At 46.7% G+C, this 60,948-nt stretch overlaps 2 protein-coding genes across 3 annotated transcripts; both read right to left on the bottom strand.

The window, feature by feature from the left end:
* Window positions 1–5,519: 5,519 nt before the first annotated feature.
* Window positions 5,520–15,098, bottom strand: LOC140217137 (uncharacterized). The gene is made up of 3 exons (XM_072287537.1): window positions 14,877–15,098; window positions 14,003–14,497; window positions 5,520–7,256 (listed from the first exon to the last, which is right to left on the bottom strand). The coding sequence occupies exons 1-2, from the start codon at window positions 15,018–15,020 to the stop codon at window positions 14,003–14,005; spliced, it is 639 nt and encodes a 212-aa protein (XP_072143638.1). The 5' UTR covers window positions 15,021–15,098; the 3' UTR covers window positions 5,520–7,256.
* A 4,160-nt stretch (window positions 15,099–19,258) lies between these two features.
* On the bottom strand, window positions 19,259–28,845 carry LOC126537724 (uncharacterized). Of its 2 annotated transcripts, XM_055074609.2 has the most exons (6): window positions 28,023–28,845; window positions 27,805–27,931; window positions 25,963–26,453; window positions 22,809–24,596; window positions 20,223–20,274; window positions 19,259–19,428 (listed from the first exon to the last, which is right to left on the bottom strand). In XM_055074609.2, exons 1-6 carry the CDS (start codon window positions 28,164–28,166, stop codon window positions 19,409–19,411), a joined length of 2,622 nt encoding a protein of 873 aa, XP_054930584.1. In that variant the 5' UTR covers window positions 28,167–28,845; the 3' UTR covers window positions 19,259–19,408. The 2 variants fall into 2 exon arrangements, with proteins under 2 accessions (XP_054930584.1, XP_054930583.1); XM_055074608.1 differs by lacking the exons at window positions 20,223–20,274; window positions 27,805–27,931; window positions 28,023–28,845 and having other exon boundaries at window positions 25,963–26,944.
* Window positions 28,846–60,948: the final 32,103 nt, after the last annotated feature.

The following is a 60,948-nucleotide window of genomic DNA, read 5'->3' as shown; positions in this document are numbered from 1 at the left end:
GATGATGAGGAGGAACAGTGTGGCGACAGTGCTGCAGAAATGGAGACGGGTAAGGGGAAAGTGGGGAAAGAGTGTGGCGACGGCGCCTGTGCACGTGGCATGCGCTTGTGTGGTTATTGACCCTTTTCGCGCAGCAGTTTGTTCTAGAGAAACGAGATGGCGCTTTCGGCAGTGCGCCGCACGTGGCCTCAGCGACAGCGCACGAATACGAAACCATTACCGCTTCTACCTTGCTTCTGTGCGATGAGCTGTCGGAAATGCAACTGATTTTTCGCTAATGCACTGTGCTCCAATCATGCTGGATTGAAGCGTGTGCATTGGAGACGCGTGCAGTATAGTTGGAATCTGTGTGGCCAAGTTCGTTAACCGCTGCTGCAACTGTCCGTGTGTGTTACCGGCACTTCGAGATGTACGGCTTTCCTCGAGGATACAGAATTTTGCTCATCCGCCAGCGCTGTACCGCTGACTTTCAAAGAAAGGGCTTCAGCCCCGGAACGTCGGCAAAGTGAGTAGCGCCGCTTCCTGCCATAGTAAGTTTCACGCGCAGTATCTACACACATCTACCCGAACTGGCACATAAACTTACGCTGGGCGCGCACTTGAATATATGTGCATGATATACGCGCAATGAAGGACGGACTACACCGATAGCGCACGAATGGTCGAAGCTGAATGTTTCGTAGAGTAAGCGATTTACTAGCGATAATATATCTTTGCTACAACGTGTTACAACGTACAAAACAGCTACGTTTCAAGTCTTGTGCGCAGTGAGAACAATTGTATCGTAACTGAGCACACCCGCGAGCAATTAGGCAGAATATAATCAGATAGTGACCGCACCGAGGAACTTCACTGAATCAGAAACGTTTCAAGCCGGTCCTTCAAGATATTTACCAAATAAAGAACGAAGAGCAAAACACAACAATCCTGATTCTGTTCACGGGCGGAAAATTTGGATAGCATGGAATACATATTCAGCCCCTCTTTTAGATCAAGTACCATATACACTGCTTGCGCCGTTTGGACATAGCTTCGAAAGCGCTTTTGTATGTTCTCAGACGCTGTGGCCAAAGTTCCGTGTCGTCCATCCAATCCCCGTCTGCGATATCTCACGAAACTGATGTTTGCTAAACCGCACCGGCGTCATACACATCCATTGTAAACGCTGCAGAGGCAGTTGAGGCAAGCAATGTATGCGTCACCACGTAATCAAACACGACAGCGCCCATTGGATCGCCGCGAAAAGGGCCAATAACGTCACGCACCTCGAAGGTGCAGGCGCGGCTGCAGCAGTGGTTGAAGCAGATGCATGGGAGGTGCCGTTACCGCGGCGGCGTTTGTGTCGGCGTAGTGTGGTGCCATATGTAAAAAAAGAAGTATGACTTCGTAATGTATGCAGCCCATGTATGCAGCGTAAACAGCCCAAAGGTTGTTTCCAATATACATTGGAAACATTTCCATTTCCATACATTTCCAGACGCCTTCAGCTAGGGCTTACAGTTTTGATACATGTCGTCTCCGAAGTGGATGACTCGTAATAAACTATGAACGAGAGGAAGGGGAGCCTGAGGAGCCCGATTTCGTTAGTGAACAATCATATGAAGCCAGCAGATATTAAAGCAAAGGTAAGCACAGGCGAGATTATTTGCTCCTTTAATTTAGATATACAAGTACACGGTAAAGGAAAGGAAAGCGGCCAAAAAAACAACCTGCAGCTGATGTGAACCGAATCCATGCCCTCCACATTGCCCGCGCGATATTCTACCATTGATCTATGGTGACGGAAAGTTCCATTTTCAAATTCTTACGCTGCAAATGAAGTTAACCCTTAAGAGTTCTTGAGGGTACAAATGTGTCTATCTCACTCTTTTACACCTTAAAAACGGGAATTAACAGACAGTAAAGCACCCTTAAGGGTTCAAATTGGTTTACAGTGCAGGTATCAGCATTTGCCTTCATGCAGTCTTGACTACTTTTCAACGAGCGCTTTATAATCCTAGTTAAGATAAGCTTGAGGTTCTTCATGTCCATCGCAGTACAGTACAAAGTCAAAAGTATTTCTGGTGTTGCCAACGCATGGTTGGCAACGGAATGGCCTTGACGTTCAATGGCTATGCGCACCCGCTCGTGTATGCTCACCGAACAATCGTATGCTTGGACGCAAAAGGCTTCGCCAACGTACAAAAAAAGAAAAAGAAATGTGCGATCGATTCCTTTTAATGATGGACACGGAAGCTCCACCGTCTGACGAGGTGTTAATTTCGACGCCATCAATATTTAATGGTACGTGGAGTAAGCTGGACGCCATTAAGTGCATGCGCGGTACCGTGGCGATCGCTGCTTTCGTGTTTATCACTCTCACTGAATTCGCGTTGCAGCTGGTAGGGTTCGTGATTCTGCGCAGCAATGACGCTACACCAGTCAAAAACAAATGAGTTGTTTATGGTCATTTAGAGGGTAGGTACTCATAACTCATTCAGCTTATCCATATGTGATGACTTCAACAGGCAATTCTCTCCAACACACTGACCTTTCCTGTTCTAGTGCTACACGTAAGGTAGCATATTTGAGACACTGCAGGGTCTCTTATAGGGTCCTTGGGGCTCTCAAGAGAACTTCGAATTCCCACAGAGAGCTCTTGCCTCACTAAAGCTAGAATCGTTGGTGAGGGGAGTCCTATATGGTTGCGCTGCGTGTGGATAAACGCCACTGCAGGTTGTGAATTAATTTCGCGTACTCGTAAGTTTCTCGTTTTGGCAAGTAGACACATCACACGAGACCATTACAAATAGACACCTCTTAAAAGGACACTGAATATAAATGCTAAATCGGTTTAAATGGTTAAAGTATCATTTAAAAAAATTTCGTTTTTTTGCTGTAATGGGTTGATTATTAGATGAAAGAAATGAAGGTTAATTCCGCTCATACATACATACATACATACATACATACATACATACATACATACATACATACATACATACATACATACATACATACATACATACATACATACATACATACATACATACATACATACCCGCTGTGGTTGCTCAGTGGCTATGGTTTTGGGTTGCTGAGTACGAGGTCGCGGGATCGAATCGGGGCCATGGCGGCCGCATATCGATGGGGGCGAAAACGCCCGTGTACTTAGGTTTAGGTGCACGTTAAGAACACCAGGTGGTCGAAATTTCCGGAATCCTCCACTACGGCGTGCCTCATAATCAAAAAGGGGGTACAGGGGAAAGGGGTAAAACCCCATAGTTTATATTAACTTTTAATACATACCGCAGCAGCAGCAGCCTATCTTTATGTACACTGCACGTCAAAGGCCTCTCCCAGTAATCGTTAACCCTGCCTTCCGCGAACCGATTCGAACTTTCATCTGCAAATTTCCGATTTGATCATCCCCCCTCCCCCAATTTTCTGCCGTCCTCGAATGCGCCTCCCTTCCCTTGCACCCATTCTGAAACTCCAATGACCCTACGCGCTAGTGGCGTGCAAAGCTCCATTCTTTTTTTAATGTCAACTAGAATATCGGCAATCCCCGTTTGCTCTCTTATGCACACCGGTCTCTTCTTGTCTTTTAACGTTACGCCTAATATTTTTCGTTCTGTCACTGTTTGCGCAGCCCTTAACCTGTTTTCGAGCTTCATTGTTGACCTCCAAGTTTCTGCCCAATATGTTGGCAACGGTAGAATGCAATGATTGCACACTCCTTCAACGACAGTGGTACTCTCCCAGTCAGAATTTGGTAATACCTGCCGTATGCAATTCAAGCCTTTTTTATTATTCCGTAAATTTAGTTGTCATGATCAAGGTCCTCTGTGAGTAATTGATCTGAATAAACGTACTCCAGTACAGACTCTAGAAGCTGACTGGCGATCACGAATTCTTCTCCCCTTGCCAGGCTATCGAACATTACATTTGTCTTCTGTACAAAAATTTCCGACCCTACCCTTGCACTTTCTGCGTTTAAGAGTAAGGTTGAAAATTAATATGCCTTACCATATATTCCGGGGCTTTAAACTATTAGTAATTTTAATAAGAAGGCTATGTTAGCTACACAGATGCAGCTTGTATAGATTGTTCATGCGCTTCGGCGGACACAATTTTCGCTACCATGTAGAGCTAACAAATGCGCAAATATTTTTTGTTTATTAACTATTGCATATTCGATTTCGCGATTATTTTCTATGTTGATATTAGAAATAGACGACAATGGTACTGAAATATTAATATATTTTATTTGATACTTATGAAGCATTTGTGTCTCGAGATATCTATGATCAAACTTGATGCTCAGTACAATAAATTCGCGTTCAGAAAAAAAAAAAACCAATCCTGGCAGAAAGGTGAACTCGCCCCCATGGGGTATATGTGAGGCAGTTGATTTTGGGGGAAAGGAGAAAGCATGTCTTGTTGTTGCTAGGCAAGAATCGGGGCGCAGATGTTATCATCGTTTCCCGCGGCTTCTAGGTTGGCGTGCTATGAGGAATCGGCTACTGCGTCCCATGGGATTGTTCGTCTTTTTGTCGGGACTCCCTCCTCCGAATGTGAAGCTAGAGTACCAAGTGTCAAATTTGATGATGAGTGCAGTGGAATATCGTTGATATGGTCTTCGCGGGAAGCGAAATATAAAACGTATCATACGAATATCGTATTATCCAGAATTATCTCCAAAATGTATGAAAGCGGGCGTACTCGGTGACAAGCTCAATAGCCAAGGTTCGCGTGGCGTCGAAGGATACAGCTGCGCATAACACGTTATGCGGAGCAGTATCACTTGATGCCACAGGAGCCGCAGCCAATGCACTTTTATTCAGCAACGCTGAAATAGCTCGTCAGATTGCGTTCAGTTTTCTTCTTTTCAACGTCCGTAAAAAGTTATTCTGGAAGTACCAAAAATAAAAACCGCCATTTCGCACCGCCAGTCAGTGTGGCCGCACTGCCGCAGCAGTGTTCTTTCTTTGGCGGCGCGCCGCGTACATTTTTCCTCCAGTGTGGCTGGTTCTTAACACGTTGTTCGTGGGTCGTTGGAATGTTATTTAAGCTACCACACTGGAATATAAAACTGAGGTTTAGAATAATACCAGTAAAAGCCCAATTCTGCAGTCGTAGTATACAATTTCAGGTGAAAACACGATCGCAATGACCGTATAAAATACATTGCTTCTATGGGACGATGGGCGGGAAAAGGGGGAACGTATTATCCATAAAGACGTATTATACAGAATCGCGTGAACGAGGTTCCACTGTACCTTGGAGCATAAACGCTTCAGAAGTATGACACAAAATGAAGGTGCCGTCGAATACGCTTTTCTTCGTATATAAACATATACCAATCGCGAAATTAAAAAATAAGGTTAATTAACAAAGTTCTTATGTATTTATTGACTTGTTCGCAAAAAACTGCGTTTTCCAAGCCGCAGAAACAATGTGCGCAAGCAGCATTTGTGTGGTTAGCACAACTTTTTTAATAAACTTACTGATAGTTGGATTTTGAAGGCCCGGTATAATAAGGCGGCTATGACGGGAACGAACACAATACGCCTTAGACTAACGGGGTGACGATTACCTGAAATCGCAGTGGGAACACCTTTTTGCTCCAGGGTTGCAGGTATACAGTTTACGGAGTGGTAATGATGCGACTAGCCCACTTCCTTGCTTGGGGCTCCATCCGGCCTTGCGTGTCAACAGATTGTGGCGTTGAGTTTGTGGCAGTTGCGCAGGCATGACAACCCCGTCGAGAGCACTGTGCTCGTCACAATGCGGACCACGCACAAACAGAAGGACGTAGAAAAGAGGATTAAAATGTACTTTATTGGGATTGCCCTGACTATGTACATTGTTATTAGCTTAATTCTCATAAAACTTTATTCAGATTCGTCGATATTGTCTTAACCTCCTTTTGTCTCGTGGCGATCGCTCGGTGTAAATAACTTCAGCGTTTTTTTTTTAGAAATGACTGTGATGGTATGCGAGCATCCACGACCGTTCTGGAACGCCGGTAAACCTGCGCCTGCTGTCGCACCTGTGCTGCTCCGCCAAGTGAGATGAACTTCTCCTACATTTAATTTCCTGTGGTTTTTTTCCTTTTAACCGCTTTGGAACAGAACGATGCAGCGTCACAGACTCATATGACTCAGAAAGTCGTTAAACTTTGAACAATCATGCCACGACCAAAGCAAACAAGCCAACGCTAAGCATCCAATGTGACTACACAAGCGCACACGCAAAGTCACGCATGTTTTTTTTTTACATCAAAGAAAAAGAAAAGTAGCGCACTGGTTATACGAATGCAGACCTACTGGCCGTTTTATGTCTGCCGCTATACACCTCCCCCCCTCCCCCCCTCCCCGCCTCCCAGAATTCTTCACGAAGTCTGTGTTAGCTTGCAAATGGCGCTAGTACATTTAGGGGGCACGCGCACGATTCCCCTCAATAGTTTCGAAATGCGTACCTTTGATGAGTGTATTACACTCGCAAGTCCATATGTACTAGTCCTCAGTAGTGGAAATACACAAACACAGGCACACACACTCACACGCGCAAGTATTGTCGATGCCTTTTCGTAGGCTATTCCATAGTTTGCACACCACTGCTGCTTACGTCATGCCTTGTTGTTCAATGCACTGTCAGTACACAAGTGCCCTAGCGCAATGGGCAAGGAAATGAATGCCGTATTTGCGGGGCCTTGAAGGAGAGAGTCAATGCAACTTTCTCGGTGGTGGCACGGGAAAAAAAAGTACTAAACAATTTCGTTCGGCGGTTGCATCATACATATGACCGTAATAGCGCAAGGGAAGCATGTGTAGGTTCCGTGCAGAGGCGCAGACACTCGAAGTGACCCAGGCTTGCTTGCAAACACAGACGGAGGCCACTTTTCCTTGGGTTGTAATCAGCGCCATGGCCGCGTATTTGACGTTTTCTATACACCCGTCAAACTCTGCCGCACATAGCAGCTCAGGGCCGTAGAGCATGGCTGAAGTTTTCTCCGAGATTGAATGCTTCAGCGGTCAGTTGTGTGGGTTAGACGCACAGAGGTTCCAATTCTGCGAATGACACAAAACTTGGCATTGTGAGCAGTGGGCTCAGGGACATGTTCTGGTTCTTCGACGCACCGCCGATGCTGCTGTCACTGTCACTGCTAGTACTGTTTTCACTGGTAGAACACCTCGGAGACTTTGACACAACAACGCACCTCGGGAATGCTTTTCTTTCTCCGTGCACGAGCATCATCGATTGTCGGACACCTGGTACAGAAAAAGAAAAAAAAAAAGATTACGTCAGAGAGCATAAATGCAGGTTCAATTTTATCCAAGCAATTCAACAAACAAGAAAATAAATGCCACTGGTTACGAAGACAGATTCTTGCTGAGGCTCGAACATAAACAAATGTTTAATAATTTCAGTGTACATCCGTAGAGGGCGTTCAAACAATTAAAGCTTTACAAAGTTTTATTTTCTTTGAAAGTTTTTAAAAAGCTAAACAACTATGCTCGCTTATTTACCATTATTTCTTGGCCAGAGGGGCACATTTTGCAGGTACGAGTACAGAAAGGAGAAACGAACAAACCGTTATTGAAATTCTTTTTTCGTATATACTATTCATTCCACCACTATGTTGCTTATCTTACTGACTTGGCTATTCTTTATTTCTTTTCCAAGGTCGATCTGCTTTCATCAATGCAGACGCTTTTCTGCGGGCCATGCCTGTGACACTCAACAAGGCTTTCGAACGATAGTCATTTGAGGTTCGAGTGGTCCCCGAGGCGTACCGACTCACTGGATTCACGCCACACTCGTTCCGTCAGACGCCACTCAACAATGCCGAGAGATAGCTGCTTCTGCCTCCCTCAAACGCAATGATGTTTCACTTTGGTAAAATTGATAATGAATGTGTGGTGTCTACTTCTGAAGCAAAATTGGCAAAGCGGCAGGGCCAGTCACTGACAAATTTTCTTATTTGCAACCTTCAAGTAGCAGCTGAGCAGCCGACGAGGGCGCATGGTGGTTAGCGAATACGAAGTCCAAAAACGTCGTCTGAGCGATTATTAAGCGCATGGCGGGCACTGGCCGGCGGCGCCGAATCTCGGCCTCCGTCTTGAGGAGGAACCGCGCTTGATGAATCGTGCGTCACTTCCGGCGAGCGGTAATGGCAGCGTTTTTTTTTTTTCAGTTGTGGCGCACAAAAAGAACGGCTACCTTTGCGCGCCTTTCGCGAAGCGTCCACTCGCATTTCAAGTGTAATATATTACACGGAGGCCACTTTATGTCGGAACTGATTGAAACTATATAGCTTTTCACGTGGCTCAATATTACGTTGCAGTTAGCCCTTAATCCCCATCCTTTCTGCACCGCATCACACAACGCTCGCAGATAACTGGAAATAAGCGAGCTGTGAACCAATCAAACCAAAGGACGGTGGCCAGTGTACAGTAATATCACGTGACCTCGGAACGGCAGTGCTTGCTCGCGCGAGTGCACCCTCGAGAGAGAACACGACACGAGCACTCGGCGTTCGAGAGCAGCCTCATGAAAACCGCGCAGCGCTGCTAACGCAACGAAGCATGGAGAGATGGTTGGCAGATAGTTGCAAAAATAGTTGTCGCACGTCGAGCGCATTGGCACTTCTTGATGAAAGTAGTTGGCAATCAGTGATAATTACCTTGTGTGTCCCTTTTTTTTATTGCGCTCGACGTGTGCGCCGCATTTATGGATTTCACTGATGCAACATATTTACCGCTTGTCTTTTGCAAACCACTTAATGTGCTTTAAATTTGCGCACCTTTCGCAATGTCGACTATCGAGGACACGAAAAAAAGAACAAAAAATACTAAAAAAAACAAGAGAGAGGAATGTATGTCATGCCTAGCAATAAAACACACTGCGACTAACATGGAAGGGATTTTTTAATTAGCCTTTTCTTGAAAATTGTACGACGGCATCTAGTCGCAGCACAGTTAAAATGATCGCAAGAAAGTTTTTCACAATTTTTATATATTATATCGGCGCACAAGAAATACCAGGGTTTTTCATTACCGTTTATCAGCCCACTGTGGCGTTTTCAAGGATGAGTACATTCAGGTGGGTCTGTGAGGCAAGCATTACTTACTGCGTCATATATGATGCATCATGCAGTTATGAATTGTTTTGTGCAAAACAACAGAGATTTCTGTATTCTGAAGCGAGAAAGAGAGAGTCAACCTTTATTGATACCAGTAATTTTCTCAAGAGAACACATTTTACGGCTAACACGTCTATAGAGGTTTTTTTCAGCATTATCGTCATGAATATGTTAGAAAATTAAAATTCCAGCAGTGTTTACGAGAGTTGTGGTGTTGGGCCTGTTGTATTTCCAATAGCTTATGACAATATCACCAGCAAAGAACCGTCGGAGGAAGAGGTAGAAGGCATTCTTCTAGCATGCATGACGCCCTCCTAAAGACTAACATAAAAGGAAACACCCTAAAGTTTCTAGCCTAGATATCGAGTTTATAAATAAGTCAATTAAGATTCACGTCATAAAATTTTATAGAAACTTGTACTAGCTGCAGCTGCGAGAAATTTACTAAATCTTTTATTTCGCAAACCGAAGCTGTTTTATTCTTCAACTCAGATGCATTTCAGTATGATGACAAAATAAACCCGTAAATGCATGTCATGCGTATCATACGCGTGGCGTATCGCATATCACGAACATATCATATTTCTCGCTAATAATATCCAACCATGCGCTTCTTCAGAAAATTGAGATTTGTTTCGGCATGTGTGGTCCATGAAGCTTGGATAATATTAAATAAAAATCGTACATTAAGAGGTTAAACGCGCTCGAATATTATCGGCTTTAGTTAGTGTATAAATCTCTACGCATGCAGTCGATGTATCGTCAACTAGAGCGGCGATGTGGGCTTGTTGGCTACTCATGATGAAATGGTACGAAGTGTATCGCAGGAAAACATGGACATGAGAAGAAACACAGACACAAGCGCTTTTGTCTGTCTTTCGTTTTTCTTTTGCCATTGTTTTTGCTGTGATACGCTTCATGTCATTCCATGATGATATCTAATGAATACATTGTTGCACTAACAGGAAAATAAAGACTTAGGAAAAAAGGTCGTGAAAACAGTGACATTCAACAACTCGTGACATTTTCTAAATATTGGAATGCCAATTCCACAGTTTTCAAACGCCGGTTTTTGCTTAAACAGCGAAGGAATTGAAATGCCTTGCCAAGACGATTTTCTTTATAAGTTACTAAAGGATCTAACGACTATAATTTATGTTGCGATTCTAATCCCTAGTCACCTACCGTGGTTGCTCAGTGGCTATGGTGTTGGGCTGCTGAGCACAAGGTCGTGGGATCGAACCCCGGCCACGGCGGCCGCATTTCAATGGGGGCGAAATGCGAAAAGACCTATGTACTTAGATTTAGGTGCACGTTAAAGAACCCCAGGTGGTCGAAATTTCCGGAGTCCTCCACTACGGCGTGCCTCGTAATCAGAAAGTGGTTTTGGCATGTAAAACCCATAATTTCTTTTTAATCCCTACTCTTAGTTAATTTTCATTATTATTCCTACTGTGTCTCCAGATTACAGGATCATTCCTTTGTTTCTTTGCTTCTTGTGCGAGCTTTAAGTCGGCTTCAGCTAGGGCTTGAGTGCGGTTATGTTTGGAGAATCAGGCTTTAGGTAAACGTCAACCACTCGGCGAATTGCGGAGTTATCTGGTATACGGAAGAAAAGGTAAAGCGTTGCATGCCTCTTCAACTCGATTCTACTTCTCATTTTACCTGGCGTTTCCCGTACTAGGACGCGTCAAAAGCTCGGAATAGGAATGATTGCTCAACAAGGTTTCCCGTTATCCTCTGAAAGTTTCACGTAGCGCCGCCGATCGCGCTGGCACTGTCTTGACTTCGATTAGCCCGACACTTTTGTGCGCACGTTTTAGTGTTACATAAGAGCAATCAAAGAGCAGCAGCGCCGATACGATTCCTGCATTGCTGTCGCCGTTTTCGTCGTTCGGATTGCTAAAGGAACTCATTTGTTCATCTGCCTTACCATGAACACCATATCATCCCTCGAAACACTGCAAAATCTCAGAAGTACTGACCTGTGCGAGTCGTCTCAGCATCTACTTAACTATTTGCTGTTGTCAGCGATGTTTCTGATACGACATAGACAAATGCGGCTGCGTCACGTACGCACCATAATGCGTGATAGAGCATCAGCAGAATCGCGGAACACGAGCAGAATGACGGCCGCGGCGGCCGCATTTCGATAAGACTAAACTGTAGAAAAAAAAAAGAAAAGAAAGAAAGGAAAGACACGTTTGTGTACCGTGCATTGGGTGCACGTTAAAAAAAACCCGGGTGGTCAAAAATAATTCACACTCCCTCACTATACGGTGTGCCTCGTAATCAAATCTTGGTGATACGGCACGTAAAACCCCAGAATTAAAAAAAAAAAAAGGAGACGCTCTGCTGCTTATCACGGATGCGTACAAACTGGTTCAGATTTATACGCCATACGGCGCGCAAGGCACCGTTATTAAAACGTGGGTAGTTGCTGATTAGTGATTAGTGCGCCTGGCTCTCAGCGGCTGTCGGCTGCGCCTTGACCCTGTGGTTGGAAGCAGGCTGCCACGAAGCACGTTTTCATTTTCTTAATTTTGTCGTTCGATGAACAAATCGAGCTTCTAGCTCGCGAAGAAATTTTTTTTTGAATTCTTAGTAATATTTCACGAGCTATGTTGAATATTTCGCCCCGGTAGGTACCGCCACCTTGTCTGCTCAGGGGAAGAGCTCACGTCCTCCCCGATTGGCTGAAACGTGAAAACACGGCGGAACTGAATAGTGCTGCAGAATGGTACAACTATATTCCTGACGACTTTCGTCGCATTCCCAGTGCCTTTATTTGGCATTGCAAATGGCATTGATGGATTGTGCATGAATTCTACCTCGGAAGCTGCTCACAGCGGATCTAAGCAACCTTTCGAGCTTAAATAGGAAGCCGATCATCGCCGGTACTTTTGCACGATAATCCCAGAAAAGCTATTAAACAACCCCATGAGCATGTGCTATATTTCACCGCACCCTGAGCGTAAACTGTACCAGATCTCCACATCTCTACTTTTGTCTACTAGCAACGCAAATTCTTCTAGTTTCCTTTTTGGGATGAGCGTAACTGCTGCACAAGCCACAATAAAATAAAACAAAAACCACCAATAATGCCGAAACACATAAAGGAAAGAAAAAGAAAAAAAGTTAGGAGAGAGCGTCACGTGACAAGCTTAAAGACTAGTATTAAAAAAATTGTGCAGACCTCACGTATACTGTTGTCCATGTTACACGAAGCATTTTGCAGGCACCTCGCTATACATTATTGTTCGGGAACCCGCAAAACAATACCGGTTGGACCAACGTGTTGGCGTAAATTGTGTAGTTGTGCGTATGTCGTGAGCGTCTGTGTCCGTAACGACAGCACCACGACGACGAGTGTACGTTTAGGCGATCGTGCAGTGGCAACGGCATAATTTTTACGCCGGCCGTTCGACGCAAGCTTATGACATGGCACTTCAGAGTTAGTGGACAAATGTAAACGAGAAAAATAGGGATTGTGACGTCATGAGCAACTACGTTTATGCAATCGTACGTACACCTAAAGTGAGGCGAGACAGGAACCTACCTACCTGGCGCAAAGTGCTAATATTGAGGCAAACAGCATTAACAAAAAAGAAAAAAAAAAGATGAATCATGAGGGGGAAAAGACCCAAGCACGTGATGGCAAGCGGTAATTTCTACGGAGTCAGCCCAGCGCACGGCTGCGCTGGAGTTGTGGTCTGCTTGTCTGCTGATCTGTAGGGACGGCGATGCTAAACTCAGGAATGGGCTCCTATGAGCTGCGCTCTAAAATGACGGCTTACACTTACGTTTGCGCACCGCTGTGCATGAGTATGGAGGGCGTGACGGCGGCCTACGCAGGCCAACTTTACTTCAGACACATCTATGCTGAGTCATGTTCGTGGTACAAGTGCGAGGATGTATACAACGTTGGGTATTGCTAGCTGGAACCTGGATAATACACGTATACCGTCGTAGGCATTGTCTGAGATGCAGCGCGATTGACGGTATACTTTCGCGAGCGTCTCGACAAAATCACACGCAGTCGCACGACAAACTGCGTACACGAATAATGCCGAGCAGGAAAAACATTCTCGGAGAGTTGGCTACGTTTGGAGGACTTAATTCCAAGAACTTAAAACTAACTTTTGGGATTTTACGTGCCAAAGTCGCGATGCAGTTATGAGGCACGCCATAGTGGGGAATCCGGACCCCCTGAAATTCTTTAACGTGCAATGAAATCTAAGTACACGAGGATTTTTGCATTTTGCCTCCATTGAAATGCGGCCGCCGCGGCCGGTATCGAACCTGAGCAATTAGCAGCGCCAAGCCGTAGCCACTAAGCTATCGCGGCGGGTAACCAATAGCTTACTAAATTCGAAATGATAGCTAGGTAAAGCTTGTAGTGCATGGAGAATATCATCGCGGCCGCCATGTTGAAATAGGGCAGCCGCATGATGTGTTCAAGGCGTCCGTAGGGACTCCCTGAACGCATCATGGTGTCAGAGGCAGCGTGCGTGTAGGTACATAGCGTAATTCGAATCCATTCTATCAGCAAGAACAGTTTACTTCCTCATTACCGTGGTGCAGCCGCGGTTGAGCGAATGCGAGCTTTCTGGTTCTTTTTTTTTGTCTTTCCCCCCACATGGCCGGAGCAGCAACTGTCGCGGATGCGCGGAGGTGAGGGTCATCTGGTGGCGCTGCAAGGGACCCAGCGGCGCGCGTGCTCCGCTGTGATCGGTTGGCCTATACGGCAAGGGAACAGCCAGGCCGCAGCTCGCACTGTCGCGAAACCGGACGAAATTCGCAACAAAAAGCTTAGCTTTCAAAATATCTCGAAAGAACTCTAAATTTCTCGCTTCACGCAGGAACCCTTACTTATCGTTCCTGCTGGTAGAACGCCTCCGTCATGTGGCGCAGCTGTGCCGCGGACGTCACCATGAGGGGCTGTGCCATCTGGTAATGCGTCGCGAAATCCCGGTGATGCTGCCACATCGCCGAAGCGGTGCCGCGTGCCACCAACGCCTTTGTCTTAGGAGGTGACGTCGTCTGCGCAGCCGACGCAGGCGTCGTGGTTGCCCCGACAGCGCTGGAGCCGGGCGTCCCGTCGGCGACGTGGGAAACGTGACCGGCCGATTGGAGCAGGGCCGTCGCGTGGCGTTGTTGCTGCTGCTGCGGGTGGTGGGAGCTGAAGTCGTGCGTGCGGCGGTGGCGGCTCCTGAGCCACGGGGCGCTGCAGAGCGCGTTGCGCTGTGCCTCGGGGCTCAGGTCCGGCAGGAAGAGCGCCTGAGGCGCGTGACCCGCCAGCTCGGCAGGGTAGTAGATGATCGGCGGGCAGCCCCACGGGAGCGGTATGCCCATGCCGCCAGGCCACTGCGAGAGGAGGGCAAAGTCAAAAACAGCTTCCAGTAGCCATAATAAAAGAATAATTTACTGTCCGTACGGTACACACTTATATCCGTTTAAAGATATATATTCCAAGTACACGGTGAGAACGTGCACTGATTATTTGCCTCATTGCATGCCTTCTTTATGCATGTGTAATCGAAAAAAAAACTAATTCTCTTAATATGAGGTTCAAAATAACGCGACTGCTGCGGCTAGTGTAAGTGAAAAAAGCACATATTGTTCTCCCGTCCATGTGCTCCACGGAGTTTCACCCACGTCGCTCTATCAATTCAAGTTTCCTCAGAAAGGTATTTTTCTGGTGCACTGCAAATATGCAGCCCATAAGGAAGCCACGGGCACTCACGTCGTAGACAGAAGCTGCGCTGACCATGCCTTCACCGGAGTTACGCGCCGCGCGCTGGACAGGCATCGGCTGGAGGTGGCCCCCGGCCGCAGGGATGAAGTACGCGATGTTCTCTTGGGGGAACGGCAGCCTCTGCGCTCCCATGGGCTGGGTGGGCACGGGCCGAGTGATGCATGACGAGAGCGTCGGTCGCAGACCTCCGGCGTGGTTCGCGTTTACGTACATAGGCTGCAGGGCGATGGAAAGGATGAGTATACGCACATACATGCATGCATACATACATACATACATACATACATACATACATACATACATACATACATACATACATACATACATACATACATACATACATACATACATGGATTTTTGTTATCTGTTTTGTGAAATACATGCGCTACTTAATGTCAGTACAAAATGAATGTAGAAATTGTTCATAGCAAACAAAGCATCCTGAGGTGAAATAACAATTTGTTTGCATTGCCGGAGTGCTTTTGTATTCAGTCTGTCTTTCATCTACGAAGGGCCAAGACGTAGGCATCCATTAACACACGCCGTGGTAGTTCAGGGGCTATGGCGTCGCGCTGATGAGCTCAAGATTGCGGGTTCGATTCGGCCGCGGTGGCTGCATTCCGATAGGTGCGGAAGGCGAAAACGCCTTGCGTACTTAGGTTTAGGTGCACTTTAGTGCTCCTTCCGTGCCTTGGGGGAGCCGGCTTCATCCATGGTTTACTGGTTAAAAAAAAAAAAAAAAAAACGACCGAGGAGGAGCTCTCAGCTCGTCAGCGGTACTTTGTGTTTTCTAGCGATACCATGGAGGAGCATAGCTTTGTCTCGGTGCTTAGTCGTTCTTTTAGTATATGACAGCACATAATCCACGCGACAGCTCATGCAGAAGCACATTTAGTCTTTCTGAAAAGGTAAAACAAGTTCCCAGCTGGGGTGTTTAAAAATAACTTCATCATTTTTGGTCAGCATTCGGGATAATAGCGTGGCACGGAAGGGGCTAATAAATGACCCCAGGCGGTGAAAATTAATTCGGAGTCCGCGACTACGGCGTGGCTCGTAATCAGATCTATCTAGATTTCGGGGTTTAAGAGCCCGGCGTTTAGTTAACTTTTCGTATAGATTACGGAGTTTAACGTCGTGAAGAAACGCAGGTGCTATGAGAGGCACCGCAGTGAAGGGCTTCGGAATAATTCGGACCATCGGAACGCGAACGTTCTTGCCTTTCGCTCCCGGAATGGGGCCGCAGCGGCTAGGAATCGAAGACGCGACCTCCTCGCTAGCAGAAGAATGCCACGGCCAGGGAGCCACAGCGTCTGCTTGGTGGTGGAGTCGCAGATGATAAATGCGCGCACACTCGTTGTCGCTCAAGCGCTCGGACACGTGAGTTGGCTTTTACGAGCTGAGATCGTCCTTAGCGCTAGCGGCATGAACTGTCCGTATACTAGCCGTTGTTAAAGTGGGAGAAGCCTAACTTCTTGAACGCGCGGCTTTTTCGGCAGTGTTCCGTGCGTGTACTGGGTCCAAGTAGCTTATCGCACCGACGCAACAAGCTGGCGCGACTGCGTATTCAGGCAGGCAGGAAAAGAAAGAAAGAAACTGTCTCTAGTTGTTTGATTATACGGTTACTTCCAGTATATATAAAAAAAGAAAAAGAAAGGAGAACAGTCTGTTACCCGTGATGAATATAGTCTTACGCGCAAATAGTATCTCGGCAGTACTCGAAACCTCTGAAATTTTTCATCTTCACGACAACCTCCTATCGTCGAGCGCTTGGGGCTGCACTACTTTCTTTCTGAAGAACTTAATGAGCGCTTGTACGCTTTTTTGACTTCATCTAGCTGCCTCACATCTACCGTATTGTAGCCCTTTCTCTCCTTAGGCTACCGCGCGCAGCTTTGCATATTCCTGGGAATTTGCCCTGCTACGAGTGGCGCGTCGCTGACGTCGCTAGTCTCAACTCGAGTCTCAGGGGTCAGAAGTATCGGGTAATTACGTTTTTCGAGCAGCTGAACTAAAGGACACGTTCTTCCCTGTTCCTAGCTCATAGCATGCAGCTGTTTGCAGTGAGATTATTACTGATTCCGTAACAGTGTTTCGGTTTACGTTTTCACTGCATAGCGAGTCGTCATGCGGCGAAGACACACAATACAGAGCCATGCAAGGGAGATGGAGCAATGACAACACCGAAGTTTGATGCTTGTTCTGCTTATCGCTACCATGAAATGACGAGAGGGAAGCACATTGCTGACGTAAATAATGCCTCCAGCGTCCGCGGTGCCGCCATGTAACTTTTTAAGTGGCAGCACGTGGTGCTAAATGTGCTGTTCGTTATTACGCTGCACGTTTGAGAGCCCTGCAATCGCAGCGTGCAAGTGGTCATGTGACATGTTTTATTTTTCTCGCGTGCTTTCTTTAAGACCCAGAAAAAATAATTACAGAACAACTAGGAAGTTAGGAGCTGCTTAATGAGATGTTTCTGAAAACGCTCTGCGACTTTAGCATTGGAAATTTCACCCTAAATTTAATACTTTCGAGGTTCCAAGGTCATTTATCCTAGAATAATTGTGCAATTAAGCAGAACATAAGAGTGCCTCTTGCTCTGTATAATAGTCGACAAAATGGATTTCGTCCCGCCCTCCTAGACTGCTTCGACATACTTTTAAACCTTGGCTAAATTGAGCTGGGACTTCCTGTATTACTACGTAGATTCAGAGTGCAAACCCCACAAATTATGCGTACTATCGTGACAACTCTTGTGGCCTATTTATTTGTCGCCTGTCTACTTATGGTACATACGTATAGGTTCAGAGTGCCGGCTACGGTTAATGAATATCCCATCAATCGCTCGGTAAAAGCCGCGCACATCATGAACCCTTTTCGAGCTTCTAGTGTCAGATAATTCACGTACGAAGGAAATACCAAATAGTGCGGCTTTTCATTCCCGATTTCGTGCCTAAATTTATCAGACAATTAACCATATGTTGCTCTTCTTAATTTTTTTGGTGCTCATGCAACTATTTCTTGTTCCCATCTAACATGACTCAGTGCGAAGAACACACCAGTGCAAGTAAGAGGTACCGAGTTAGTATCCTTCGCTAACTAGCGATGCCTTTTAATCTTTTTTACATTTCTGAATTCCTGCGGCCGAACCGGGCTATTTGGTAGCATCTAAAGATACATATGCTGAAGTTCCTTTGAGGCTTGATATCAGAGTATCTTTCGCGATAACAGAGCGCTCACAATGGTAAGCTTTATCGGCTCTTCGCTTTCGCTGAGTCAATTCGTAATTACGGTAATTAGGCTATGCAGGGTGAAGCAATTAGTAACCCAGCGACTACGCTTTAAAACAATTCGCCGCCAGCGGCGCTGACTAACAGTGACAGAGATAGGTCTAGCTCAAATATGCACTAATACCCGAGAAAGTTGCCGGGGGGGGGGGGGCGCCGCCACCCTGGCCCCCAATCAGCACAACGTTGTACGATTAGATAGGGAAGATGCGGGCACGGCTCCCGCAGACCACAGTTTGTCTTGTCATCCATTTTCATTTCCCTTTACGTTATCATTTCTACCTTTCAATTAAACATAAGAAAAGAATTGACAGTCACTTTAGCGCACGCCAAAGATGGTGAGGCGGGAGCCTGCGCGCTCAAGAGACATTCATTAAATTACTTGACGTTCTCATTCGAATGCGTTGCTACTTCTTATACTTTTCTCCCACCAAAGGTCGTGGGTTCGAGTGCTTTAATTGACGCTACCTTCATGAACTGTATCTTAGTTACCTTGGCTCTAATTAACACCAAAGGTCGTGGGTTCGAGTGCCCTAATTAACTCTATATTACTTAACTATGCCTTAACTTCACCTTAACGCCAAAGGTCGTGGGTTCGACTTCCACACAAGCTCGAGCATTCGACTCCCACCGAAGGTCTTGGGTTAGAATGCCTGAATGAACAGTGTAATAATTAACTTTGCCTGTTTTTTTTTGGCATGATGAGTGGCATCGAAGCCAGCTGTGGAGGAAGACGACGACGAACGCGAGAACAGTGCCACGAGCGCGTGTCTGCACGAGGCGAGCTCACGTGACTTTCTGTACCACATGCCGCGCTTTCCAGAGCACCGGAGCTGTGAGCCGCTTAAGGCTTTTTTCGCTTTAAAAATTTTCCATTGGCCTGATACTGTTGTTACTAGCAAAAAGTTGGGCCCTTCAATTCCGGGATCCTTGTCAGAGCTGGCTTTGCGAGCGTCGTGGAAAAGCATCAAACGTAGATGCCTCATGATCGAGAGAGATGTATATACACAGAGATGCATGAATACTGAAATGAATAAAAAGACAGACAGGTTCAGTGAACAGAGAGAGAGAGAGAGAGATAAAGAGAGAGAGAGAGAGAGAGAGAGTTTAATGAATACTGAAGGTCATGAGAGACCATCAGCACATTCGGGTAACAGGGCGGCAGAGTCGTAGAGGCCTCGTTTACGAATGCTGGGATGACCGGCTTTTGACGATTACTCTTGCTTAACATCTTGCTTAGCATGCAGTTCTGTCACCTGCAAGATTGAAAGTATTTGTGGGAAGATTTCATCACTTTTTATTGCAACTTTAATGTTACACAGGAAAGAATTTAATGTGTGGAAAACGTAACCGCTGCTATAGTAAGCATGCAATTTGATCTTAGGTCACTAGAAACGTCAGTGCAGTTGAAGTAAGAGAAAGAGAGAGAGAAAAGCAATGGGTAGAATGAAGGGGAGCGATAACACATCTGGAAATCTTATCGCATACTCAAGTATCTGGCGTTGGGATATTTTTTTGGCAATGTAATAAAGGACTTGCCTTGCATGATCATACCAATCTACCTAACTAAAGTCCATTCAGCTATACTTGTCAGCCTAATCGATAATCCAGGTGGAAAAAAATCCTATAGTTTAACCAAGATGACGGCTGCAGGCTGAAATATGACCTAACAACACTTAAATAGCTAAAAAAATATAGGTATGGCCCTTATGTGAAGGCATGGTATTGAAGCTTTCCTAAAATCCCGAACGGCTGCATTGTGCCATTGAACAGAGTGCGTAATGGCGCGATTTTTCTCCGTCTAATATGACATCACGTTATTTGTTTCCTTTTAAAACGCGTTTATATTTACATATGTGTCAGAAAATAAATAAATCATGAGTCATTCTACTCTGTGAAGGTGGTTGGCCAGCGAAGCTGTTTAGCACACGACACGGAGGTGACACATAATCTTGAACAAAGGTACGAACTCATTCATTGTCCTGATCGGTGGTCATTATTTCACTCGCAACTGCAATCACATTCTATAATGTCAAACCGATGCACATACGCGGCTGGGTGGTCGGTTGGGCCGGATCAGTGTGGCATCGCAAGGGATGTGTCTGCAACACGGAACGCGTAAACCGCTCCGTTTTCGGTACCGACATAATATACACATTGAAATCACCGACAACGAAAATAGGGGTATAGTGTCATCGCAGCTAATTCACGCAAAGTGAGTAGCCATGAACCTTGCGGGACTATGAGTCATCGCGTTTTTTCCTTGCTTTTCATTTCATTTCATTTACTCTCAAGGCCGCACAGGCATTGCAGAGAGGAGTGGCAATAGGAAAAGAAAGAAAAAAGCTAATGAGGCAGCACATGGTCACAGCTAGCCGACTTGAACGCATCATGGTCTGTGATAGTGACGATGGATGCGGGAAGGCGATTCCAGTCTTGACTTGTTTTCGGAATGAAGGCTTCGAGGTATACATTGCTTTTACACTGAGGCACCCCAACCTTCATTCGATGATCAATACGGAATGACAAATGGCTCGGTGGCGAAAAAAGTGTAATTTTTAGCTCATTATTAGTGTAGTATATCTTATGAAACAGGCATAAGCGGGAAATTCGACGTCTAGTAGAAAGGAGAGGTAGGTCAAGCTTTTGCTTCATGCGGGAAACGCTGGCTAAGCGATAGTAGTTAGAGAGGATAAACCTAACTGAGCGGTTCTGAACCGATTCTATGGACTGTGTTAACCAGCTAGTGTACGGGTCCCATATCGATGAAGCGTACCCGAGTTTAGAACACACGAGTGTTTTATATAGTAGTAGTTTCAACGGAACGGGAGTGAGGCGTAAATTCCGCCGAAGAAAACCAAGGGAACTGTTAGCTTTGTTAGTAACATGGTGGATATGCTTCTGCCATGACAGATTAATAGTGATATCGACGCCTAGATACTTGTAGCTGTCGACGAACTGAACAGAGCAACCGTTAATATCATAGCCCTGAGAAATGGACTGGTTAATATTTCGAGACACCCTCATTGATTTACATTTGTTAATGTTTAGTTTCATAAGCCATGCATCACACCAAGAAGAAATATTTTATTTAGGACTAGATTGAAGAACGGAGAAGTCAGACTCATTAGAAATTACGCGGTACAGAACGCAGTCATCTGCAAAGAGCCTTATGTTAGAAGTAACAGAATCAGGCAGGTCATTAATATAAATTAGAAAAAGAAGAGGCCCTAGGACTGACCTCTGAGGAACACCGGATGTTACATTGCATGATTTAGAGTCATGGTCATTAACAGAAACGTACTGTGTTCTATTCTGCAAGAAACATTCAGTCCACTTAAGCAAGTTACAATCAAGATGGAGTGTGCTAAGTTTCAGTAATAGTAGTCGATGTGAGACGGTATCGAAAGCTTTGGCGAAGTCAAGGAAGATGCAGTCAATAACTGGAGCTCGATCTACAGCGGAAGACAAATCATTAGTAAAGGTTAATAATTGAGTCTCACAAGAATAATTTTTGCGAAAACCATGCTGCTGTGACGCAAAAAGATTATTAGACTCGAGAAAGCTAATCAGGTTGCAGTAGATTATGTGCTCTAATAATTTGCATGGAATAGAAGTTAAGGAGATTGGCCGGTAGTTAAAGGGGTTATGTGTATCACTAGATTTGTGGACTGGAATCACCTTCGCCGTCCTCCAGTCGTCCGGAAGTGTTGAACTCTGCAAAGACTGCATAAAAATATATGACAAGAAAGCAGATGAATACGCTACAGTACTCTTAAGGAATTTCTAATTTATGGTATCAACACCTGTCGATGAAGAAAGTTTAGCTTTCTTAATCAAATGCTTACGGGGGTATGAGCCATTAGTGATGATAGTTCTTGCTCACGGATAACAAAAATTCACGGGACCCTAGCCATATACCACTTCGCTGTAATAACTCGTAAAACTGTTTCAGTATTTGATTCGTCTCCGCGGCCTGTGTGACGAACTCACAATGTCGGCTTTCAACATGTTCTCGCCAAGCTGTATGCGGCGAGATCAACACCCCGTGTTGGTCTAATGCGTCATCGTGATTGTGCAGTGTGTACCAGTGTAAAATTAAACCTCCGATCTGTATTTAATACTGTTACTTCTCATCGTTTTTAGCCCCGAATAAAGAAAACACGAAAGGGCAGATTCATTGAAAGGCGAGCTATACGGGCAAGATTTAGCGACTGAGGTCTGCTGTCACACTACACCAGTAATCGTTTCTTGGGCACGAAAATGTATTCTTTAATTTTGTAATGCCCTACACACCGTGTGGGTAGACGTGAAAACACACAGCATGGTAGGCACTTGTGACTGAACGGTAGCTTGTTATTGCCACTGCGTTCCGTCTACCCCTATCGTTCTGCGAGTCACGTTGGCGCTCCGTCACGGTGTATAGAACACTTGATCGGAGTTGACAAAAACAGAAAAAAAGGAATCAAAAATAAACAACTACCGAACAAGCTACGATGCGCTTCCCACTGTTCACCCGCTATGCGACGTCCAGTGCAAATTATTCAAATTCTGCTCAGTGTGGCGTCCTTAATACTCCCGTCTAGAAGTTCGGTAGTTCCGAACCTCATCTGTGAATGAGCCCAGCCGCACTTACCCTAAACGCAGCGCCGTCTCTGCCGTCTCGAAGACGATCTCCGCCACCAGACGTATCGCTGGCAGACGTAGTTGGCGGCGCAAACGGAGACGGAAAGAAGGCGCCGTACCTCTTGGTCGGAGACGGTATGTCGGCGACTAGGGCGGATATCTTCTGCAGCGGCGTCGGTACTCCGAACGGCGGCGACCGCGGCTGTACCGTTGGCTCCCGGCGCTGAGGCTGGTCCGTAACAACCGAACATTCGCGCGACGAAGCTGCATCTACAGGTGCAACTTCCTTAGCTGGTTGCGAATCAGCTGCTGCTCGTCGGTCGTTCAACGGTAGCGTTTCTTCCGTCTCCACCGGGGGAGGCGTCACCTTTTGCCGCGGTTCGCACGACGTCGGCAGCAGCGGAGACAGGCGTGACGGAGACAGTTGCGGGAGCGGACTCGAGCTGCTGTGATACCGCATGGACGGCGACAGGGCCTCTTCGCTCAGGTATCCCGACGAGAAGCTGAAGCTTGACTTCGGGCTATCCAGTCCACAGTAGAACTCTTGCTCAGCTCCCTGGAAGTCGCCCTGGAGCCTGGTAATCCATCGTTCCCGCGCCTGGATGCGCTCCGGAGAAACGTTGCCGGCGGGAAGTGATGCAACCGTCTGTCCTTCGGTCGTTTTATCACTGTCCACAGCCTCTAGGATGGTTTCTTCGCTGCCTTCCGACGACATCCCGGTGGTCTTGCCTGCCGCGTCGGCGTCCGTATTCGTGGTGGCGTGGCTGGTGCTAGCCCTTGAATCGCTGCATCCGTCACTGACTTGACAGAGAGTATTGAAGCAACTCTCTTTAGTCGTTTCGGTCTCCCCGTCCAATCTGCAGCCATTCATCTCTCGGCTTTTTGTCTCTCCGTCTGGTTTTGCCGTTGCCTGATTGGTGTTGTCTTCCCTAGTTTCAGCGAGACTGGGACTTTCCTCGCCGATCTCTAAGGAAGCAGCCGAACGACCCTGTTCGGCAGACTCCGCGCTAGCTGTGGCAATCGAATCGCCGTTGTCGCGGCCACAGGAGCCGGGCGAGCGAGGGACTCTCATTGCGTGACGCATGTTAACAGCAACGAAGTGGAGAGGAGGAACAGAGCGACACCTCGGAGGCGTCGCAACGGACGTCTGAAAGTAAGCCCCTTGCCTGTTGCCCATGAATGGGCTGCTCGTCGCTATTGTACCAGGGTGGACTTTGTTCGGCGGCGCCATCTCTTGCGTCGCTCCACCTTTCGCACCTTCTAGAGAGCCGTCACTCACTCGCTCGTCACATTCAGCTGCGTTGCTGACGCTGCTTGCTCGGAATTCAGGGCTTGCAGTGGTTGTCGTCTCTTCCAGGACTCGAGCGAAACCTTCCGTTGCACTTCGACCAGAGCGCGTTGTGTCCGTGTCCTCTGCCACGTGTTCAGCGTCCGCCGCAGGAGCATTTGAGTCCGGATTGTGATTTTCGTCGGAACCCGATTCGCCACGACTATCAACTTCCTTCCCGCCTACTTCACCGTCATCGGTGGGATTCACCGGTTCGTCCGTGTCAGTACTGCGATCGTCGCTGACGTGAGGGTTGCGGTCGTTCGATTCACTCTGCGATGACGCTTCCGGAGATTCGGCGATGGTGTAACCGCCACTGTCCTTCGGTGGGCCCGCGAACCTTGCCAGCAGGTCGGAAGGGTGGCTGTGTGTGCCGGCGATGTTGAGTTCGGGAAAGTAGCCGGCCACGTCGCTGTTCGCCTCGAAGTCGCCGCTCAGACGGCAGATGTCGTAAGTCAAGTCGGCCGAGTCCTACGGAGCATCGAGAAAACGTCAATCGGCGCAAAATATGCAATTTATGCATGCAAAAGTGTGCTGTTCTGCATGTGGGCTAGTGTTTTATTGTTCGTGATGTACAAGGCAAACATTAAATAGGACAGCGTGAAAACTTTAGGCGATGGAGTCCACTAGAGCTTTCCTTTCTTCTGAAAAATGTTCGTCACACGGCAGTATTACACCTATTCGCCCAAACTTTCCAGAATGTCTGTAATACGTTAAGAAATCGCTTTGTTTTAGCATAGAAATATTAATTACATAATAAATTCTTGTTTTTTGTATCACGCGCCTGGCCACACCCTTCTCTAGGTTGGCACTGGCCAACCTAGAGAAGGGTGTACTACGCTTGGTGAGACAAAAACACAGTGGGTCGGTAAAGTCATGGTGCACTTCTGACCGGTCACAGGAAAGCAACAAAACAAGATAGAAATGCGAAATCATCACCAAATAAAAGGAAAGCTCTCCCACTTTCCTGTAGTATGATGTACAAGGGTGTGCGCGCGCACAGGTGATGACGCAGCACTACGAACTGCGCAGCAGCGGATCAGCCGACGCCCACGCCAGTCGAGATATGGATGGTACTGAGGAAAGGTCAGCGCGTTCTGTGGCTCGGTAAATTCGAATCCGGGACAAAAGTGCAACGTGAATATCGTCGCGTGTACAACGAAGCGCCACCACATAGGAATAACATTAATCGGTGGGATAAGCAGTTGGAGGATACCGGCTGTTGGTTGGACAAAACCCGTTCTGGTAGGCCGTCGGTAAGTGACGCGTCTGTAGAGGCTATACGGGAGAGCTACCTTAGGAGCCCCCTAAAGATCTGTGCGTCTGTGTGCTCGACGATTAAACCCGATTAAACCCAAGCAGGGGGTGTTAAAGAAACGTCTACGTTTTTCGGGTTACAAATTGCAGCTGTTGCGCGCTATCAAACCGGCGTATAGACCCAAACGATTCGCGCTTGCTACCGATAATCGAGGCCACACCGAACTGCACTGAACAGGTATGAAACTTGGAGAGTTTTCCTTTTATTTGGTGAAGATTTCACATTTCTATACTGTTTCCTTGATTTCCCGTGATCCGTCAAAAGTGCAGCACGACTTTACGGACACACTATAGCGTGGCACTGCAATACTTATGCGATGCCGTTCAAGCACTTGTATATACGTGCACTGTGGTGCCTTGGCCGCCTTGGACTATATAAAGAAAGTGTCCGCCTCAGAGCACACAGAGCGCCCACTGATATGAAGCGTCATTTCACGCTTTGATCACTTTTTTCTAACCTCATGCAAAACGCTTTGATGGTGTTGTTCATCTCGCGTACGATATCTGTAACAGCGCTCACCTCCAGAGCCTTGCGCGTGGCCCTCGAGAGGGCCTCGAGCGCAGGACTCTTGACGACTGGACGGGTTCGGGAGGTCGCGGACGACGCGGCCCGCCTTCCGCCTCGCGTCCTGGACGCCTTGGGTGGCCTTCCCACTCTGCGCCTCTTGACTCTGGGCGCCGCGAAGTCCTCGTCGTCGTCATCGCCTTCGGCTGCCTCGTCCTGGACTCTGGGAGGGCTGCTGCTCCTTCGCGTCGGCGTCTTCCTGCTCGCGCGCAGAGTCCTCGGCATGGTGCGCTCGTCTTCCCGCTGGTCGCTGGCGTTCGATCTCGGCTTTCCCACGTGCTCCGGAACGTACAGTCTCGAGGCAGGCGAGCGCGCGATGCCTGCACCGGAACTCACGCCTCTGTCCCGATTGCTGTCGACTTCAGCCTCTTCGTCGTCCTCGAAACAGACAGTGTGCAGGGCGTCCAGCATGGCCACCCACAACCGGTATCCCTTGGTGGCGATCTCTGCGGTTCAGACAAAACCGTTCTTTTTTTTTTTTTTTCGTTAAACTCCGCAGCCAAGAGTCGCTTTCGCGATTGTACAACGCGTGACGCCCGTGCAGCAGTACGGTAGCTCTCGTGGTAGTACGTGCCATGTTATTTCCATGCAGGGAACATGCGGTACACTGAGCTTAACCCATTCAATCACAAATCGCGAGTGAGTGCTGCCGGGGGCCTCCACATTTATATACCGGATGTCTTTTTTAGACGATGCTGAACTTTTAAAAATCGCTTGCGTCAGATAGCATAATTGTGATTCTCGACCTGGAATTTTGGAAGCAGCAAACATTGGTTGCACGAGAAATCGAGATGCATAATGAACCAATTAACAAAGGATCAATATCTATATTTTTACCTAGTTACTATACATACGGCACATATTGCAATTTACGAATTGTAGCCGGTGAGATTGCTAGGCATATCTACTTGGAACAAATTCTGCGGATGGCACGAGTTTCGAGATATGCGCCATCAAACTTGCGGCAGAAATGCACTGTTGTTCCGCTTACTTTCATAACAAAACGCTGTTTTTTGCACTGCACCACAAAAGTAACTTGAATGCCCATTAATTTCCTTGCACATTTCAGGAATTATTACCTTGAAGCTGGTATGATCCTGAAAATCCGGTGCAAGTGAATACGCCTTGCGAACTCACCGGCTCTAATTCGCAAATTCGAATATGTGCCGTAAAGTAATTATTTAAACGTTAATTAGTAAAATTCTGTTAATTGAATCATTATGCATTTCGACTAGTCGTGCAATGTCCATTTCTTTGTGTATTCCCGCTCAAGGGCTAAAATTATGCTATCTGTCGCAGGTGATTTCTTTGAACAAACTATGTATAGTCGAGAAAGAAGTGCCAAGCTTGTAGACAAAATTACACCCACAGCATGTAGAAATTTGCACCTGTATCGCTTTACATGAGGCCAGACGTTATCCTGGCAAAAATAATTTCTTACGAATGTTCCCATTTTATCAAGAGGCGTTATTTCACGAAAATGACTGAAATACCTGTTGCAAGTTTATGCGCTGTTTAATACAGAGTTGAGTGCTTCCTGATGCAAGAGAGCTCACTAATTAACAGACAATGATAAGGATACAGCACGTCGAACCGGGTATAGTGCACTTCGTAAAATACAATTGTTTGCCGTACTCTCCGTAACGCATGATACTGTTCTTGATTAACTGGGGTTTACCATTTACATTCTTGTTCCATTTACATGTTCCAGATAATCTTTCATCTCGTCGACACTAGTCGGAACTTCAAAAGCGGCTTCTCCCTTGGAGACAGTCACTGAAAGGGTTTTTGTCTCACCGCTCTCGAGGCCGTTGTAGAAAGCGCAGTTCTCGACCATTCTCTTGAAGTCGCCGATGAAGGCCTCTTTGCACGCGTAGGCACCATTCTCGACACGCTCGGCGATCATGGTCAGATCCATAGGCTCCTGCGAGTGCAAGTAGCGCAAGCGGGCCGCGGACTCAGTTCGTTGCATCGTGGCGTCACCATGGGCACTGAGCCGTGCGCGAGGTACCCACCTTGACGGTGCTGAAGTATCCCGGACACATCGTCTCGTCCAGCGGCATGGCGAACAGCCAGGCGTCGTCGTGGCTGCGTACAGCCTCAAGCACTGCGGCGAAAGAGGAATGGTCAATGATGTGGGATGCAAGCCTTGTGTCCATGGGAAGCAAATCTCTTGGGCAGGATTCATAAAAAAAAAGAAAAATCCGTCCCGATTTATTGTGACTGTATTTCACATATCCTCCACTTTTGCGTACAATTTCCTGTCTCGTAATATTTAGGCTGCATCACAATGACGTGACCTGCTTGATACTGAAATGTGTGAACACGTGAGAAGGGTTAAATATGATTTGATTGCCAAGTGTTTTTTTCCTTGCATGAACATGACTTTATTGACTATGGTGCACATTGTACTAGGATACACTATTGTTCTGTCGAACTACGACACCCGGAAGCTGCCATTGTAGTTCCATGTAACAGGGGGCCGGGCCCCAGTCAGGCGTCTGCCCTCTGTATTGCCTAGTCGAACTGCAATTATAGCTTTTTTTTGGCACCCTCCCTCAAGAAGAACCCGTTAGATACGAACACAATTTGGAGCCGTAACCTGTGGTGGTCTGCATGCACCATTTTGTTCGCGCGTGAATCTGCCCATGGTTGAAGTTTCCCGAAAGTGAGAGTAAGTCGCCGCCCAGAAAATCCCCCAACAGGGGGCAAACGGAGAAGTTCCGTGCAAGTATATCTTTTTTCTTACTCGACAACTTACTGCGCAGCAGGTTTCGGTCACTTGCGCGGAGCTCTTTAATTCTGGGCAAAATTACCCGCAGCTAGAATGTATTGTGCAATCCAGTCTTGCTGTCAATTCACTATTTTCTATGCCGTAGCGCAATATCACGAACGTTTCGTGAATAGGTAACCTATTTAATTATGCCTCCTTTCAATGTGTGGCAGAGCATGGGGCCTAAAACAAGTATGCGGATTTTGCCGTTGCTTAGTGTAGCACGTTGTGATCGTAGCCGCGCTGGTAATTCAAATAGCTGTCGAAATAAAAAAAAATAGGAGTGTGAAAAACAGCCTTATTTTCTTGTTGTGTCTGTAGAGAATAGAATGTGTGTGCACTGAAAGCGAAGCACGAGGCTATTATCTTGCTGTTCTGTAGACGACGCTGTCTGTGGTCTCTCGTGCGTGAGTTACCGTGAAGCCGACGTTGGTCTGCTCGTTATACACGGCAACTGCCATTGTAGTAGCCTCGTGAAACTCCAATAGCTTATACCAAAAACAAAGAAAAAGGCCAAAAGAAAGTCTGGTTTCCCTCGCAGTCTGAGCGTGCAATATGCAACACTAGATAATTTTCATATTTGCAAAAATGCATGCTCAGCTATCAAGGAAACTAGAACTTCCTCGCCCCACAACCTTTTCGAAGCTGATAGCACACCTTTGCTGTTTACGGGCGAGTATTCGGAGCAGCGGTTATGGAGAAATTGCTCAATGCGCGGATGCGAAGGTGCTGGCTGATAAAGGAGGACGAGAAAGAGAGACAAATCAGGCAGAGGAAATGCAAGGAGGTAAACTAGACCAGCGTCCGGTTTGCTACCTTGCACAAGGGGTAAGGATTATGGGGAATAGAAAAATGAGAATGAGTACACGCGAAAAAAAAAAAAAAAAAAAAAAGAAGTATCGAACGTGTAGAGCATCTTCGTCGGATCTTCGGCCCGAAAATTGAGACTGATGATTAACGGTCACCTAGCACGTGTCCAACCCCTACTGAGTGAGTGATTATGAGGAAGGTTTCGTTGTCTTTTTTTTTGTAGTGAGCTCTGAACAAAGAGTATGCAAGAAGTTTCTCTCGCCTCAATAGCCCTCCCGTCCCACCACCTTCCAACTTCCCGATGCCCCCCTCCCCCCTTTTTTTTTCTTTAAATACTAACTTACTGATCTCTACACTCTGGCTGCCTTTCACACACACTTACCTATTTGAAGTCGGGAGCGAAGAGCCACTGATCCAGGACTCTTGCAAAGCCTGCGGCGTGGGGATAAAGAGAAGGAGGGAAATAGTGAACACATGAAGTCCATAGCTTAGCTTGAACACTGGTGCTCTTGGATAAACTGACCCTGTGTCATAGGAGGTACCCTGTACTTACAAACGCGCATAGGCAACAAGCCCCTCCTCGAATGAAACAAGAGGCATTTCAGCTGAGTAGAATTACTGCATACAGAACATATGGAGCTACAGAAACTGCAAAGGATTTATGCTATGAGCGTATCCTTTGCAATGGCGTGGTGGCCGATTCTGTTAAGTTCGTTACTTTACTTTTATGCCGCTTTTACTAACGACCTCCAAGATCCGTGGTTCACGTTAGCAAACCATCGAATGAGGAATAAATTTATTACTCTAAAAAGTAATGTTTCAATATGTGTGCTCGCTGTCTTTATGACACCAATAATACAGTCGTCTCTTACTATTCTGCACGGTTGGTTTTCATTTGCACGGAATTCATGCGCGCCATGCCCACAGTGTTCATATACGCAGCCTGGCGGGTCGCTTTACGCATACAGAATATGCCTTGCATCCAAGCAGTGTTCGCTGCAAGGCGAAATTCACACCGTTGTGCATTTCACAAGAATGCAAGTATACAGGTGAGGGATCGCTAGCGCATGCAAATTTCATGTTCAATGCCTGGATAGACGTAACTGGGTCCTTGTGAAATATGTCGAGATTGAAAAAAAAGGCATATTGTAGATTTTCGTCCTCGTTGCAAAATTTGGTCTGCATCCCCTAGTTAATGTAGCAGCTCAGCAGGGCTGAGAAGCACCGATATTTCGAAATGAACCAGTAGTCCTGAAACTACGTGCAAAAAAAAAAAAAATCTTCCTAATTGACGTAATGCCCTTGAACACAGCACACAATGAACTGTCAACTGGCAGAAAGGTTGTGCGGCAAGCGTCAGAGCCATCGTGAAGCTGGTTTCTCTGTAAGAGGATACGCCTTCAACGCACGTGACTAGGTTTTGGCAAATACAAACGCGAGTGGAAAGGAAAAAATTGCCGCACAGATCAGCCATCCTGCGGTGTGGTAGCCATTATACATGCCGGAAGTGGACACAGGGACCTTAGAAGGAATAATGAATACGAACTGAAAAAAGAAAAGGTGTTGAAGGTAATACGTATGAATGTATATAAAGAATGAGAACACTGACTCAAAGAGGACGAACAAAGAAAAGACAGCTAACCAGTAAAGGTCACGGCAATGCAGTAGGCGAAGAGATTGGCGTAATACGTACAGTGAGAGACACAGAGGCACTGCAGATAGACTCGAGCTGAAAGCCAACTATGAAATTTCATCTAAAACCTAGTAAAACCGCAAATGAAATGCCTTAAGTTTAATCAGGTGACAGCGCCCTACTGTTCTAAGCCAGATAAGTTTATTTTTGAGCACGAGGTTACGGAAATAATTTTTGTTGCATGGCTTGTAGAACTGGTACAGCCCTAGGCAGACTTGTCTTGAGCGCGATGGTGAGAAGTGCGTTTGCGTCGTCTACCGCAGTCCTTTCGTTTTAGACGGCTTGCTTTGAGAACGCGTTACTACATGGGCTTGCCACCCTTGCTGACGCTTCTTCTCTCTGTGCCACAGCGTCCTCTTTTCAAGTTAATTTCACTGCTCCGCCTTCGATACTGTCGTAGGCCAAGCGAGCCTCAGCAGTCGCCGGGATTCAAAGACGGGGCGTGATGTATTGCCTGGCGTGATCCAACGCTCACTGCATGCCGCTAATGTCGCTGGATGACTGTGTTGTTTTATATAAAAGCCGTATACAGAGACTACAGCTGTCGTCTTCGCTTCACAGAATTCGCTTCGCTTCACCAGACCACCGCGCGATTAGCGGTGGTCTGGCGCCGCTTGCTGAAAAGAAAAAAGAAGAAATTGTCTCGACACAGCGACCTCCACTAGATGGCACACGTGCAAGCTGCATCACGCCGCTCCTGGACTGTAGATAAGTTTGTACTGTACAGGCGCTACTGAACTTGTTCTGTTCTCGGTGCCCGTCCTGAAGTAAATGTACACGCGGTTAACGTGCCCGAGGCGTTCGGTTTTGAGGACACGGAGGAAGACGTTAGTTTTGTGAAAGATGGCTGCAAGGATGGCGATGCAAACGCATAGGAAAAACGGAAAAATAAAACAGTGATGAAAACATTACTGTGTACTGTAGTTTCTCCTAGTTTATACATACATTAAATACACGCACGCACGGACTCAAGAAAAATCCCGCAGAAGCTCCTCCAGGAGTTGTCTAAGCAGATGTAAGCATTGTGCCACTTATTCACGTGACTCCACGCAGTCCGATGTCATCATCAATGTTACGAAACTTGATCCGGCCAGTACAAATAACAGCGCTGCGGCAGCACGAACTGGTACATACGGCGCCGCAAGGAGCATTGATGACGCAAGCAAAGCACCGCAATTGGCGGCGCCAGGAGGCGAAACATCATGACGACGGTCCTCATGGGCACGGTCCGCCCATGCACCGCCTCTTATTGGTCGACAACTTTCGGCTTTCACAATCCATTTAAATGCCGATCATCATTTAAATGCAGCGCCAGGAAACGAGGCAAGAAATGGATACAGCGTATATGTGTGTATCAGTTTCTTGTGCCGCTTCCTGGCGTCTGTTTAGAGCACAGCTTTTCGGCGCCCGTTCCTGCGGCTAAAGTCGGCCTTGTACTTCGTAACAGAACGAACGAGCACAGCTAAGGATGAAAGCGAACGCGGAGCGCAGCGGGGGATGAAAGACGGCGATAGCGAAGAGAGCGCGAAGTGGAAAGCGGAGGAGGGTACGTCAATATCCTGAGAAGAAAGGCGTCGTGCCGCGCAAGACTGGCTTTGTGGCGACGATGGATATACGAGACGGCACCAGAGTAGCGCGCGTCGTCTGTATACACGGAAACATACCATTGAATAAGCAGAGGTCTGTCTGCGGCGGCTGCGGCGAATTGCGCCCACGCGTCACTCACGCGCTGCCTCTCGTGATCTCCCGATTAACAAAGCAGTGATGCCAAACATCGGTCCGTTTGGGACGTGCCGCACGAGACAGATTGTTTGCGCCAGCCCATATATCGTGAAATGAAAACACGTATAGAGCTGCTCTCAAATTTCACGTTAGCGAGTACCATAATGGTCGGTGAATTCTCAAAGTTTATAAATACGTATCAACTAGCCCAACAGCAAACTTTCGTCTCGAATAATATCAGCGGTGTAATCAGACATCATTAGAACGTAACCACTGTCGCCATCATTACTATATTCCGGCTTATTAGACAGCTCAGCTTGGTTTCGAAGCAATCTGTACGATAAAGTAACGCTCCCAGCCAATTTGCTTGCTCCCAGCCAATTTGCTTTGCCTCGGTTCAGGCACAGCTCATGACAAACGAATTGTTCTGTATACCTTTTTGTTGCGGTCCTGTGTCGGTTTGGCGTTGGCGCTTGGCTGGAGGCTGCCACATATTTTCGCGGCCTCCCTGGGCCACGACCTCTGGATGCGGGGCGTCCTCTCATTTCGCTGTTGGTGAAGACAAGATTCAAGAAAACAACACGTGGCGTAATTTTACACAAAACTTCTATCTTGCGTCAAGTGCTTGCGAATGCAAGAGCTAAGGTGGAGAGCCTGTGCACCTCCTTTGTGCCTTAACAATCTACTCACACTTTTGACCGTTTATACCGTAACCAAGGAAATTGTTCAAAACATGGTCCTCGAATGGCGCGTGTCATGGGACGCGAAATGAGATAGTAATGCAACTGCTGCCCTTCGTATAGCGGGCAATCACGTGAAACACTGATGATGGCGAAGATGATGGTCCTCATCTATTGCACGTATAGAGTACGGCTTGATTGGAGTTGTAGGCCATGAATTGAGTTCAAGTATGAAAGTAAAAAAGAAAAGACTAATAAATGGTCTAATGAGAGAACAGAAGTGCCAAAAGAAAAAAGAAAAGAGAAATACGGAGCAAGAATAACGCGTTATGGTGAAGCAAGCCTTACTCAACCTTAGTGACCAAAGCGTATTAAAAAATTATTGATAAAGGATTAGTGTGTGAAATAATTTTAGATAATAATGAAATTTAAACAATGTTTATTATACCTTATTAGGCATCGTTCGCATTCCGGGCTGAATTGTCGATTTGACGTATAATTTCAGTGACTCCTGTGTGATGATCGCAAAAGGAATAACGAAATGCTCGGGGAAAGCACATCAAATAAACGCACATTGCCAATAAGCCCAATACCAAGAAATCTCATATGAATGAACACATAGAGATCACACATAAAACCAAGTATACTTTCATATGCCGATCATATGGGGTTATTGGATATGTGGGTTGTGAGGCATGTGGGCTTTTTCGGTAGGGAAGTTGTAACTCAAAGAAAAAAGAAAGAGTAGATAAAAATAGGAACGAGGGTGGTAAAATACGAAAGCAAAGCTAAAACAAAGGCGCGTGTGCAGTTCGCACAGTCAAACAGCCTTACGATACGAACCGAGGAAGGTGCTTTAGTCCTCCATAATGGTGTCATAGTGCCGCCATTTTCTAACTACTTATCCTATCATTACAGGAGAAGCGGTATTTGCGAGCTGATGCATGCTGCAAGAGTAAGAATGCATGTCCTCTGTTGTGGCCCAAGAATGTCTATTATAAAATTAGGGCTGAGCACTATTCGCGTTTTGAACAAAGCTCGACCAGATTGCCGGTGTAAGCTGGCTTTCGATTACAGGTGCATCTGCGGAACGCCGCACAAGCAATATTCGACGTGTATAGTCCGAGACACCGCAAAACATTTTTTTTTTAATTTTTGTTCATATACTTGCATACGCGTAGTTCTCAGCGTCATCCTTCTTTTTTGGTCAGGCTTTCTCTTTATGTGGATAAGGAATACGGCTGTAGAAAAAGAAATGCTGTATACTATAAACTTGCAAACTAAGATCTATAAATTAAAAACTATAAACTTGCAATTCACGCATACATATAGGAAGTGGTGCGTCGACCAGCTGTTCTTGTTTAACAAGATGGTGTCGTGGTCTTCAGTTTCAAACTCTGCAATGACCGTAACCACTTCGCATTGGAAGTGGTACATCAGGCACTTGTATTGTGTAGCCACCTCCTCAAGCCAGCTCACTGTCGCAATTAATTCAATTTATTTCACAAGCTGAGAAAAAAAGAAAGAAAAGAAGACAAGCTTAGTTCTTGCACATGAAATTTAAAGATCAGCCTTACGTGGCCCCCTTTTCGCGCAATAAACTGAAATTTCTGACAGTATAAAAGCATAGAAAATTTTATTTTTCTACACAGTTTAGAAATTCTAATGTTACGCACGCAATTGCATAAACTGTAATCTCCCCTTTGTTCGAGTTAAGTCTTTATTTTTTTCATGCCGAAACAAAGGCGACCGCAGGAAAAATAAGCTCGGTTTCGGCGTATGGAGGGATTTCGCAGTGCTGTATAAAAGGTTAACTGAAATAAAAGAATTAGTCGGGACTACTCTGTCGCTATGCTCATCTAAGCCCACCCAGTGGCATGCGGGAAGGAAACAACTGGGCGCGACAAGATTGAAGCTAAATGAGTCGGCCCAACACGTGATCGTAATGTCAAAGCACTCGATAGGCACCGCAGGCAGAGCTACGGCACAGTAGCGGAACAAGTGCCCGCATCCGATTAAATACTGCAGGGAACCAAACATTCCCGGCCAATACGCTGTGCATCAGAGGTCACGTGTCAAGCCAGTACTGCGAGGGAAAAGGCGAAGGGAATGGCTTCCCGGAGAGCTACCTGGCCAAAGCTGGTGGCGTGGCTTGATGCTCCGTGTTCGTTTATTTCCTTCCTCAGTGCTCAGCGACCACTCTCATGGGGATCGGAAATGGCTTGGCAAAGTAGAAAAGAGGCGAAAACAAATGTGGGGGGCGACGTCGCCCTGAGCATTCCTGAACGCTCTCGTCGCGACGTCATCAATTTCCGGGAGCGTTTGCACGAGGGCAGTTAATCATTTATCAATAAATAAGGACAACATTGCATTATGATATACCTAAGTGCGCGAACTAGCAACTTCTGAGGACTCTTACTGCGCCAAATGAGTCGAAATAAATGAAAATATTTTTAAACTCCTGTCCATGCACTTATGCACCGCCTGTAACGTTTTGGTGGAAAAGAAATAATAATAATAAAAAAGAACGCGCAGCTTGGCTTTGGTGTCGCAATAATTCACATTTTCGCGCAATTGAATGAAAATAAAGAGTTTTGAAGGAAATTTATTGGTTTCAAACGGGTGGCGCCGAAGAGAATCTACTTGTGGCTGCCACTTTCCCGCCGTTTCGTACATCTGTAGGCGCCCTGACGTTGAAGGTAGCCTTCGCCACTGCGACCGTGCTTCATGAAACGGACCACGTAGCAAACTCATTGCATCCGTGAATACGGCTCCGAAACACTAAAATTATGTAAGGGTATAGGCAGCGTCTGTTTCCATAGGGCTCCTGCTAGAGCAAGAGAAGCGCTTTCATTGGTCTGTCGATGAGAATGCCGAAAGCTACCAAGAATCTTCAAATGAATAAAAAAAATGTTTTTTTTTTTTTTTTTTGTTATACAATGTCAACATATCGCCATACGTTGCGAAAACACCTTGTTATGGGTCCTCACCTGCAGTCCCTTTTACTTTGCTGTGCTAAGATAATTACGAATATTTTATCGAATGTTTCCAAAATTTAGACAAAAATCACTTATTTACATAGTATTTGTTTCATGCTTTCAATATTTCTAGCAATTTTACGTCTCCGCATGGCAGGCTCTCCTTACCCACGCCTGCCGCAACCGCGGGTCGGATGAATCGCTTGCATTCTATGCTCTTTCTCGGTAACACAGCAATCTAATCATTTGCGTCAATCAAGATTTTCGAACATTTCTAAATGCGGCGATGATTCTCGATGCCAATACGGAGCTTGACAATCAGTGCGAACCAAACAACAAAATTCAGATGACGGCCTGTTAACATGCGCCGCCGGAGCTGTTAACATAAGTTGAGTTACCATAAGCTGAGTTACCATAAGTCGAGGGACTTGTGGTAACTCATGGATGCGATAGTTAAGTATGCCTTTAGAAATTGAATCGGTGCTTGCCGTTTCTCCCAAGAGAATACAGCATTTTGAACTATACACTAATAATTACACTATGGACTCGGTTAGGAAAATTACATATGCTACGCGCAATCGTTTAGGGCGAGGCGACAGCAAGAAGACAGAGCATACAAGTTGCTTATAGCGACGACAACACCGTTTTCCGCACTAGTCATTCTGCAAACAGATGAATGCGCGGGGAAGCGGTGGGGCATCTTTTCTGGGCTGTAATAGCACATCAGTTCCTTTTTTTTTCTAATCCTGCTTGAAAGTACAGCTCACTGGCATTTCACTGTCCACCAGGCTAGACCTAAGGCGTTTGAAGAGCGAAAAAAAAAAAAAAAGCCAACCTTAAAGGCCCACAAAAGAGCGCATGAAGTCGATATAATATTAGCAAGTTGTTATCTTTTCGCAATAAAAAAACAATAGGCATGCCTCATCGTGAGAGGAGATTTAATAAGCCAGAAAAGACGCTAAACCAAAATACGGGTGGCGACGCGGCCTTGAAATTCCCGCACCAGCGATCCGTGACGTCATAAATTTCGACGGCGTCTGCTCGAGCCTGGTGAATTGCATGTCGGTAAAGACGAACTACGTCTTCTCCTAAAAGAACCAGAGACTAAACGTGGCAATCCTGAAGAAACTTTCGCTGTGCCCACAGCGGTCTAAGTCCGAAGAATTACGCTGACATCCCTGACGTCACGTTGCTGTGCCGGCGCCGAGATTTCGGCGCGAAATTCAAAAAACGACACTTTGACCTTCATTTCGTCTTCTAATCATCCACTTGTTACCGCGAAAGAAAAGAAAATAGAGTTTTGAAAACGTGTTACATCGTTCTAAGCTGATTTGATGCTTCCTTTAATGTCCCTTTAGACCTGTAATATTTTGTCGATATATTGTAGTTGGTCTTTTGCAACACTGACAGAAGGAACGACGTTGGTTGGCGAAATGACCAAGTCTTGCCCTTTATCAGCTTTAGGAAACACCTGTGCAAAGTGTCCTGACATCAGGTTTTTTGGCGCGTATGCATAGAATATCTTTTTTTTTTTTTACTTACAAGGGTGTGTATGTATACAGTTGCCGCATCACCGAATACATGCACTGCAAGATTGTAGCAAATAGTTGCACAAACGAGGAGGTAATTGCAGTAAAATAACAATATGCCGTGGAAAGCTCGTCATGTAATCCTCAAATATAGATACCACAAAAATCTTTGCTGGAAGAACACTTTCCATAAAAGTGACAAAATGGAGCTAATGGGGAAATACTGCGGGAAATAAATGTGACCAACTGTTTGCGTGCATCAAAATCGAGAAGCCAGAATTCTGTTGAGAGCCGGTATGTCGTGAAGAAAGAAAGGGGACCATAGCTGAGAACACGATTAAACGAACAAGAAGAAGAGGAAGAAAAAAAAAAACGTACTTGGAGCGTTTTTATTAGGCATCGTTTCTTAAAATATTGTTCTGTTGGTTTCAGTAGGAATGTGCCATGGTAGGTTCTTCGTTTTGATTATTGTGCGCGGGAATAAAGTTTCGTATAAAAAGCTAAGATGCATTTTATGCGTTTTCACTCATCGTAATTAGTTGCGTCGTTCGAGGTTTCAAGTGTCGGATGAGACAGTGAACTTTTGCATTAACTTACGCGAGGTCACTGACCTTCCTGTGGTCCTCGAACCGAGACTCGCGGGACCTAATATGAAGGCATGCTTATGCACGTGGACAAAGTATTTCATCAGATGGGCTTGTCGGGGTGAAATATTCTACCGAAACTAATGAGATGTCAGTTCATATTGATGGCCTGTGCGTCGTCGTAAGCCTCTTGTACAGCTGACTGGATACTCGTGGTTCAAAACCGAGTAAAGCAAGAGTTTCACTATAAGTTACCACTCGTGTATGTAGTGGGTAACGCCATCACGTATACATGGGTAATGGGGGCTAAGGGCATATCAGCATAACGACATTTTGCCAGAACTCACTTAAGATCGAATGACCAACCGAAACGCAAAACAAGGCGCATAGCCGCAAATTCACTCACCTTTTCGGTAGCGCAGGATGGGACCTTTCACGCAATCCTTCAGAAGGCACTCTTGACTGCACACAGTGTTCCCGAGTCGCTGTTTCGGGGTGCGCTTGTCATTGCGAGTAAAGCTATCGTTGTAGAGTCAATGCTCGAAGGCACATCGTGTCCTTCACGTGATCTTTCTTACTTCATTTGTCCACACAGGGAAAGAAGTCAACAAGCGAAGCGCTCTTCACAGTTCCAGATTAGCTACCCTGGAATAGTCTGTTGGCGTGTGGCCGAACGCGTCCTTCACAGCTACACATACACGCGTGGGTTACCGTAGGTGACGGGAAAGAGAGCTCCGTCAAGCTCGCAGCGTCCACAATAACCACGTGACGAGCATCGCTGCACCTGTGTCTTCGTTCGCACTGCACAGGTCGCCAAAAGATGGCCGATGCTGTCCAGGGTGCGCCGTAATTCCTCTTTGCAGAATTAGACGTCAATGTGAGGTCCTGTCGACTTCGAAGACACTCTGCAAACGGATGTTGCGCTAGGTGTTCCGCCACGCATGTCAGAGCAAACGTAGCCGATTTGCCGAAACGACGTTCTCTGGAAGCCCAAGCAGGGGGAACGGCCACCGCAACGCTCGTGTTCGTAAAGTCAGCGCGCTCAGAACACGAAAGCAAAAGGCGGTCCCGATTCGACCACTCGTAGCCAGCAACCGCCAGTGTCACCTCTGGTCTCCACAGGGGCAAACCGTATACTGCGGCGCACCCAAGCCACAAGCGGTCTGGTGTAATCCCACAGTGACCACTTTCCTTCCCCCCCTTTTTTTTTCAATCGCCTTCGACTTGGGCGCCATGTTGTTTGTTTGAAGTGCACGATCGCGGCGGGAGAGACTGCAAGCCAAAAGAGCGGCGAGACCAAAAGCGGCCCGCAGCGGTGAGAGGGGGCCACGCAGGGAAATGGAAAAGGACGCGCGGCATTTAGCGGTGGGCGTGTGGGGGCGGTTGAAAGGAAACACAAAGAGGAGGACAGGGAAGAAAGGAGGAAGCACGGCGACAAGAGGCGACGGTGGTCGGCGGACCTGGGAATTGGGCTCGTTACTGCCGGCTGCGCGTAGCTGCTCCTGTGTGCCGCGGAGCTGTTGTTTGAGTGCTGAGCGGGACCGAAGGAAGTTATTGCCTCCGTTTCTGTTCAGCAGGGCACCCGCACATAGCTTCGAAAAAAAAAAAAAAAGAGAACGTTCGCGGGGCTATCCATGAAAACTAGCGGCAGCTGATGGCGTTGTCTTTCTTCCCCTAAAGATCGCTGAGGCATCAGCGTCAGCCGTTCTTTACCGCGAGCGCTGTCCTCAGCAGCTCGGAGTCGTGTATAGCACGTGGCGGCTATGTCTCTCAGCAATGGCGCGCTATTCGTCCAAGCCTGTCGGATGCATCTGGTGGGCTAAGGAACAGCGGTAATTTCTTGTTATAGTAACGATGTTCCGTCGTGGTTGCTTAGTGGCTATGGTGTTAGGCTGCTAAGCAGGAGGTCGCGGGATCGAATCCTGGCCACGGCGGTCGCATTTCGATGGGTGCGAAAATACCCGTGTACTTAGGTGCACGTTAAAGAATTCCAGGTGGTCGAAATTTCCGGAGTCCCCCACTACGATGTGCCTCATAATCAGAAAGTGGTTTTGGCACGTAAAACTCCATAATTAAAAAAAAAAACGATGTTCCGAATGGCAGTTGTGTTTTACGACATCGAAAAACAAAAAAAGACGAAACAAAAGAAAGCGTAACTGTGGGTCGTTATATACGGGACATGTGCTGCAGCCAGAATTTTCACGCACATTTGCACGGTAAGAGGCAAATGATGATCTTTCTTTGATTCAGGTGCTCAGATTTACTACATTTGCTCCACAGGAACCTGTCGCGTCGTAGTTGCGTATGAGCAGACAAGGCTATCTTTAGTGCTTTTATCAGAACACAGAGCGAGTACGTAATCAATTCCATGGAGGCATCTCAGCCATGTTGGCTGTGTTGAGGGCAATGTGTCCAAATGTCTCAAGTGTGACGTAGAGGGCAACAAGCTAGCGTGGTCGTATCAGGCGCAATATGGGGACGCGCAACGGTCGGCGACATCTGGTCAAGGCTGAAAAGAAGAGTCCTGCGAGCTTGAGTGAGCAAACGTATTTTCAACTATTTTGCTCAGCGCTTCTTGTCTGTTACGTGAAGAATGGCTGGAATGTAGGGCTCCAAAGCTGCCTGCTTCATTTCAGTTTCAGCTACTGTGTTTATGAATCCTTGTGTAATTGCATCGTTTTGTGTCTGTTTACTTTATTTATTGAGTCGGTTGTATTTCTTTCTCCGCTTGCCATGTTTCTGTTGCCTTGTTATCGCATTTGCTGCCGCGAAAAAAAAAAAAGAGCCCTACATTTCGCTGCAGCAAATGCGATAACAAGGCAGCAGAAACATGGCAAGCGGAGAAAGAAATACAACCGACTTAATAAATAAACTAAACAGACACAAAACGATGCAATTATACAAGGATTCATAAACACAGTAGCTGAAACTGAAATGAAGCACGCACCAGTGTACCAGTATAGGATGACTAATTTAGAAACTTGGTTGAATCCTATGGGCTACAGGATAACAAAGATGTATCACTCTCAATACTGTGATGCAGAGCAGACAGACAATGGTGCGTCATCTGAAAGCCGCATGGTGGAAAGAAACAAAAGCGCAGGGGCCCTGACGTAACGTTTCTGGAGCCGGAAATGCAGGCATGTTCGTGTGCAGTCTCCCATTGCGCTTCCATTGAGCTCGCCAGAGCAGATAGGCGGGAGCTTTGAATTTGCATTGAACTTGCATTGTGGCCGCTGTGGCCGGGATTCGATCCCGCGACCTTGTGCTCAGCTGCCCAACACCATAGCCACTAAGCAATCACGGCGGGTGCTCGAGTGTGCTAGTCACGCTTGCGTGCGGAGTACGTGCACTGACTTGCATGCGAATCGAAGATTAACATTGCGTGATACTTTGTGCCAGCGGTGGCAGTAACGCTGTGTTGCTGCTATGCAGGTGGTGTTAGCTTGGAATTCATCGCTGGCAATCGGTTGCCGGTCATTGAACTGGCTATCTAGCGCTGCAACGGTAGAGCTTGTTGTGGTCGCTTTGCGCATAGTGGGCATCGGGGACCATCGTAAGTACGGGCGCTTCTTGTGCGGCCGAGGCGGATGAAACTCGCGCACACTCTCATCTCACGCCTTCAAGTCTCTGTCAGATTTATTGCAGTTGACGGCAGAGCAAGCCCTCCCTTTCCTCGGCCACATTTTAGCTAAATAGGCGATTCCCTGCCTCTCTGTGGAACGTTGTTGGGTCGGCGAGCGGCGTCGGATGCCTGCTTGTTCTCTATTCAGAAGGCATTTAATGGAGGAGCGCCTGGGGCGGCTCCTGCTGAACGGTGCGCAGACTGCTCACGATAGGTCAAAACCACCTGTGCCACGAATGGTTGCTATACATATTGTTGCCACATTGTTACATTGCGATATATGTTGTCAATCCAATTTTCGCGCTTTAGATGAGTCTACAGTTTCCAAGAGCAAACTAACAGAACACTTTGTTTTTATTAGTCGACTAGCCCTATAGGCGTGCAGGTAAACGAAAGTGAGAAAACCGTGTAATTCATATATTCAGCATATCCTTACAAGCAACGCACTAACCCTAACAGAGACGTTCTCGTATGCGCCTCTGCGCAAACAATGGCGAAAGTTCTGATTCTTGAATCTAGGCACGCATTTTTAACTAGTAGGATAGAAAAAAGGCACTGTTCGTTACACAGTTCTCCTGGAGTATACGGAAACCATCTGGGGAAAAGAAAAAAAAAATGCCGCGCTTACACAATCCTATACGTCCGACGCACGTCGTGCATCTGGTGTACGCTTTCTAAAAGAAGAAAAGCGGGAACAAGTCCAGTACGAGACATGACAACGTCCGCATTCAACAGCCACCATTGTTCAGCATACTCTGGGTGGCCGAAGACACCATGCACGCGGAGTTTCTGGCGCTATCGTCGTGCACTCAGACATCGACGTCACATCCCACGCCAATATACTGCAAACCTCTGCACGGTCCAGCCAGTGTCAATCTACGGAAAATACTTCCGTGGCCGGACGTTGCTTTGAGACTGACTCGCCTCTCTATATCACCTCTCAGTTTTAAATCCATCTATGCACGCGTGGGGTGCAGCATTCATGCCAAGGATAGGGTTACTGATTCAGCCTGTCGTGCTAAATGAGGAGGGCGAGGATGAGGAAACCGCTTACACAAAGTGCTTTTTATTTGAAATTAAGCGTGTACCTTGTTCAACATCTTTCTGCAGCCACGACGACGAGGGCCATGACTCGGCCCTCGAACAAGAACTGCATTTATATTGACTCACATCTGCCTTTTTCTTTTGCCAAGATGTTAGGCCCATGGTCATGAAAAGTGCATCACAAAGGAATGAAATCGCTTCAACAGTTCCTTGAAAAACGCCGGCGTTTGTGAAGATTATTGATTCTACTGGGTCCTGAGTAATTGCGTCTCAAACCTGCATGTACCACATTCACAGACTTTGTTATAATGAAAACTTTCGGTGTGCAAGGCATTTTAATATTGATGCATTACGTATTGCAAGCAAGGTGCCGCGTGAAGTACCGCATGGCGGAGATTCAAACCCCACACTACTCAACATCTGTCTTGTTGGTTCGGAGAAATGCGTGTCGCCATTAGTGCAGATTTCTCTTTATGCAGACGACATCTGTATATGGAGTTCGAGACGCAACATGCATGTTTTGCGTGCTAGGCTCCACAAAGCCACCACCTGCATCGATAACTTCTGGAGTAGTAGAGGGCTCAAAATGTCGCTAGAAAAGTGTGGTGCATTTAGGAAGAGAGACATCCAGCGATATTGCCTTAAAGTAGAAGGTCCCCATATACCTTATGTTTCCAGTCACAAATTCCTGTGTACGATTTTTGATAGACAGCTGGCATGCATAGTCACCACATGTACGATATCTAAAGAAGAAGCTTGCCTAGTTTGCCTACATCTTCGACATGCTTTTCAACAGTGCTGGTGGGTTTACTGTTGAACCTCGCTTAGATTCTACACAGCACTTTTCAAAGGTTTCCTACGATGTAGCGTTCTGGCCTTATACAAGGCCTCTCCCAAACGAACATAAGAATATTGGAAGGAACGCATACGAGGCTGTCAAGGATATGTCTTGATCTTCATGAGGAATAACAAAAAGCAGAACCCCCTCGCTAACAATTTTGCAAATGCAGGAGTTAAATAGCGTTTGTGTGCGATATGTTGCCAGAGCCACTGAACACCCTCTTGATCCTTCTGAAGTCATCGACCTGGTTCCGCCTCACTACCAGGGTCACTCTGTACGTTTACTGCCTCCTTAGAAATTGTCTCCCTGGTGTATTGCTACAACCGCACTAAGAATAAAATGCAAGAAAAAAATTGCGGCAGAAGCCATCTTACGATAATTGTCGACGGTAATGCGTTAGCATTGAATCAATATAACGACTCGAGGTATAGCCACTTTCGAAACGATTTACGCATGAAACGTGTACTGCAGCGGGACCCCTCTTTCGCGCTTCTCTAATTACACTCGGCGCCATCTAGCGCTGCCGCCTTAAAGCGTGCGCGCGACCTTCGAAATGCCTGACGCGCCGGTGCGTGCGAACGCTGGGAAACGTGTCATGCGACAACCGGGCTCCCCTCTCGCGATTCTTTCTGGGCACGGTGTGCCATCTAGTGGCACTGCCGAGAAGCGTGGCGCGCCGGAGCCTGCGAACGCTGACAATTGTTCCCTCACTTGTTGCACACTCAGTGGCAAATACTCAGTGACCCAAGTTGGCTAAACGTTTGTTGAAGAGCGGCACATACCTAGCAATATTTGTTGCGCAGCCTGCAAATGCGTCTGGTTGCTGTCATTGAGAAACCCCCGTGGCGTGAGTGGGATTGCGCTCAGCATCAGATAAATTTAAGGAATATTTTTTTTATGTTTTAGGGTGGCACATGCCCAATGACACAAACCTGATTATACAAGTTGACGTCGAAGACTTTCATTGAAGAGGGGCGCACACCTACTGGCACATAGTGATCCAAGTCGGCATCGAATGGCTTCACTAGAGACCAGCATAGACGTGTGGCTCATACCCAGTGCTCAAAATCGGAGTCAAAGAGTTTCTTCTAAAAGCGATAGCTGCCCAGTTCCGCGTCTACAGGGACCCATGTCGGCATGTAAGAGGCTCGTTGAAGAGCGGCACGTATGTACACGTTGCCACATACGCAGCTACGCAAGTTCGTTCGATGGTTGATTTCAAGCCCTGTTACCTCAGCACCGCAGCCCTATGTGCTACCCATCCAAGCCCGAACTACCCAGTGACCAGGGAGGCGGGAAAACAGTTGGATACAAACATAGATAGATAGATAGATAGATAGATAGATAGATAGATAGATAGATAGATAGATAGATAGATAGATAGATAGATAGATAGATAGATAGATAGATAGATAGACGATGATGATGATTATGATTATGATGATGATGAGAAACATTTATCCCTCATCAAAGGGAAGGGGTCAACGGAATAGAGTGTGGGGGGGGGGGGAGAAACTACTTGAAGTAGGCCTCCTCTATCCTCTCAGCCCCCTCCAGGATGGCCTCCTGAAGGTCGGGCCTCGAGCTGCGCAAGGCAGCCTCCTACTGCTCCTCACTAGATATTAATTGCTTGAGGAAAGGGGGTGCTTAGGGCACCCCCAAATGGTGTGGTTTAAGTCTGCTTCGGGAGAGACGCAGAATTTACAAGCGGGAGAAAGGTAAATGGAGGGATGAATGCGGTGGAGGAGGTAAGGGGAGGGCAAGGTGCGAGTCTGCAGCTGTCGCCACAGAACTTCACACCTGCGCGGGGATATGCCCATGATTGGCGGAAAGGTTAAACGGTGTAATCGGTAGTGTGTGCAGATGTCATTGTAGGTAATAAGCCGATCCCGCGGTGTAAACGGCACCTCCTCCGTGGCGAGGTCCGACACATGATGCCTGAGCCCGGACTGTAAATCCTCGGGCACTGGCATGAGCCGCCTCGTTTCCGTCAAGGCCCGCATGCGCGGGAGTCCAGATTAATTAAAACACCCCTGTACTTAGATTTAGGTGCACGTTAAAGAACCTCAGGTGATCCAAATTATTCCGGAGTACTTTACTACGGCGGGCCTCATAATCAGATCGTGGCTTTGGCACGTAAAACCCCATGGGGGCAGCCTCCCACTGCGCTGCAGTATGTATCTATAAATAAATAAATAAATAAATAAATAAATAAATTAGGTTTTTTAATATCATCTACGAAATTAACTGCTTACGCACCGAAGCCTGTGGTATGTAGCACAACGTTGCTCTGCAGTGGTTTCCTTCTCAGTGCGGTGCTGCTTCAGCACGCAGCTCTACAGAGATACTCCCGATACTTTACTCTATATATATGAGTGATGGATCGATTTGGTGCTGTGTCTTGCGTGGTGCGCGCAGCGTGCGGTGTGGACTGATTCGGAAAAGCAGTAGAGATTTACTCGCACGCATGGTCACATGTGCGAGTGAGTGAAGAAACATTATTACAGGTCCAGCGAGGACGCGAAGTCGTCGTGCACCCGGCTCGTCTCACGTCGAGACCGGTAGGTCTAGCCCACCGCTCGCGGGCACGCCGGACAGCCAGGATCCACTTTTCTAGAGCGGGGTTACGCAGAAGCGAGTCCCACTCCTCCTTGATGAACTTGGGGTATGTCGACCCGCACTCCCAGAGTCTCGCACGCCATGTGGCTTTAACAGGCGCGACAGGGCATGTCCACCCCGAATTAATCGATATAAGCGTGGCAAACACCCGGTATTTCTCATAAAAAGTAATGAGTGAGTGAGTGAAATAACTTTATTTCGGTCCAGAGAAGACGCAGGGAAGACCCCGCACCACCCGGCTATAGTCCCACGTAGGGACCGCCAAGCCGAGCTTGACGGCCCGATCGCGGGCACTCTGGACGGCCAGGGTTTGGTCGTTGAGTTCGGGGCTTCCCAAGAGCGCAGCCCACCTATCCTCGCTGAAGGAGGAGCCGATGGCTTCACACTCCCACAACACATGGTCCAATGTTGCCCTCAGTCCACAGGCAGGGCAGTCCGCACTGGGATATCTTTCAGGGTATATGGCATGAAGAACCGCGAGGTTAGGGTACGAACGGGCTTGTAGAAGTCGAAGGGTAACCGCCCGCGCCCTGCATAAGGCGGGGTGCGGGAGGGGGAATACCCGTCTTGACAGATAGTAGTGTGTGGTGATTTCATTAAACGTAAGCAAGGGTTCCCCGCGGGGCAGGGGTACTGCTGAGGCGGCGCGGTCAGTGAGTCCTCGCGCGGCCTCGTGTGCGCCCTCGTTAGGGTTAGAGGGAGAACCCTCAATCGAACCCAAGTGAGCGGGAAACCAAATGAGAGAATGCGGAGAGATACTTTTGGCGCTTTGGAGAATGCGGAGGGCCTGTAATTGGTTAACATCCCCACTGTACCCTGCGTGCAAAGGCTGGGAATATACAGCCTACCTAATATACGCTTGCAGGCAGTGTACTCTACAAAGAATAGCCCTGCTTATATATATATATATATATATATATATATCCGCTGTCAACATTCGCCGCCTGTCATCTTTTGAACACTTAAATTACACGTCCTTGGTCCACGCATTTCACTGCCTTTGCATATCGCGGAACGAAGGCACGTTTGTGTTTCCTTCGGCCACAATGAGACGCTTCTGCCGATTGTTAAGGGCGTGTTTTGTTTAAGTTGTGTATCGTTGTTACGAACTTTGCGCATTATTTCATTTTTCATCCTCTTCGTCGGGAGTAGCATGTTAGGCATGCCGCCAGGCAAACCACTCATCATCAGCACCTCTCTCTCACTCTCTCTCTCTTTACTCCCGTCTCCCTTCCCCAATGTTGACTAGCAGGTGAGAACTTTGATTCAGGCTAATCTCACAGCTTCTCTACCGTTTTAAATGTCTCTCTCTCTCTCTCTGGAGAGAGAGTCACTTAAATATATCTCTCTCTATAGATGCTTTATTTTTTTCTATTCTATATTATATCATTCAACCGAAATAGGTGTAGCTGTCTTCAGAAAACGTCGAGAACCACTCCTCTGTTTATATTCATATATAAAAAAAGAAGTTTTAGGGGCGTGTGAGCGGCGAACTTAATATATTTTAACGAACTTTCTGACAGAAAAACTAATTAAAGTATCACATTCACATAAGAATTGTGTAAGCATACCAAAATTTTGATATAGTAGTATAGTGTCTGAATCCCATCCCCAAATCTTGAGATCCGTGTTCTGTCGTATATTGAGGGTGCCCGGCAGTATGCTCGGTGCAGTTACTATTGTAATAAGGAGAACTCCAACAGTGACGACAAGTGATGTTTGGCCCACCATGGCTAGGATGCTATATACTTTCTTTTTTTTTTTCAATTGAGAATATATTGCGTATTCGCTCTCTCACCGCGAAAATTTGGTGAGATAACAATGAACGGCATTGCATTTGGAATTTCTAAAATTAAGAAAATATGTGTGCCTGTTACAATCGAGGGCGCGCTCGAACTGCGTAAATACGGTACGTAGCAGGAAGCAACGGCTAGAACAAGATTGAAGCACAACGCTATAGAAAGGTGTACACTAGAAATGGTCCGAAAGACTGAACAACAACAACAACAACAACAACAACAACAACAACAACAACAACAACAACAACAACAACAAAAAGTTGTAAAAGACGCAGAAATTCCACATAGCTGCACAGTCATGCACGACGATAATTATGACGGGATGTTACAGAAATAATTTCTTCCTTGCAAGCTATGCTGCAGTATATTGGGTGATCGGAGCATTCGTATTTTTCTTCTTTAATTTCTTGTCCTCGACTGCTGCGTGCTCGTGGAAAGTGCACGGGAGGGGACGTGATGGTAACATCGTGAGTCTGAGAGCGAGAAAAAAAGGGAGAGAGAGAGAGAGAGAGAGAGGAAACTGCTGTCATGCTCTAGTTTGTCATACGAGCTTTGCACACACGAGTGTTGTGCGAACGCTGCTGTTAGGGAGGTGGCGGATAACGACGCATTCCCGGCTGTACACTTCCACTTGTCCAAGTCGAGGAGGAAGGCGGGGATGTTCTTCCCTCCTCTTCCTCTCGGTCGCGCTGATCTTCGCCGAGACACTCACACGGCCGTCCGACTCAGCTGGCTTTTCGACTGCTCGGTGACCTTGTCGGCAGCTTTCCCGTGTTCCCAATTCGTTGGACAACGCCTCCCTCGGCCGCGCGCCCTCTGCGCCCGTTTTATTGTTGCCTGTGGCTTTTGCAGCGAGCTTTCCTTTTACAACCTTCTGCGGCCTTTTTAACGAGTTCTCCGCGTTTTCTTTTTCTGTACTGCCGTTTTGTTTTCGGCATTGGTGGATCGCTCAGTACGAGCTTTTGTATGAACTTGTGTTTCTTGGCTTAGTTTGTTGGCGCTCTCCTGTTCCTGTGTAGAAGTGCGCGTCGCTTTCGGCATAATGGGATTCGGCCGGCAACAGAAATTAGTCGAAAATTTCTCTTGCGCAGCCACCCCACCTTCCACCCCCGCAGCTTCTACAGCGCTCTCTTTCCTCCTCACCCTGAGCAGTCACGTGCAGAAAGGTCTTGTCGCCGCCATTGAATGCTATTCGCGCTTAGAAAAGCCCGCCTTTTTTGGCCAAGAGACCATGCCGGCGCCCGCGGCGAAACATTTGTGCGGTCTCCTTGAGTGGTGGTAGCCGCCTTCTTTCTCTCTTTTTTTTTTCTTCGGCCGGCTTCCATCGATCCTTGCAGCCCCTCTTAGCCCTAATTTCTTTACTGAGAGCCTTAAGCGGGGCTCGTGATCGCTTTCTGAGGCCCGTTTGTGAGTCGGACTATCAGCGTTGCTTAGGACTCACGGCTCAGTTTAAAATGTGAGGGAAGCATTTGCGAAGTTGCTATGACTATGGGCATCAGCTTCGAGCGTGCTTTTCTTGCAGGTCCAGTGGTTTAGGGGACAGAAAACAGCTGCAGCGTAATGTAACATCCTCAGACACTTTGCATCTTAGATTTAATGCACGTTGGATTCATTTGTTTTTTCTGTTTTTGTTTTTAAATGACGTCGAAAGCGATCGCGTAAGATATTAATCCCGGGAATGATGTCAGATATTTAGCGGAACTGCATGAAAGTTTTTAATCATGATTTTGCAGTTGGCTTTCGAGAAAGTTGACACTGATTTGTCCTAGACATTTCTGCCGTCACAAGTGGCGAAAAGCTCCCGTAAAGTTTGAGAAGAATACCGCGAGATGGCACGAAAGCCCAGGATGCGGCGCCAACGTGCCGTCCCCGGCAAACTATGACACTTATTTCTCTGTTTAGGCAAAGAGCTCTTAATTAACAACAATACCTTAATTTGGGCGAGTTGGTTCATCTTGCTGACAGCGTTCATAACAGTGCAAATAACAAGGACGAAACGGAACACATGCGACACGATGGGGGCTAAGTAATAGCAACAATTAATGTAATAACAAACGAGAGGTGTCGGCTTAAAGCTTGCCCGCCTAAATATCGAGATGATCTGTTCAGCACCTAACGATGGTGTTTAAATAAAGAAAAGAAAAGATTGTTTTCCCGTTTCAAGCGTAGGAGTAGGTAATGGGAACCAAATTGAAAAGCGATTATATTACTAAGTCGCCGCCTTTGCGAGCTGATGGAGGATAAAGCTTCCACAGCAGGGAATGGATTTTTCCACATTTATTCTGCTACGCGCATCCTCAAATATGTGCAGGCAGTAGCCTGCATATATTTGAGGATGCGCGATGTCAAAGCTTTTGACGGATGAATGGCGCTGCATTTAATGGTGGGTTGGTAGCTGCTACAACGCAGAACAAGCTAGTCGCTGTGACGCTGCGCGGAAAGTACGTCGGAAATTTGTTCCGTGTCGTTTTTGAATTACGATTTGTGCTCTTGTAGAAGTCGGATATTAAAGACGACAAACAGAGAGAACGCGATGTTGGACATGCATGGCGTTAGGGAATGGCAGATGATTGCCGAGACGCTGTTTGTTGTTACCGGTATAATTATTATTAACGTTACTAAATAACGTTAGCGCGCGTATCGTAACTCAAATGCCATCCTCTGAATGCGCACGTCGTGTCTATTCAATACAAAGTTGGACATTATTGCAGCACTTCGGCAATATTCTTGCCCTGAACGGCGGAAATACATTGGCGTTTCACGATTGTTTGACCGAAACAGGTAAGGACGGTTTGCGCGATGGTTCCGGGAAGCGGAAAAGCCTCAGACTGCTTTGGAAATGTGCAGGTAAGTGGCTACTGATTTCGGAGCTGTTAATCCGTGAGAGCCCCAATAACTTGCAGCGCATACCCATGGGGCAAAGAGGAAGACACACGCGTACACACATACAACATTTTATACCGTTTTCGTTCGCTGCAAGTCACTGATCATGAAACAACTTGCTCGGCAGTCTATTCTGGCGAAAGAGATATGTTGGTGTCTATACTCTGTAAATTACGTTCCCATGACGCGCGTTCTTAGACTTGCGTAACAATGTGTACTTCCGCTAATGGATAGATGTCGTACTAATATGACTACACGAATGTTTTGCTGAGTGATTTTGTGCGTGAGGTGATATGAATTGCGCGCTTTGTCACTGTGAAATGGCGGCGCATTTGTTTTTTTAATAACCTAAACCAAGTGAATAAAGCCAAATATTGCCAGCAACAACTCTGTAACCAGCTACTCAGAACTGACTCAGGCTCTCATCTTGCGGATATTTCGTTGATGTGTTGCTATCCAGAAGCGAAGACACGTTGGTTTTCTTTTCATTCGAAGAGACATTGGCTGGGCATAAGTATTAGGGAGAAAACGATGTGAAAAATCACAACTTTGTGAGTGCACTAACCCTGTGTAGAAATAGTTGCTTCATTGTCAGCAGTCTAAACGATTTGGCTAGTTCATAGCTTTACTGTTATGAATAAGCGAAATGCCCGACGCAATATTGAGGTGCACGGTATACAATGGAAGGGTAGACTGCATTTTGTCATTTTGCGTGGCACCTGTTATTTACTGCGCGATGACACTCGCATTGACAGGTATACGTAGAAATATAGCTGCTGTTTTTCTATAAATATCCGGGCTTCTGTTTTCACATTATTAATATGTATAGCCTTTGTCAAAAATTGACGGCATGCCTTGTCTGTGACCGCCAGGCTTTGGTGTGCCATTAGTTCCAACGCTCTTGGGAATAAAAAATTACCTTGTTTTTATAACCCATAGGCATGGAATGCCAGGAGCGCCGCGAGAACCACACCACACAGCCAAACGACGTATAGATGGTCAAGACGCGAAGTAGCCCTTTTACTTTGGGCAAGGACAGTACATCGCAGTATAAGACAGGAGTACCGTGGAAAATGCAGGAAGAGGACTACGGGCATGGAACCATGCGCTATCTTTTTCCCATCTTCATGTGTATATGGAGTTATTTATTGCGGGCTTGCGGCCTTCCCTATAAATCGCGCAATGCTAAAGGGAGCACACGGTTACATATCGTCATACATCAAAACCAAATACTATTAGGAAGTCGAACGCCCAAAAGCAACACACTGGATACCGCGGTCGCCGTAGTGGGTGGCTCCGGATAAACTTCCGTTCCTTGGTGTTCTTTGAAGTGTAGGGTAAATCTAAGTACACGCAAGCGTTGTTGCGTTCAGCCCCCGTCAGAACGCGGCCGCGATTCTCATCGATACCATTGAGATAAAGCACAAAGATCTGCATGCTATTTTTTTAAAACATAATCATTCATGATCATCGTCATTTATGTCCTCTTCGCCGAACGAAGGCCCGTCCCAGTAATCTTCAACCCCCCTCCCCTTCCCCTTTGTCTTGTGTCGACCCACTCAATCCTATTCAGGCAAATGTCTTGATATCGCCCATCACGGACAAGTATCTACCTAAAGCATCAAATTCATTCCTTTTTCTCGATAACTCTAAAGTAAACAAAAGCAAGACAAGTATTACTATCGTGGGCTCAGGGGCGCCACGTTGGGCGCCAAATGTGGGCTCAGCGCCGCGGCTTCAGAACCAGTGGCCAGCTGAGGCTCTCAGGGGCGTCACAGAGTGCGGGAGACATGCAAAGGACAACCTTTATTGTCCGGAGCGCAGACCAACTGAGACCCAAAACCCAGCTTCCTGATCGAGCCTATAGCTTCCGTGCTATGCTCGCCGTGCGTGGCCCGGGCGCATGAGCTCCACTCCGATGATGATGATTGCGCCACTGCTGGGCCGCCATGCGGCCGGTGTCGCCATACTATATAATGTATATTTGATCTATACTACTGTTATGAACATAGATCTACATTACTACATAATGTATTACTATATAATGTATGTTTGCAAGGCGTATACACCTGGAAGGAATTCTGAGTATGGCGCCAGTTTCAAGATCTGCGCTGTCAAACTTGTGGTAAAGTTAAGGGGTGTGCGAATAGTGATTTTCGAGATCGAATTAATTACGATTCTAATAGTACCAGAAACGAATCAAATCGAATGTCGAGTGCTCTTCGAGTACGTTTTGAATAATAAATAGCCGTTATCATAATATGAAACGATATTCACATCCCAGCGTTCTTAAATTTAGCAAGTTTCTGTCATTACATAGTACATTATGAAGCGTTGTGTATTAAAAAGCGACAAGCTGGAGCTGCTATAACTGTAATGCCCTCTTTATGACAGCTGTCATTGTATAATTATATGTAGTAAAAAACAGCAACAACAACATTAGAATGCTTTTGCGGATGTAGGTTTTGCTTTCGATATTTGTTGGCTCGAATATCATGGAAAAGGATGCTGTGATTCGTATCCATGAATTACTGTATAGTTACGAGTTCAGCCACCGTGGTGGCTGAGCGTTGATAACGCTGCGCTTTTGAGCACGAGATCGCGGGTTCGCCTTCTGACCGTGATGGCCGCAATCCAATGGGATAAAGGGCATAAAAAAAAGAGGCAGCAAGAACAACAGAAGACTAACTACAATGATTGGGTGCGCCTAGGGAGCGTTTAACGAACAACAGTCAGTTTTTATTCGAAGCCGTCATACAGCGCTTCTCGCAGCTCTGGTGGTGAGTTAAGTTTGTTTTAAGTGCTTCTGGCAATTAATCAGCTAGCCAGTTTTTTCCCTCTTTTTTATGTTTTAAGTTTTTAACATTCTTCACGTTCACGGCTACAACGCTTTTAAAACATCATTTCTTTCACCTATAGGAAGATAATGTAGCAGTGGTGCGCAACGACGATGATTGCGACCGCGAATGGAGATAAGAAGGGACGTTACATATAAATAATAGAAATTAATAACGTCACATATATGACAGCAGCTTATCTCAGGGATGCTTCGTGGACACCAACTGCGAAACAAGGCATTCTCCGAGGGCAATATTTAAGTGCATCACATGTATTCCAGACCTATTAGAGAAAAAAAAAAAAAAGAATCCTTTCTGATTCTCTGCTGAACGCGTGGTCGCTGCTTCGATTCCTTGCACCGATGGTCACAAAATGCAAAAGCGCTCGGTGTATGGAGATTTCGGTGCGCATTCTCGATACGTCACTTCTGTGCATTTCGGTTTTGGATCAACGGGCATAAAGAACTGCACGCAGTCGAAATTAATCAGAGACCACACACTACGATGCTGCTTCTGAAAAAAAAAAAAACGATAACGAACACGGTTGTTTTGACACGTCAGATGTCATCGATTATTTGGAAACACCACTGGTGGCTGCTCAAGTACACACGTGCGTTAACGTAATCACCTGTGCCGTGTTTCACCTTTCAAATCTTCGATCGTTTGATGCTTCCCGCAGTGTCTGCGAAGTCGGCCTGAAGGCGGTTACGCAAGACAAATTGCTCGTGACTGAACGATGCTAGGAAAAGCCACAGCAGTCGCGTAACGATTGATTTCAAAGTGTGCCGAGCTCTACAGTCGCTCCGAGACGCCACGTGCACGGGGGGATGTCCGTCGAGCGGAACGAAAGAAGAGCCCACTCCTGGAGACGCGCTGTTTCGCGGTCCAGCTAGGCTGGACCTTCGGACTGACCGCAACTTGGACACCCGCCGCGGGCTCTCAAAAAACCTTAACAAGGGCCTGTGTGCAATACAAGGCGACTTCGTGGGAACGAGAGCATAGCCCCGTGCCAGGGACCAAGGGAAGGAGAAGGGGAGACAGACCAGAGAAGAGCGGGAGGCAGCGAAGAAAGAAAAAGTAAATAGCGGAAAATTTTCGAAAGATGGTACAGATCGCGAGCAAGGCTTGCACAAACGTCAACGAGAAAGGGCGGAACGAGGGAGGGTTTTACAGCGGAAAACCACACGAGCGGCGTCCCCCTGTGCGACTCCGGCGACGCGCTGCTACCGCCGAACAAGGCCGTCGCCGCCGCGCTGGTCGGGAGGGACTGGGGACAGGGTGAAATAGATAAAATTGCGTGGCAGTTTTCTTTCATTTCTTTTTGTGTCCCCTCGAGGTCCCTTCTAAAAGAAACCAATTAGTGTGGTTTCGGGACTGAAGGGACACGGGGCGAAAGAAACGACTTTCTCGTACCGTTGGCACCCTGAGCGGGGGAAGAGGAAGAGGAAGAGGGGGTACCGAGGGGTGGGGCGGGAGGCGCACTCAGAGGGGTGCCGCTTTCCAAAGAGAGGAGACGGCAATTATTGGGCAATTCGGAAGCGCCACCCCGGGGCCACTTGAGGCCCCCGGTGCGTGTTGTTGACGATTGTTCCGTCGATGGGTGCCGTCGACGCCGGTGACGGCTTTCTTTTCGGCGCCGCCGATGCGGGTCCGCGCTCTCCTCAATGGCTGCTCGCTTTCTCCTCCTTGGCACAGGCGCGATTGGGGAGCTATGCGGCTTCGCTGCCCCTTTTTTCTTTTCTCTCTCTCTTTTTTTTCCTCCTTGGTGTACGGCACTGGTTGTGACTACTGTTTGATTTCTTAACTGAAGGTGTTCTGGCTGGTGCTGAACGCTCAACGCAGGCATTGGAAGAAATCTCAGGTTTTGTGGATTTCCGGCGCGCGATTCGGCTTCACAATTTGCCTCTTCACCTTCTTTTTCAGTGCTCAGTGTCGTTAGCGTTTCAGATATATTAAGCTATTATTCGTATATTACTTATGCTCGCGGTCTCTACGACTGTCTCGTGGGAGTCACACTACGAGGCCGGACTAGCCAATAGTTAAAGCAACTTCGGTGAGGGAGAGACTGAGAGACAGATGTCGATTGCAGCTGTAGATGTCAGCCCTGCACATGCAAAAATTGCTAGTTGGAATGGGAGGCGAATGAAACGATAAGAAAGGTCACACACACACAAAAAAAAAAAAACAATGCGAGGGAGAGAAATTCGAAAAACAACTTTGGGGCTTTCTCAAGGTGCTCGTAGTGGCTTTCACATATACCGTTTTCATTTTTATTGAGAGAAAATTAGGGAATTAATTATAGCTTTGAGGGCGTATAGACACACAGCCCTCGGTTACTCCTTGCGTTCTTAAACTAGAGTTATTCTGCTGATTCAGTAACAAACTGGCGCAACGCGTACGTCAGGTTCTTTAACGCCCATTTCTTTCATTGTTTTAAATGTTGAAAAAATCAATGGACAGGTGCCGGCAATTCCAAGATGAGAGAAAACTAAGGAAAAAGAGAAGAAAGATAAAGCTAGACGAACATGCCAAGAAGTGCTGCACACACAGACAAATTAAGTCACAAGCGTGCAAATTTCGCCATTGTATACAACAGCAAAAGCAACAACAAGATAGTAAATAAAGCTAACCAAGAAGCCATGTTTGCAAATCCATCGAGAGGCGCACAGTGCTCGTTTGGGTATAGTGCTTTTCGGTGTTTGCTTCTTTCTTTGCCGTTTCTATCGTTGCTTGAGCAACGAATTTGGGATTTGGGGATAGCCAGATTTTACATAGTTTACCTTCTATGTTTCTACATCAAAAAAAGAAGAAGAAGAAGAAAAGAGATGAAAGAAAAGACTCGCATAGTCAGCGTGGCGCAGGCACCCACAGCGCCCAGAGTGAGTAGAACTCTCCTGAGGAGACGCCATGCGCCACGTCTAATGGAAATGGTGGTGTGAGAACGGTGAGAATGAACCGGGCTAGTTGAGCGCGGAAGATGGGATAATGAAAAATACATTAAGGGAACGGCACGGTGCGTTGAGCGAACGCGGGAGTCCAAGACGAGGGGACGAAACGGAGACTTAACCAGAAACTGCTGCGGGGTTAGAAGGGTGAATGGGAAAGTAAGGGAGTTGGTGATGTTCACAGAGCTAGAAGTACTGGGCGAAAAAAAAAAAGTTGCGGGGGAGCGGACAAGTGACTGGGGCTGGGAAAGCTGACGACGCGGTGTCAAAAAAAAAAAAAGGAAGTGTAAAGAGAGAGACATAGAGAGAGGACGACGGGGAAATAAGTGAGAAACTGGAAAGCAAAGACGGGACAAGTAGAGAAAAAACTACGACAGACAGACAGCGCAGCGGCGGCTGTGACAGTCGAATGTTGAATCTCTTAATCAAGGGGGATGGCAGGAGCAGCACAGAGGAGTCTTTATTTATGCCGAGGTTGGCCACTGAGTGCCATTGAAAGGACGGAAGAGGGAGTAGCGTAACACTGCTCGTCTCAAAGCAAGGAGTTAATATTAGTGTGAGTGCTTGCTTCAGGAAAGGCTTGCAGTTTCCCGTGACTTATCCCTCTCTCATTACGGGGCGTATATGAGAAGAACATGATTCGAGTAAAAACTTGATCGGTATTCAACGTGTATCCTGTGAAAAGTTTCGATTTTATAAAACATACAATATGTTATCGCGAAATTGTAATTATACATAGAACAAGATAACTAAGTCAATATGAACCGCAATACATTTCGAGTGGCTTTACTATAAATTTTCTTGAACGGCTCGAAAAGGGAACATTCCACAGGGAACATGACACAGACAAGCGTCGCTACCAATTTTTAATGAATGCAAGGTGTCAGAATAATAATAATATTTGGGGTTTTACGTGCCAAAACCACTTTCTGATTATGAGGCACGCCGTAGTGGAGGACTCCGGAAATTTTGACCCCCTGGGGTTCTTTAACGTGCACCTAAATCTAAGCACACCGGTGTTTTCGCATTTCGCCCCCATCGAAATGCGGCCGCCGTGGCCGGGATTCGATCCCGCGACCTCGTGCTCAGCAGCCCAACACCATAGCCACTGAGCCACCACGGCGGGTGAAGGTGTCAGAAGAACGAATGCTTTTTGCGCACGTGCAATACATCGACAGTTTGAACATCGTGTCATGTTCTTCTTTGCGACTTGCTCTGTTCATCAAAAGAAATAAAAACCTCAACGACAACAAAAAAATATCTTTGTAGAATGCAAGGTGAGTGACGTGTTCGCTAACACAACCACCCCCGTTCTTTTTTATTTAGCGTGCATGTAACTGCTCGCGACTGGTGTTCGCGAGCTGTTCGCGAGGTTAAAAACAATGCATAGTAAATCGTACCAACTTGCCCAGCAACAAGTTCATTTGTCAACGTCGTTTAAGGCTGACTTGACAAAACTAACGCTAACATTTTGTTTTTGTTTTAGATTAAGCGTGCTCTGGTGCTTAGGTCAATTAAAGTGGGACGATGCTCAAACACCTGCGTTAGATAGACTGCGCTTGCCCTGTGACATTTCTTGGAAAAGCGAACTGGTGACGTCAGTCTGCGTGTGCTCCGAAGGACGTGGACCAACAACGAATCGATGACGAGGCAGAAAAGTGGCGCTCACTTTTAATCCCTGAAACTTTATCCTGACGCTTTTGTTTTTTTACTTCGAAGGCTAAAACTTTGTTTTCTGGGTACGCCGCCCTTCTCGGTGGTGTTGGGCTGCGAAGCACGCCGTCGCGGGATTAAATCCCGGCCACGGCGGCTGCATTTCGATGAGGGCGAAATGCGAGAGCACCCGTGTGCTTAGATTTAGGTGCACCAGAAAGAACCCCATGGGGGTTACTAATTATTCCGGAGTCCCCCACTACGGCGTGCCTCATAATCAGATCGTACATATGGTGCGTAAAACCCCATAATTGAATTTAACTCCGCCTTTCTCGTTAAGCCGGTGTTGTCATGATGGTGTCGTGGCTATCCTGCAACAAATCAATCAATCAATCAATCAATCAATCAATCAATCAATCAATCAATCAATCAATCAATCAATCAATCAATCAATCAATCAATCAATCAATCAATCAATCAATCAATCAATCAATCAATTTAATTTTATCGGTTTCTTTAAACAGACAGAAGAGTGGCGGATAAAAGCTGTTATTCGGAAGCAAGGCGAGCCCACAGCCCTCTTTAAAGGGGCCCAAGTAGCACTATGACATGAATACAGTGAAGGCCAAATAAAGTACCAGAATAACAAATATATAATAACATATTGCAGGAAAAGTTCTGCGTAATCACATTATGGCGTCGCGTTTGCAGTATTCAAGCGTACTTTGCTTGAAGCACCGGTGAATAAATCAAAATTCACAGATTCATAGTTCAAAACACGTGGCAACAGGCGTTGCATTCCGGAATTCAAACGCCTGTTTGCACTTTCCACGCTTCGTTTCTTCTCGTCTCATAGCTCTGATCTTTCCTTTCTAAACAAGGAATCGTTGTCAGATAGCTGAATTTTTCTGTAATTTCGAGTTTAAAGTCACACACTTCATCGATACAACACTTCATCGGTGCAACTGGTGGATCTTACGGGATCATAGCTTGAGAAATCAGCGGTTGGTCTTCCGAAAAGGTATTAATTAATCCAGCTGGTATTACGTGCGATGTGAATCGTTTTTACGTTATTGCATTTTCTTGCAAGTTAGAAAACATCCCTAGGTCAACTCTTAATGTTCATGTTCCCTCACACCATATGGCGAATAAGAGAAAAGCTTCGCAAGCTTCCGTCGCCGATCGCCGAATTCGTGTCCCTCCAGCAACGTCGAGTCAGGGGCCAGATGCGCTAACCGTGCATCGATACTGATGTGCAACTAACTTTTACACTGAGCAATATCTGCGCGGTTTTGTGCGCCGCGCAGACTTGGAGAATCTTGGTTTGTGTGCGTCTATCTCACAGGCCACAGCTGGCGTATGCGGTAGAGGACGTAGACGACATTGTGTGCATCACAAAGAAGTACGCTGCAACTGAATGGCGTCCTCAAGTACACAATAAAAATGCTTTAGGAAAACCGCTACTCTTGGACCAAAGTCACAAAGCCTCCTTTTTCGAAAAAAAAAAAGAAAAATGTTTGGCGTTCGCCGACGTGTTTTATATCGTGGTCGTTACACCCTTAGCCAGTTACACCATTAGGACGCAGTACGTGAACGTCGCTCGAACTACACGCACAAGTAACACGTTCACACAGAACAGGCTTGCGCGAACACACTTCTCACTTTCACTTTCACGTCCCGCGTGTGCTAGAGCTGGGCATCCAAACTTGCATCCCACAGAAATTCAAGAAAAAAAAAAACGATTGGTGTGGTCGATGTCTTGCTTACAACCCAAAATCCTCGTATCCTCCCCTCAGAAAAGGAATGGAAGCCCAGGCGATCAACGGTAGCAGGTTGTGCCTTCCGCTGGGCCGTATTCATATATGAAACACGCACTGTACGTCAAATTATTTCGGTATAGTGGAGAAGTTGCAGCCATCAGAAGTT

This window comes from Dermacentor andersoni, chromosome 4 (genome assembly GCF_023375885.2).
Source record: "Dermacentor andersoni chromosome 4, qqDerAnde1_hic_scaffold, whole genome shotgun sequence".
NCBI classification, from domain to species: domain Eukaryota; kingdom Metazoa; phylum Arthropoda; class Arachnida; order Ixodida; family Ixodidae; genus Dermacentor; species Dermacentor andersoni.
The sequence above is the reverse complement of the archived record's forward strand: the minus strand, read 5'-3'. Positions and strand labels throughout refer to the sequence as shown.

Excerpts from the sequence above, each read along its gene's own strand:
- LOC140217137 (XM_072287537.1), bottom strand. The coding sequence starts at position 15,020 with ATGGGAGCGCAGAGGCTGCCGTTCCCCCAAGAGAACATCGCGTACTTC. Across the intron at positions 14,498-14,876 it reads GCGCAGCTTCTGTCTACGAC|TGGCCTGGCGGCATGGGCAT; the intron begins GTGAGTGCCCGT and ends CTCCTCTCGCAG.
- LOC126537724 (XM_055074609.2), bottom strand. The coding sequence starts at position 28,166 with ATGGACACAAGGCTTGCATCCCACATCATTGACCATTCCTCTTTCGCC. Across the intron at positions 27,932-28,022 it reads GATACTTCAGCACCGTCAAG|GAGCCTATGGATCTGACCAT; the intron begins GTGGGTACCTCG and ends TTGCACTCGCAG. Across the intron at positions 19,429-20,222 it reads CCAACCGACCACCCAGCCGC|GTGACAGAACTGCATGCTAA; the intron begins GTATGTGCATCG and ends TCAATCTTGCAG.